Below are 72,089 nucleotides of genomic sequence, written 5' to 3' on the forward strand. Positions count from 1 at the left end.
GTATGCGTATGCATGAATGTTTTCAAACGCAGCGAATCTTAGCACAAGTTGGTTTAGGTTCAATTTTAATTAAGCGCTTGGGGCATCCCACGAACTGAGCGGAAGGGCTCAGGTGATCACAAATCAAATGCAAGGTTTGAAACCAACGTGAGGACTAAAGCCTCGCATCCACGTTCATTTCTTTGAAAGATTGTAACGAGAGATACAACAGACAGGAAATCCCTGGGGGAAATCCAGAAAACGCATAAAGATAAAGAACATGCAGCGACATCCTTAATTGCCCCAGCTTCTAAGCATAATATCGTTTGATGACGTCAGAATTCACGGGTGAAGGTAACTCTTCGTCATCCATGTTGGTAAGCACCAGGGCTCCTCCGGAAAAAGCCCTCTTCACAACAAAAGGCCTTTCATAGTTCGGGGCCCATTTCCCTCGATTGTCCTTGACAGCATGGGACATTTTCTTTAGCACAAGGTCTCCCTCATGGAACTTGCGCAAACGTACTTTCTTGTCAAATGCATTCTTCATTCTTTGCTGGTATAAGCGCCCATGACTCATGGCCGTTAAGCACTTACCCTCAATGAGGTTGAGCTGGTCATAGCGCGTTTGAGCCCACTCTGATTCCTTTAATCCGGATTCTGCCAAGATCCTTAATGACGGGACTTCTACCTCAAACGGTAACACAGCCTCCATCCCATATACCAATGAGAACGGCGTTGCCCCAGTTGACGTTCGCACTGAAGTTCGGTAACCGTGTAATGCGAACGGGAGCATTTCGTGCCAATCCTTGTACGACACGGTCATCTTTTGGATAATCTTTTTGATATTCTTATTGGCCGCTTCCATGGCTCCATTCATCTTTGGCCGGTAGGGTGTGGAATTGTGATGCTGGATTTTAAACTCCTCGCACATTTCCCCCATCATCTTGTTATTCAGGTTGGTGCCGTTGTTCGTGATGATCTTCCTTGGCAAACCATATCGGCAGATGATCTCTTTCTTAATGAACCTGACCACCACATTCCTCGTGACATTGGTATATGAAGCCGCCTCGACCCACTTGGTGAAATAATCTATCGCTACGAGGATGAAGCGATGACCATTCGAGGCCTTGGGCTCAATGGCCCCGATGACATCTATTCCCCACATGGAGAAAGGCCAAGGGGCAGACATGACATTCATAGGATGTGGTGGGGCATTGACATTATCTGCGAATGCTTGACATTTGTGGCATTTCCTCACATGGACACAACAATCAATTTCCATGGTAAGCCAGTAATAACCTGCTCTTAGGATCTTCCTGGCCATAGCATGCCCGTTGGCGTGCGTTCCAAACGAGCCCTCATGGACTTCCTCGATCATGTGATTTGCCTCCCTGGCATCCACACACCGCAGGAGTGTCATGTCGTGATTTCTCTTATACAGTATGCTTCCGCTCATGAAGAAACCGGCTGCCAACCTTCTCAATGTCCTTTTATCGTTGTCGGCAATCTCTGGCGGGTATTCTTTGCTTACGACATATCACTTGATGTCAAAATACCAAGGCTTTCCGTCCCGTTCCTCTTCCACTTGGCAACAATGCGCGGGTTTGCCACGACACCAAAATTCAATGTAGGGTAGATCCCTGCGCGGTGTTAGCTGGAACATACACGCCAACGTAGCAAGTGCATCCGCCATTTGATTTTCCTCGCGGGGAACATGATGGAAGGAGATCTCATCGAAGGTCTTAGCCAATTCCTTGATATAGGCTTTGTAAGGTATCAGCTTGGGATCTCTAATTTCCCATTCCCCTCTCAGCTGATGGATTACCAACGCTGAGTCGCCGTACACCTTGAGCAGTTTGACATTGGAGTCAATCACTGCCTGGACGGCTAGGGCACATGCTTCATATTCGGCCATGTTGTTGGTGCAGTCGAATCCTAGCCTAGCTGTGAAAGGTACACATTGATTGTCCGGAGAGACCAACACTGCCCCAACGCCATGACCTAGAATGTTTGACGCTCCGTCAAACCATACGGTCCATTTGTCCCGATCTTCATCCAATTTTTCCTCAAACAAGGCCATGATGTCCTCATCCGGGAATTCAGGATGCATGGGCTGATAGTCGTTAAGAGGCTGTTGAGCCAAATAATCTGCTAAGGCGCTTCCTTTTATCGCCTTTTGGGTGACGTAGACTATATCAAACTCGGATAGCAGGACTTGCCACCGGGCGATTCGTCCTGTGAGAGCTGGCTTTTCAAAGATGTACTTAACCGGGTCCATCTTGGATATCAACCAGGTAGTATGGCTCAGCATGTACTGCCTTAGGCGATGGGATGCCCATACTAAAGCACAACACGTTCTTTCGAGCAAGGAGTAATTCATCTCACAGGTCGTGAACTTCTTACTTAGGTAGTAAACAGCGCGCTCTTTCTTCCCGGATTCGTCATGTTGCCCCAGCATACACCCCATTGACTCGTCCAAGATTGTCATGTACAAAATGAGAGGCCTTCCAGGTACTGGTGGCATAAGCACGGGAGGATTCATAAGGCACTTTTTGATCCTTCCAAAAGCTTCTTGGCAATCCTCATTCCAGCGATCAGTTTGGTTTTTGCGTAAGAGTTTGAACAACAGCTCACAAATGGCGGTGAGCTGTGATATGAATCTGGCAATATAATTCAAGCGTCCCAGGAAACCTTGGACTTGCCTCTCTGTACGGGGTTCTGGCATCTCAAGGATAGCCTTCACCTTTTCGGGGTCTACCTCTATCCCTTTCTGGCTTACAACGAAACCAAGCAATTTCCCTGATTTGACCCCAAAGGTACACTTAGCGGGGTTCAACCTTAATTGATATTTCTTAAGCCTTTCGAACAACTTCCGCAGGTTGACAAGGTGTTCTTCCTTGGATTTAGATTTAGCAATTATGTCGTCCACGTAGACCTCGATCTCTTGATGCATCATATCATGGAACAAAGCTACCATGGCCCGTTGATAAGTGGCCCCGGCATTCTTGAGTCCAAAGGACATCACCTTGTAACAGAACGTCCCCCACAGGGTGACGAAAGTAGTCTTTTCCATGTCCTCGGGCGCCATCTTTATCTGATTGTAACCAGAGAAACCGTCCATGAAGGAAAATAAAGCGAAATTGGCCGTGTTATCTACGAGGATATCGATGTGTGGTAAAGGAAAATTGTCCTTGGGACTGGCCCGATTCAGGTCCCGATAATCCACACACATTCATACTTTCCCATCTTTCTTAGGAACTGGTACGATGTTGGCAACCCATTCTGGATACCGAGCGACGGCCAGAAATCCAGCATCAAATTGCTTCTTCACTTCTTCTTTTATCTTCAAGGATGTTTCGGGCTTCATCCTTCTCAGTTTCTGTTTTACCGGGGAACACTCGGGATTTAGAGGTAATCGGTGCTGTACAATGTCAGAACTCAAACCGGGCATATCTTGGTATGACCAAGCAAAGATGTCTTGGTAGTCTTTTAGCAGGATTATTAATTCTTCACGGATAGGTGCGGTAATACCTGTACCTATCTTTATTTCCCTTTTTCCACTGCCAATTCCTAAGTCTACCAGCTCTGTTTCTTCTTGATGAGGCCCCATTTCTTGGTCCTCATGGGCGACCATTCTTTCTAATTCTGGGGGAAGTCCCACATCCTCGTTTCCTTCATCTTCCATTTGATTCATTTCTTGCTCGAAGTCGATAGGCGGGTCCCAGGTATTAGTACCTTCGGGGGACTCGTCATCGGATCTGTCGTTTCAGAAAAAGAAGTAAACATGCAAATGAATGAGAATGGGTAGAGACGTAGGAATAGATGAAGAAAGATCCTTGTATTATAAATTCAAAAACAAAAGACACAAAGCCTTAACAAAAGGAAAAACTCTAAAGCCTAGGCCCAACTATAGAGCTTTTAAAACCGTAAAGGTTTACATTATGCTTGTTGCGTAAATGCCGGGGCGTTCCTCCACTCGCCAATTTCCCAGCTGGAAATCAGGAGGGCATGGTCGTACCAAATCTAATGTACTCGGAACATCATCTTCGTATATCGCGACCACTTGACCTTTGTTTCCCAGACCCGCGCTTATAAAGCTTCTACTTATGTGGCAGGGCGGGCTTCCTTCACCTTCTTGTCTCCAACGCGAGCTTTGACCACTGTTCTTCCTTCCCGCGATGCTTCTTTTCATGTCCGCCTGAGTGGGCTTATAGCCTAAACCATACTTCCCACGATTTCCTTGGGTATTTATCAGGCTAGTTATGCCGCCGTTGTCTTTGCCTAAACCCATCCCGGGTTCATAACCGTTCCCCAACATAACTCGGGCCATCATTACTGCTGCATCGGACAGACAAGGTTGCCCAGAGAGGGAGTCCACGGAGGAAATGCTGACCACCTCAAAAGACTGGAAAGCGGTTTCTAACGATTTTTCTGCGGCTTCCACATAAGGCATAGAGGATGGGCAGCTTACCAAGATGTCTTCCTCGCCTGACACGATGACCAAGTGCCCCTCCACTACGAATTTCAACTTTTGGTGGAGCGTAGAGGGCACAACTCCCACTGAGTGGATCCACGGGCGCCCCAACAGACAGCTGTAAGGGGGGTTAATATCCATTATTTGGAAGGTGACTTGACAGGTGTGAGGGCCTATTTGTACTGGGAGATCGATCTCTCCCCTAACCTCTCGGCGAGTGCCGTCGAAGGCACGAACCACCATTGAACTCGGTTTTAAGTGGGAAGCATTGAATGGTAACTTCTCCAAAGTGCTCTTAGGCATCACGTTTAAACTGGAACCATTATCGATGAGCACCTTGGCTACGATATGGTCCATACACTTGACTGATACGTGTAAAGCCTTATTATGCCCTCTCCCCTCGGCGGGGATTTCTTCTTCGGCGAAGGCAAGATAGTTGTTGGCAGTGATATTGTTGACCAGCCCTCTGAAACCTTCTACCGAGATATCTTGGGCCACATGGGCCTCGTTCAGAACTTTTACTAGCAGAGCCCGATGAGGCTCGGAGCTCATAAGTAACTCCAACAGCGAGACCCTGGCCGGGGTTTTGTTGAGCTGTTCGATAACCTTGAATTCGCTCTGCTGAATTATCCGGAGGAACTCGCTGGCTTCCTCTAGCGACACCTCCTTTTTACCATCCTTTTTCTCCGGGGGGCCCTTTGCCGGAATATCTTTATTCGAAACGTGGGGTGCTTCGCCATCTTGTTCCTCCACCACTTTTCCTTTTCCCTTGATGTCCGCGGGTTGGACTGGTAGGTCCGGAGGCGCGAACACACGACCACTACGGGTCACACCACTCAGTCCCGTGATATTTGTTACTTTAGCTGACAGCGAGCTGACGTCAGTGGCTTCTTCTTCCTTCTCCCTCGGAGGTGTATATCTCCACGGGACTGCGTGGCTATTTTGGTACGGGAAAGGAATAGGTTTGGCTACTAAGGGGTGTCCGGGCTTTTGCGAAGCTGCGCTTTTAGTGAAGTATATCACCAAGGGTTTGGGCTTCGCCACACTGCTCCCCTCCGTAGACTGCATGCATATATGCTGCTCTTCTTTTCCTTCAATGCCGACTTCCAGTCGACCTTGATCTATCATCCGCTGTAACAATTCCTCTACTCCCAAACACGTCTCCATGTCATGCAGCTCGCTGGAGTGTAGCAGACAGTAATCCTCCTTACACCCACTATGGGGAATCACACCTCCTTTTTGTAGGGCCTCAAAGATAAACCTCCTAGGGGTTGCCACATCCCTTAAAGGTTTAGACCTGTGCGGCCTATCGCACTCAACTACATTAACCGCTCCCCCTCCATGATTGGCGAGCGGGTTGGTTCTCACATTGGGCCGATCCTCTTGGAAAGTCAGCCATCCAGCATCCATTAAATGTTGGACCTTGTATTTAAGGGCCAAGCATTTTTCAACGGAATGCCCCGGGACACCCCCATGGTACTTGCAGGTCGCGTTAGGGTCATACCACTTTGGGAAAGGGGGTTCGAGGACCCTTCCGGGAGTTACCACGGCCAAATGATTGGCGATGAGGGATGGCAAAAGATCTTCGTACTTCATTGGGAGTGGGGTGAATTCCGGAAATGGCCTCGGAAGGAAGTTCCTTGTCGTGTTGGAATTACTGGCCGGTCGAGTCGTGTTCGGAGTTGGAACTTGGGGAGCTTCCCTCTGGGTGGGTGCCTTAGGCTGCACGGGTGTTGAACTAGAGGCGTTCCCGGCATGAGCCGAGAAGCTTGGGTGATGTTGCGCGTACTGATGGGTACCATGAGGTGTTTGCTGGGGTTTGACCCACGCGGGTGTTGAAGAGACGGCATAGGCATCTCCTTCCTTCCTTTTTGCCCCTGTTGCCCCGATTCTTTTGGCATTCGCATTTGTGGAGGAAACGTAATCAAACTTTCCTCTTTTCAATCCTACCTCGATTCTTTCCCCGGCAAACACTAGATCCGCAAAGCTGGACGGCATGTAACCTACTAGCTTCTCATAGTAGAACACTGGCAGAGTGTCTACCATCATGGTGATCATCTCTCTCTCAACCATGGGAGGAGCTACTTATGCCGCCAAATCCCTCCATCGCTGCGCATATTCTTTAAAGGTTTCACCCTCTTTCTTGAACATATTCTGCAGTTGAGTGCGGTCGGGAGCCATATCAGAATTGTACTGATACTGCCTTAGGAAGGCAGTAATCAGATCCTTCCAAGTACGGATACGGGAAGCTTCCAAATTAGTGTACCACACTACCGCGGCTCCGGCCAAGCTATCTTGAAAGAAGTGTATTAATAGCCTTTCATCTTTAGAGTGGGCGCCCATCTTACGGCAGTACATCTTGAGATGGTTTTTGGGACAAGTCGTCCCTTTATACTTGTCGAAGTCCGGCACTTTGAACTTCGGGGGAATAACAACATCGGGTACTAAGCAAAGATCCGTCATGTCTGCGAACGGATAATCCCCAAATCCTTCCACGGCCCTCAATCTTTCCTCAAGGAGATCGAGCTTCCTCCTTTCTTCAGTTGCTGGAGGCGGCCCTTCCGTGGACAAAACTATTGGTGGTGCTGCGATGTTGGGTTGAGGCAACGTGCCTGGTGCCGGCCCTTCGGGGATCGGGGGATAGAACTCGACATCCCTTCGAGCATAGTCTTGAGGGTCTTTGTGGACTTCGTCGGGCTGTTGAGGAGGCTCTCTTTCAAGGACGGGAGAAGCAATGTGGCCCGCATCTTCTTGCAAGATGGGTGGTGAATAGTTGGGCGGCAATCCATAAGGGTAAGCCGCTCGGTTGTATCCCAGGTGAGGGCTGCCATCGTTCCCCAGTGTGTCCCTTCCCTGTCCTACTATGTTTGAGGGAGGATGGTGCGCAGTTGCCAAGAGAGTCGGGTCTGCTTCGGCAGCCGAACTGACAGCGGCGGCGGTGGCCGCGTTCTTCTCTATGAGCTGCTTCATACTTAACATGGCCTCCATCATGGAGGCCATTTGTTCTTTCAGAGCCGACATGTCGGCTTTCATCTGTTCCTGCGTCTCCTCTTGATCACCCATCGTTCTAGATTTGGATCTGGTGCGATAGGGATACCTTGCGGCGCGTTTAGTTATGGTGTTTTTTCCCTAAAAAACCAAACGTGAGGAGTGGGTAAAGAAAGAAAATGCATGCTAGAGATGAAAATGTAGGAGTGATTTGATTTGCACAAGCTTTTTGGAGTAGAAACATGGGACCAACTCATTTTATTTCAAAAAGGAAGTCGTATCTAGTCAAGGTCTGAGAGACCATACAAGTTTCCTAACGATTTCTAATTATGTGGGCCATTAAGTCTATCATATGCTGACAATAGCCGAGAAGCCCATGAATCTCTTCGGGGGCGGAGTAGGTGTCTGCCATCGCCTTGGCCTTGGCTAACAAGCGGGGAAGTTCTTGACTCCCATTCAAGGTAAGAGCAAACCGATCCATCCACATGGTTGCCTCTTGGTGTAAAGAGTCGATCACCCTTCCTCTAGCCTCTTTTTCCGCGTATACTTGAGCATACTCGTCCGTGATTCTATGCTCGTGGGCCGTGGCTAGACCTAACTCTTCTTGGTACTTGGCGATGATAGCTAGCATGTTGGTCTCCGTCTCGCATAAACGCTGAGACAAGCTTCTTTTGGACCTTGAACAAGCAATTAACTCCTCGTTCAGAACCATGCTATGTGCTCGCGATTGGTCCCTTTCTTCCCTTCGCAACTTGAGTTCACTATTGCTACCCCATAGAGCTCCGCGAAATTTATTCCGGCCATACTCTTCCTTGCGAGCCCTCTTGGTCTCTTGTTCAAGGGCTCTTGCAGTAATCGCATTCTCTTCCCGTAACCCGGCACACTCCTTCCGAACGTGTGTAGCGGCCAACCTGAACTTCTCCTTGGCAAGTTTCGCCTTTCCTAACTCGCTTTTGAGAGCTTGGACTTCTTCGTCCTCTTCCGGTGCTTCAAAACTCTCTTCGCTGACGACTTTTAACTTGGCGAGCCAATCTAAACCTCGTATATGAACTTTTAGCCATTCGTGGTACCCACCAATGATGCCATTACGAATGCCTCTAAGTTCTTGATCTTTCCTTAACGGGGTTTCCCATGCCTTATGGATTCTTTGTATAGACTTGGAATTTTGTGCGCCGAAATCCCTCACAAGGAAAGGAGACATGCTTTCTTCCGTCGGTGCTCCCCTCATGGGGTACCCTAGTTGTCTTATAGCGAGCGCGGGATTGTAGTTAATACAACCCCTCGTTCCTACCAGCGGAATGTTTGGGTATCCTCCACATGAGAAAAGGACTCCTTCTTTTCCTTCCTTCCATCGGGGGAACCAACTGATTGTTCTACCTCCTATCCCGGCCAAAAGCTGGTCCCAATCTATTCTCCTCTTTTCAGTACACGAGCGATGGCTCAGGAGCGGACATGGATGTCTTGTGTCTTGTTGGAACAAGTGCGAAACCAACCAAACACAAAGGGCGGGCAAGCAACAGATGATCCGTGCGCTACTCTTTTCGCACCTTCGGTCAAATGTGTCAAATAGATCTGCCAAGACAGCTACCATCGGACTTTCCTTGCTATGGTGGTAGGCAAGGAAGGCGTCAATTGCTGCTAGGTCCACCAAACCATCCACGTTTGGAAAGAGGACGACCCCAAAAATTAGCAAAGCTAACACATCCATAAATGATACCCAATCTCCTTGATTGGCCATACCCCTCGCCTTGTCTTCTAGGTACTTCCGTGGTAGGCCCGCTATGCCGTTTCGAGTCTGTTTTATGCGGTCCAAACCTCTTGCTGAATCCTTGACCACAGTTGCAATTCTGCTCAAAGAGGGGAGACACCCGGAGGAAAGGTATGGTTTTCTTCCCCCGAGAGGACATCCTAGAATTTCCTCAAATTCTTCAATGGTTGGTACCAATTGGAAGTCTCCGAACGTGAAGCATCTCAAAGGCTGGTCATAGTATTGGGTGAGTGATGCAATGGCTTCTATGGATACCTCTGCTATGGTCAACTCTAAGATCTTTCCGTAAGTCTTGTAGAAGGCTTGCATTTTGAGAGGTTCCATCAACCGCCCTAATTCCTTGATGCTGGTGGTATCTAGGCCTTTAACCTTGACTTGGTAAAACCTCTTTTTAAGCGAAGGCTTTTGACTTGATCCCATGTTTTACTAAAGTGAGACAAAAGCTGGTGCAAATCAAAACTCCGATATCTATGGGTGGAATGGATGAATGCATGAAGGAATGCATATAACACAGATGCAATCTAGGAATGCGGGGGTCCGGGGAATTCGTCCCCTTCTTAGACACAACGTCTAGGGGTAGCAAAGTGCCCCAACGTACGTTTTTTAAGAAGGCAACACGGACCCTCCGTTGGTTTGTTTACACAAGGGATCAAGACAGAACCCATATGCGATGCCTATGCAAAAGACACAATGCGGGAATGTACACAGTATGACAATATTCACTGAACATAAGCAAAAGGGTATATGATACTTATGCATGGCAGTGTGAAAAATGGCATGCAGCGTGTCTGCTCGTGCCCTTATTTAAGGGACCTATAAGGGAGAGAACTAACTAGGCATTTAGTGATAACCCCCAAGGTAGTCATATCTCTTGATGGTTTCTAGAGGTATTATCCTCTTTGAAGAACATATTTTAGCAGTAGGGACTACTAGCAACAATAAGTTTTCAAAGAGAAAAGCTCTAGATGAGTGTTCACTGTAATCAAGCAAGTCGGAGACCTAGCATGATCACAGATTCACCTCCACTCCTTATGTTCCCACGAACCCGGGTATAGGGCCCTTTTTCACTCACAGTGTGTGCAAATAGTGTTGGTGTTTGTGTGCATCAAATGAATAAATATCTATTTCATGCATACATTTCAAAACGTACTAAAAGCAATAAAGAGCTTATACACACAAGAACATAATGAAGGGAAACTAACAAAGGGATAAGTCATGGTAAAACATTGCACAAAATTAAATGGCCTAACTCTCTAAAAACAGTCCCCAGCGGAGTCGCCAACTGTCGCAACCTACCCTTCGGCGGGAGGGCGACACGAGACTCGCGGGATGCGTGTTCCACGAAAGGAATACGCGCGGAGTCGCCACCAACGTTTATTTGAGGAAAACGTCGGAAAAACTGGAAAAGACGCGATCTACGAACTTTTAAGTGAAAGGTTCGGGAGTTGTATTTACGCACGGGGAAGGTATTAGCACCCCATACGTCCGTCCCAAGGGACGGCAGCCTTTAATCGAATGTGCAAACATGACTTTGATATTTTATGTTCCCTTTTTATGTCTCTATATCCTTTATACCCTTTTTATATTTTTTTCTTTTTGTGGTCGACAAGGGTGTTTCCCTTTGCTCCTACGTATTCCTCAATTTAAGATGAGGAAATCAGACCTACGTAGTTCTTTCTTATCAAGTGATTCTTTTTTACTTTAAGAGGTGATCATTTTAAGGCGTTGGACCTTAAAAATGATCCATTTTACTTAGTGAGAAATTGAAATGACAAACTTCAAAAGCCTATTTTTTATGGACGAGCTTGACTAGGCGAGTTGATTTTAGCCTTAGTTTCACTTTAGTTATTAATCAATTTGATTAAGAATGAGAAATCCCAAAGAGAAAATGTCCGATTGATTTTCCGCTTTATTTTGCTAAAAGATGTTTTTTGATTATTATATTATTTTTTTACCTCTTTTTGATTTCCAACGTGGTTACGGCACGACCGAACGGTCGGAATTCATTTTAACCGAAGTTAACGGATAATACAATTCAAACGTTCGGTGGAAATTTATTTTATTTTTAAGTTAAGCGAGAAATGACTTAAGTAAAATGGCTTAAGCACGTCAAGAGGGGGGTATAAAAAAGCAAATGAAACAAGAATAGAAATACACAAAACACAATGTGGACCACCATGGGTGCATAGAATGAATCGAAAAGCTTGGTTCGAGGTACTTACCCGTTGAAGATCGAAGAACGATGAAGAACGAATGAAGAACGTCGAAGAACGGTCGAAACCTTTGCGAAATTCTTCACGGAAAACGTTACGGAAACGTTTCGGAAGCGCCTCGGCTTAGATTTTCTTTACGGAAACAATTTTTCCAAGCAAATTCGAAAGAGAGAGAAGTGCCTAAGGGGCTGAACCCTTTTCTTCTTCACTTCCTCCCATATTTATAGCAAAATAGGGGGAGGTGGTTGCCGCCCAGCTCGCCCAGGCGAGCCAGGTTGCTTCCTCCAGAAGCAACAGCCTTCTGGAGGAATATTCTGGAGGGCCCAAGTGGGCCTGGGTGCTATTTGCACCCCCATTTTTACTAAGTACACCCCCCTCTGCTTTTTTTGGTGATTCTTTTTTTCGTAAAGTTACGGAAACTTACGAATTTCGTAACGATACTTGTTTTCTTTCCGTAATGTTACGGAACCTTGCGGAATACATAATCATCCCCTTTTTGACTTACGGAATGTTACGGAATCTCGCTTAATTATGCAACGATGCTTCCATTTGATTTCCGGTGTGTCACGGAAACTTACGGATTGTGCATCAATATTTTTTTGGTTTTTCGGCATGTCCTGGAATTTCACAAATTGCCTAATGATGGGTGCCAAGCACCTCACAAGGACCAAAGAAAGGTCGCATGTCATCAAGCAAAGGTCCCTGGACGAAATTAGGGTATGACATAGGGTACCCTAGAAATATAGGAATTTTCAGCCCTTGTATTTTAGGGCACCTAGACTAGTTTTTGTGTTATGGGTAGTTTTGTAATTTCACATGCACTAAGTGAATATTTGATGTGTGTGGTTGGAAATAAATTTAATTGAATTGGTAGAAGCCCAATCCAATTAAATTTTAGAGGGGGAGGTGAGCATTTTCTTACTACACCCCATTGCTACATCATATAGTCACACTTTGTGCATGTCCTTCATGCTTTACAAGCCTCATGACACCTAAGCACACTTAGTAGAGAATCTTGGAATTGATCTTGGATTAGTGGGCTAAACCATAACTAAAATTCACTAATCATAATTAGTGAAATTTTGGCTCCAAAGTTTGGCTCCACAAATTCAATTTCAAATTCAAGTGAAATTTGAAATGAAATTCAAATTTGCCTCCTATTTTGTGTGACACTTAGGCTATAAATAGAGGTCATGTGTGTGCATTTTTTCAACTTTGATCATCTAAAAATTAAACTTCAGATATCATAGCTCTTTTAGAGAACAAAATTTTATGCTCTTCTCTTCCTCTCCCTTCATTCATCTCTTTCTTCCTCCAAGCTCTTATCCATGGCCTCCTATGATGGTGAGCTTCTTCTAGACTCATCTTCTCCATGAAGTGGCATCTCCTCTCTCTCTTCCTTCTCCATTCCACTGCCATTTATCTTCCAAGAAGCAAAGGATTCCATTGATGAAGAAGATCCTAGGCCTACAAGCTTCAATGGAGCTTACATCATGTGGTATCAAGAGCATCTTCATCTAGGTGATGTTCTTTTGCTTCCTCTATCTTTTTGTTCGGTGAATTCTCTTTAATTCCTAGTTCTTCATCTTATTCTCCATGTATATCCTCCATTGTCTTGTGGTTTGGTGCTGTTTAGAGTATATTAAAAAAAATGAATTAATTAAATCTTAGATCTACACTTCTTCTTGCATTTCTATGGTTCAAATTTTGTAGATCTACTCTTGAATCATGTTGTTGTGTTGATTTTAGGTTCTATCATTTTCGATTCATAATATTCTTGTGCTGAACCTCAGATCTAAATTTTCTTCCAAAATATTGATTAGAAAAAAAACACATAAATTCAAGTGTAAATCACTTAATCCATGTTGTCTTACAGTCATGTTTAGTCATAGTAATTGTCACATTATGTTCTAAGTTTGTGTTGAATTTTTATTTTGTTGATTGAATTCTAGATACATTTTTTCATGTATTCTTGTCATTCTTAGCCTATCTTTTGAATTTTGAGTCTAATTCATGCATGTTATTTAGTTCATAACATGTTCTAAATCAATTCCTAGAAGTAGTCTTGTTCTTGAACTTTTTTTTGTTTTCTAAGTTTCCTACATGATGCCTATGATGAAGTTGAGTTGTGATGCTGAGTTTTGGCTGGATTTGTGAATCAAAATAAGTCTTAAGCTCTCTTGAATTGTGTTATTCAAGATAATTGAGAATAAGCAAACACAAATTGTAATTATCCAAGCCTTAAGCAACATAAACACTACTCTTGATTTCTAGGTTGAAATCGCTGGTGCTGGCAGCTTGAACATACGAACTTGTATAAATTACTGGGATTTGGTCACTACGTTTTTTGAGCTGAAAGTTTTACTGAAGTTTCTAGACATCTGGAATAAAATTATAAAAAAAGAACCAAGCGATTTGGATTAAAGGAAAAAATAAGAAAAATCGCACAAGTTGGCAGAAAAATCAGTGTCCAGGAAAAAAAAAGGTGAAAGGAAAGTGTGTTTGTTGTTTTGGCTCAAAATTTGCTCTATAATTGGTGCCTATTTTATACCAATCCTAGTTCTGAAATTTCAATTGAAAATTATTGTGAAAACATGTGCCAAAACTAGAGGTTTCTTGAGTCTTTTTTTTTTGTTTAGTTTTTCTACTCTACTCTAGAGCCATTCTAGGTTTCTCTTTGAGTCCTAGCTTGCTTTTTTTGTGCTTTTCATTGCTTTAATTGTTGAATAATCCATGGAAATTTGTCTTGTTAAAACTCTATTGGTTTAGCTTTAATTTCATTTTTTTTTGTCTTTGGTTATTGCTTGTCTCTTTGTTTCCTTGCTTGTGAGTAGCCATATAGGGAATTGGAAAGGAGTATTGGTGTCATATCTTGAAGAATTTGAGTAAAGAAGCAAGGGGCCAACCACCTTAAGAGCTATTGGACTAAGAAGCACTCCAAACTGAATGAAACACTAAAGAGAGAATAGCCACCACAATTGAGGACTTATTTTTTTTTGTAATTTTGTAATTGGCAATTTGTTTTGCTTTCAAATTTTGTAACAAAAAGGCCTTTATTTGGAAGTAAGTTGGGAGCCACCAATAGGTCACCCTACTTCCATTTGTGTGTAATAATTTTAGGCAATTTTACCTTAGGATAGTGAGTGTTTTGTTGGGATCCTTAAATGAGGTCATCCAAACACCCTTAGGATCCGCCTAGTTTGCATTTCTTGCACTTTAATTTCTTGCTTACTTTCATAGCTTATTTCCTTTACCCTCCATTGTCAAACCGCCTAGATAGCTTGCCTTTTACCAATTAGTTTTTACCTTATCTTTCACACATCTTTTAGTGTTTATTTTGGCTAGTGTCAATCATAGTTTCTTTTACCTTTTTTTCAAACCCCCAACAAGAAAGAACCATAACTTAGGAACCAACATGAGTCTTCATTCTTCATCTAGTGCTAATGGTGAGGGTTATACTCCTAAGGATGCCTTGTATAAGATATTAGATTAGTTGAGATCCCTTAAGTTGTGGAAAGATTAACAAGAGAGAAAAGAAAAAGGTAAAAAAAGAGTGGAAGAAATAAGTCAAGATGAAAGAGAGAAAATAAGAGAGGAAGAAAGAAGAAAAATAATGAAAGAAATGAAAAGAGAAAAACATGCCTCCTATAGTAGTTATGACTCTTGCAAGAGTTTAAGTGAAGAACTTAGTGACTATTATAGAGGGCGTCTAGTTCACATACTAAACATCACTCCCAAAGAATAGAAAAGGATAGAAGGCCTCAAGAGGTTAACAACAGCCTCCCATATTTCCATGGAAAAGATAATGTTGAGGCCTACTTAGATTGGAAAATGAAGGTTGAACAACTCTTTGCTTGCCATCATAGTAGCGAAGAGAGAAAATTTCCATTGGCTACCCTTTGCTTTCAAGGCTATGCCCTCTATTGGTGGACTTCCCTTGTTAGGGAACGAAGGATTCATGGGGATCCTCTAGTAGAGTATTGGAATGATCTTAAGAGTGCCCTTAGGAAAAGACACATTCCCTCCTACTATGAGAGGGAGCTTATGGACAAGCTCCAAAGGCTTAGACAAGGGAGTATGAGTGTTGAAGAATATACACAACAAATGGAACTACTCCTTTTAAGAGCTGGACTTAGGGAGGAGGAAAGAACAAGCACAACTAGGTTACTTAGTGGGCTTAATATGGAAGTGAGGGACAAGGTTGAACTCCTTCCATATAGGGACCTAGATGGGCTAGTCCAACTTTGTATATGAGTGGAGCAACAACTTAAAAGAAAGCCTTCTTCAAAATCTTATGGCTCTCACTCTTATCCAAGGAAGGACCAAGCCCATGGAATTTTAGGGGCTGCACCTTCAAAACCCAAGGAAGATAAGGGTAAGACCATAGAGAAATACACCCCTAAGACTAGTTCCCAAGAAAGGACTATCAACATTAAATGCTTCAAATGTCGTGGGAGAGGTCACATTGCCTCTCAATGCCCCACAAAGAAAACCATGATCATGAGGGGTCAAGACATTTATAGTAGTCAAGAGGAGACTACTTCTTGCCCTTCCTCTAATGGAAGTGAAGATGAAGTAAGGGGTGAAGAGTCTAGTGTGGAAGTCTACCCCCATGAAGAAGGTGACCTCTTAATGGTTAGAAGGCTCCTAGGAGGTCAATCTTGTGATCTATCTCAATCCCAAAGAGAGAACATCTTTCATACAAGATGCAAAATTTTAGATAAAACTTGTTCTCTCATTGTGGATAGTGGATCTTGTTGCAATTGTTGTAGCACAAGATTAGTTTCCAAGTTGAACCTCACTATCATTCCCCACCCAAAACCTTATAAACTCCAATGGCTCAATGAGCAAGGGAAAATGATAGTTAACCAACAAGTGAAGGTACCTTCCTCCATTGGGACATGTAAGGATGAAGTTAATTGTGATATAGTTCCCATGGAGGCAGGACATATTCTTTAAGGAAGGCCGTGGCAATTTGATAGGAAGATCATTTATAATGGCCTAACTAATGAGATTACCCTCACCCATCTTGGCACTAAATTTGTGTTGCATCCTCAAACACCTTCACAGGAGGCCAAAGACCAACTAACTATGAAAGATAAGAGGGATGAGGAAGAAAAATTAGAAAAACAAAAGAAAAAGAAGGATAGTAAGGCCTTGTCTTCAAAGACCAGGGGGAAGGAAAAAGAGGAAAAGGATTCCTCCAAGAAGATTGTTAAGAAGGAAAATCATTTTGCAACAAAAAGGATATTAAAAGAGCACTCATTCTTAAACAATCTTTCTACCTTCTCCTATCAAGGGAAACATCCCTTAGCACTGCCATAATTACTACATTTGAGACCTTACCCCCAAAGGTCCAAGAACTCTTACATGAATTTGGTGATATATTTCCCAAAGAGATACCCCCTGGGCTACCTCCGTTAAGGGGAATAGAACACCAAATAGATTTAGTCCCAACAGCAAGCCTTCTTAATAGGCCAGCCTATAGGAGTAACCCTCAGGAGACTAAGGAGATAGAGTCTCAGGTTCAAGAATTGTTGGAGAAGGGCTGGGTCCAAGAGAGCTTAAGCCCATGTGCTGTGCCAGTGTTGTTGGTGCCCAAAAAGGATGGTACGTGGAGAATGTGTACAGATTGCAGGGCCATCAACAACATCACTGTAAAGTATAGGCACCCCATTCCTAGACTTGATGAGTTGCATGGTGCCAATATCTTTTCAAAAATTGATCTTAAAAGTGGTTATCATCAAATCAGGATGAAAAAGGGTGATGTGTGGAAAACCACTTTCAAGACCAAGTTTGGTTTGCATGAATGGCTAGTGATGCCTTTTGGGCTCACTAATGCACCAAGCACCTTTATAAGGCTTATGCATCATGTCTTAAGGGATTTCATAGGTAGATTTGTAGTTGTTTATTTTGATGATATTTTAGTGTACAGTAGGAGCCTAGATGATCACTTAGGACATCTCAGGAAAGTTCTTTCAGTCCTTAGGAAAAACACTCTCTATGCAAATATAGATAAGTGTACCTTTTGTGTAGACACACATTGTTTTGCTCCCTAGGAGCTCAAATTTTAGGATTTGAATATTATGGACTTGTATGCTTTAGATGAACATTTCTCCCCCATTTACGAGAGTTGTGGGAAAAAGACCCATGATGGATTCTATTTGGCTGAGGGGTATTTGTTCAAAGAGGGAAAGCTTTGCATACCCCAAGGATCCATTAGGAAATTACTTGTGAAAGAGAGCCATGAGGGTGGGCTCATGGGCCACTTTGGGATAGACAAGATCCTTGTCTAACTCAAAGAAACGTTTTATTGGCCCCATATGAAGAAAGATGTCCATAAGCATTGCACTAGATGTGTGCCTTGCTTACAAGCCAAGTCTAGGGTGATGCCTCATGGGCTATACACACCCTTACCCATCCCATCTGCACCTTGGGTAGACATTAGTATGGACTTTGTCCTTGGGCTTCCTAGAACCCAAAGAGGTGTAGACTCTATCTTTGTGGTGGTGGATAGGGTTAGCAAGATGGCACACTTTATACCATGCCACAAGGTGGATGATGCTTCCTATATCTCAAAACTCTTTTTCAGGGAAGTTGTGAGACTCCATGGTTTGCCTAGGACCATTGTGTCAGATAGAGATGCTAAGTTCCTTAGCCACTTTTGGAAAACCCTATGGGCTAAGCTAGGAACTAAACTTCTTTTCTCTACCACTTGTCATCCACAAACTGATGGGAAAACGAAGGTAGTGAATAGGTCTTTATCCACGCTTTTAAGGGTTCTTCTGAAAGGCAACCATAAGTCTTGGGATGAGTATCTTCCTCAAGTAGAATTTTCCTACAATAGGGGGGTTCATAGAACCACCAAGCAGTCCCCTTTTGAGGTTGTCTATGGGTTCAATCCCCTAACACCGTTAGACCTCATTCCCCTCCCACTAGACACTTCTTTTATACATAAAGAAGGGGAATCTAGGTCAGAGTTTGTAAAGAAGTTGCATTCGAGGGTTAAGAACCAAATAGAGAACCAAACAAAGGTGTATTCAACTAAAGGCAATAGAGGAAGAAAAGAGCTAGTTCTTAATAAGGGTGACTGGGTTTGGCTCCATCTTCGGAAGGATAGATTCCCTACTAAAAGAAAATCCAAGCTTAGCCCTAGAGGGGATGGACCTTTTCAGGTTTTGGAGAGGATCAATAGCAATGCCTATAGGTTGGACCTCCCAGAAGAGTATGGAGTCAGCACCACTTTTAACATTTCTGATTTAATTCCTTTTGCAGGTGGAGTTGATATTGAGGAGGAGGAACTAACAGATTTGAGGTCAAATCCCTTTCAAGGGGAAGGGGATGATGCAATCCTCCCTAGGAAGGGACTAGTCACTAGAGCCATGAGCAAAAGGCTCCAAGAGGATTAGGCTAGAGCTGCTGAAGAAGGCCCTAGGGTTTTCATGAACCTCAGGGTAGATTTCTGAGCCCATGGGCCAAGTTTGGGTCCAATTCTCTTTGTACATATTAGACTAGGATGTCATTATATTTGATCCTTGTATTTAGGGCTCCATATTGTTGGTAGGGTAAACTAGAAATATAGGATTTTTCAGCCCTTGAATTTTAGGGCACCTAGACTAGTTTTTGTATTAGGGGTAGTTTTGTAATTTCACATGCACTAAGTGAATATTTGATGTGTGTGGTTGGAAATAAATTTAATTGAATTGGTAGAAGCCCAATCCAATTAAATTTTAGAGGAGGAGGGGAGCATTTTCTTACTACACCCCATTGCCATATCAGATAGTCACACTTTGTGCATGTCCTTCATGCTTTACATGCCGCATGACACCTAAGCACACTTAGTAGAGAATCTAGGAATTGATCTTGGATTAGTGGGCTAAACCATAACTAAAATTCACTAATCATAATTAGTGAAATTTTGGCTCCAAATTTTGGCTCCACAAATTCAATTTCAAATTCAAGTGAAATTTGAATCGAAATTCAAATTTCCCTCCTTATTTGTGTGACACTTAGGCTATAAATAGAGGTCATGTGTGTGCATTTTTTTCAACTTTGATCATTTGAATATTAACTTCAGATTTCAGAGCTCTTTTAGAGCACAAAATTTTGTGCTCTTCTATCCCTCTCCCTTAATTCATCTTCTTCTTCCTCTAAACTCTTATCCATGGCCTCCTATGGTGGTGAGCTTCTTCTAGACTCATCTTCTCCTTGAAGTGGCGTCTCCTCTCTCTCTTCCTTCTCCATTTCGCTGCCATTTATCTTCCAAGAAGCAAAGAAATCCATTGATGAAGAAGATCCTAGGCCTACAAGCTCCAATGGAGCTTACATCAGTAACCCTCACAATTAAAGATAGGTGGCCAATGGATGGAGTTTCCTTCGGGAAATAGAGAATTTGAGAAGGCCATGAATCTTAAAGTTGTGAAACTTTTCTCAAGATACCTGCTCTGATACCACTTGTTGGATCAAGTGGCCTCGGAATAATTAAGAAGGGGGGGGGGGGTTGAATTAATTATTAATGTGTCTTGAATAATTAAAATTTATCCTTCTTAATATTACTAGATTCAATTAGGCTTTACTACTAAGTTATGAGAAAGTAAAGAACAGAAACAATAACTTAGACAAAAGTAAAGTGGAAATAAAAAGTGCACAACGGAAAAGTAAAGAGTGTAGGGAAGAAGAAAGCAAACACAAGATTTATATTGGTTCGGCCACAACCCGTGCCTACGTCCAATCCCCAAGCAACCCATGGTTCTTGAGATTTCCAATAACCTTGTAAAATTCTTTACAAGCAAAGAGCCACAAAGGATGTACCCTCCCCTGTTCTCTTTGAACAACCAAGTAGATGTACCCTATACTTGAAGTGAACCACAAAGGATGCACCCTCCCTTGTGTTCACTATTACAACCAAGAAGCTACCCGCTTCTTATACAGAATTCTCAAATGGTTAGTTCTTTGAATTCAGTGTTTGGGTAAAGAATTCTCAGACAGTTAGTTCTTTGAATTCTTTGTTTGGGGAATCAAAAGAATTCTCAGACGGTTAGTTCTTTGAATTCTTTTGGCAAGAGGGAGAAGGAAAGAAGAAGAAGAAAATAGAATAAACACAACTTTTTTCCCAATGAACTTTTCTTGACAAAGCAAGTATTGTACAAAAACTCTTAGAAAGATGTTGAGAATAATTGAATGAAAATCATTTAGTTGAAATTCGTGCCATGGTCACATATTTATAGTCATTTGATGAATCACGTTAAAAAATCTCCAGAAACTAGTCACTTTAAGAATTGTGACTTTTTGTAATTTAATTTTCAAAATAAGTCACTGGTAATCGATTACCATTATAGTGTAATCAATTACACATCAACAGATATGACTCTTCATGTTTAAATTTAAAAATCAAAACATTTAGAAACACTGGCAATCGATTACATATATTGTGTAATCGATTACACAAGTTTGAAAATGTTTTATCATAAGTTGTGATTCTTGAAATTTGAAATCTCAACGTTCAAAAACATTGGTAATCGATTACATTACTGCTTTGTAAATCAGTTTAAAAAGAATGTTGGCTACTGGTAATCTATTAGCAGAGAGTAAAACTCTTTAAAAGATTTTTCTTTAAAAAATTCTTTTGGACAAATTGTGCTATTCAATCATTTCTTTTGAAAAATTATTTTTATACTTATCTTGATGCTTTTCTTGAAGTTCTTGTATATCTTGAGTCTTCTCTTGAATCTTCACTTTAATCTTGAATCTTGATTGAACGACTCTTTGATTCTTGATACTTGCTTAACTCTTGATTCTTGACTTGAGTCTTTGGCATCATCAAAATAAACTTGGAAAGCATTGCTTCCACAAAATCGAGCAAAAATATTCTTCTTTATAAACTTTACCATAGCCTTAACATCATTTCTTGGAGTGGCCACAGCTTTCACCCATTTAGACACGTAATCAACAGCCACCAAAATGTACTCATTACCTACAGATGCAGGGAAAGGACCCATGAAGTCAATACCCCAACAATCAAAAACTTCAACTTCCATAATGTTTTGAAGAGGCATTTCATTCCTTTGGGAAATCCCCCCCCCCCCCCCCATTCTTTGGCATTGATCACACTTTAAGACATGGTGATGGGCATCTTTGAAGAGTGTTGGCCAGAAAAATCCTGACTGTAAGACCTTAGTCGTTGTTTTTGTCTCTACCATAATGCCCTCCACATGGTGAATTATGATAGTGCCACAATATACTCTTGGCCTCCTTACTTGTCACACATCTTCTAAGGAGATTATTTGCACCTATCTTGAACAAGTGTGGATCATTCAACACTTTACCGGCATAGTAAATGGTATGACAAATTCTGCCCTTTCACTGTCCTAGCACAGCACCTACTGCATAATCACTTGCATTACACATTAATTCAAACTCTTGTCCCAAGTCTGGTGCTATAATCATAGGAGCAGAGACTAACTTAGCTTTGAAGGTATTAAAGGCTTCTAAACATTCATCATTAAATACAAGCACATCATCCTTGTTCAACAGATTACTCAATGGTTTGGCGATTTTGGAAAAGTCTTTGATGAATCGCCGATAGAATCCAGCTTGACCCAAAAAACTCCGTATGCCTTTAACATTAACTGGAGGGGGAAGTTTATCAATAAGATCAATCTTTGCTTTATCCACCTCAATTCATCTTCTAGAAATCTTGTGTTCCAGGATGATGCCTTCTTGAACCATGAAGTGGCATTTCTCCCAGTTGAGCACCAAATTAGATTCCTCACACCGTTGTAACACTTTTTCTAGATTTGCTAAGAATTTTTCAAAAGATGCACCGAAGACAGAGAAATCATCCATAAAGACTTTAAGACATTTCTCTACCATGTCAGCAAATTGCCATCATACATCTCTGAAAAGTAGCTGGGGCATTACATAAACTGAAAGGCATGCGGCGATAAACAAATACACCAAAGGGGCATGTGAAAGCTGTCTTTTCTTGGTCCTAAGGATTTGCTGCAATTTGATTGTAACCCGAATATCCATCTAAGAAATAGTAGAAAGATTGCCCTGCAAGTCTCTCAAGCATTTGGCCATGAAGGGAAGCGGGTAATGGTCTTTCCTGGTGGCTTCATTAAGCTTTTTGTAATCAATACACATCCTTCACCCAGTGATTGTTCTTGTAGGAATTAGCTCATCTTTGTCATTCTTTATCACTCTTATACCTCCCTTTTTTGGAACAACTTGAACAATACTAACCCATTAACTATCTGAGATTGGGTAGATAAGCCCTGCTTCAAGTAACTTAAGCACTTCCTTCCTTACTTCTTCTTTCATTATTGGATTCAGCCTTCTTTGAAGTTGTCTCATGGGCTTGAAATCTGCTTCCATATTAATTTTGCACATACAATATGATGGACTGATCCCTTTTAAATTAGAGATGTGCCAACCAATAGCGGCTTTGCGACTTTTCAGAATCTACACCAGTTGATCCTCTTCTTTCTTCTACAAGGAGCTGCTAATTATTATAGGTTTAGTCTCATTCTCCTCCAAAAATACATACTTTAGATGCGCTGGAAGGGTCTTCAATTCTACTTTTGGCTTTTCTTTTGGTCTATTGGTTTCCAATTCTTCAAACATCACATGACCAATAGACTCATCGTCTGGATCATCCAGCTCTTCAATACAAGCTAGCCTTTCTCCTCCATCTTCACTGACTAGGCATTCTGTCACATCGTCAAATTCTTTCTCCACAGGAGTCTATAATACCATGGCTAAGGCTGTTAATTCTATCTCCTGCTCCAACATTTTTTCTTCAAAACAAGCCTCACTATCATCTGGGTGTTTCATTGCTTCAAATAAGTCAAAGGAGATCTTCTAATCCTCTACACTTAGTTCCAATTTACCCTTACCCATGCCTAATACACAACTAGCAATTGACAAACAGGGTTGTCCCAGAATGATTGGAACCTCATGGTCTTCATGCCTTTCTTCTTTGACAATCAGTTGACGAGGAAATGTGTTAACTTGGAGATTATTTTCTTGTTGAGTGTGTACTTGTGAGCACTGCTCCCGTTGTTGCACTTTCTCCTCCTCTTCTTCTTCTAAATCATGCTCATTTACAGGGCTTCCCTCTTGAGCTTCAACCTCTACAAATTCTTCTTCTCTTCTGCTCATAACTTGAGTCACTTCTTCTACCAGCTTACAAACCTAAATTTCTACACTTTTAAATGCACGTTCAATAGATCCAATTGTATCCTTGAATTGCATTAACAAAGTATCCAGATTGGAACTTCTTCCTGCTTCATTTTGATAGTAGAGTTGTAACTCTAGTTCCCCTTGATAATCTTCTAAAGAATAGCTCTTGCCAAAATGAATCTCCTGATTTTGTAGTGAATTATAATTAGCTTTAGAGCTAGCATGATATGCCATGAATTCTGAAAATACACTTTCAAGATCAGGGGTTCTTTCTTCTTCATATTGATTGTAAGGATTTAACTCCTGTCTCCACCCTGAATTATTCGTGGAATAAAGATAATGATTGTCCTTGTAATGCTCTCTTCGAAAAAAATCACAATTCATTTGTGGAATAGAAATAACAATCTCCATGATGTTGAATCCGAAGATTGAACTTCTTCGTCTAAAACGGAAGCTACTGTCCTACCTTGCAATAGTTTCCTTCTCCTTTCGGCTCTGTTCCTTCTTAACGTGGCTTCAATTTCCAAGTCCATAGGAACTAAATTATTTGTAGGAGATCTATGCATACAAAACACTGACAGAAACAACGGTTATCCAATTCAAGAATAAAACAACTATAAACAAAACAAGTATTCACAAGTAATAAAAGAATAACAAATAGACACCTAAAGAACTGAACTAAACTTCCCAAATAGAAAGAAGTTCCCTAGCAACGGCGCCATAAACTTGTTCGACGGCCGACAAGTGCATCGGATTGCGCAAGTAGTATAAAACGGTAAGTGAATACCGAGTATCGAAATCTCGGGGAACTTGTTTTACTTGGTATAGCCATGGTTCAGTAAATAAGTGTCTTGGGATGAAAGTTTGGTGTGTGGTATGGACAAATATGTAAACTAAACTATTCAAAAGCAAATCACGTGAGTAGTGGTGTGTGAAGACAAATAGACAACGTGCTGGTCTTCCTACTGGGTGACTAATGTATTTAAGGATATTCTTTGCCTAACAATGTTCATGTGTTCTATGTTGTCTCCTAGACTACTAAACCCCGATGTCTCGTGCATGTTTAGCCTAATCCTAATAAAGCGTCGTCCTTAGATCCCTCTTATTGGACTAAACTTAACCAGAACCACATTAAGACATAACATAACAAAAACTAAGTTATTGTACCCCGATGTCTTATGAAAATATGATAAGCTAACCCCGTCCTATCAAGTTCTAAGGATCAAACCATTTCCCAATGTGAGTGACCCTAACTAAGCATGCAGTTATGTGATCAAGACAAAGGCACACTAGAATTGAGTATTGATAGCACAGTGAACACATAAAACATCATTAGATAGATATACAAATATTTACATCAAGTACCCCATTGGAAGAACCAATTGAGGGTTTAGCTCTCCATAGCAGGGAAGCTTCCTTTACAACAATGAGAAGAAAAGATGAAAGATAGAAGAAATACAAGTAGTGGGGATGTCTCCTCCACCTCTAGAAACCTCACAATCTCTCAAAATCTCATCCAAAGCTCCACAAGATGGCTTCCTCGTCAAGCTAAGCTCTCTCTCTGTCTCTCCACAGCCAAAAACTCTTAAAAAAACTCAACTCCTCTCCAAAATCGAGATTTCAGCTTTAAATAGGCAATCCTGTTGGTGGGCGCTCGCTTAGCACGCATAAGTGACTTCTGGCTTAGCGCCAGTCTTCTCGCTTAGCCTAAGGGTTAAAAGCAGTGCGCTTAGCGAGTTTACACTGGCTCAGTGCCTCTATAATTCTCATCCTTCTTCCAGATTTTACTGCGCGCTTAGCCGGAGGATAGTGCGCTTAGCGGATGGCTTGCCTAGCGCGTGGCGTGGCTTAGTGAGATCATAAATCCTGCACTTCACCAATTTTGCCCATTTTTCCTGAAATTGAAAAGGAATGATCGTTAAATACGCAAAATTGGGATACTAGTACCTATTACTTAAATTAACAGAAAGTAATTACAATATTACAAAAAACAACTATAAATGGGAGGAGTCATATACAATTTACAACAGTTTTTTACACAAAAGTTAGTCGTATTGACCGACTAACAAGCCTCTCAGTGAGACGTGGGAGAGATTCAAAGCTTTGTTATGGAGGTGCCCAAACCATAACTTTGATGATGATGCATAGCTACATAACTTTTATAGCGGTTTGCAACCTCAAACCAAGATGATCCTTGATGCCTCAGCTGGAGGCACTATGATGTCCAAGAGTCTAGAGGAAGCCATAGTAATCATTGACTCCATAGCAGTCAGTGATTATCAAAGTCATCATGATAGAGCTCCGACTCTAAGAAAAGGTATAATGGAGCTGGACACTCAAAGTGCAATTCTAGCTCAAAACAAACTCTTGACGCAACAAATTGAGGTCTTAACAAAGCAGATAAGCCAACTTCCTCAGCAATATCACCAAAGTAGACCACAAAAAACACATCAAGCTCACCAAGTTCAACAAATTTTGAGATGTGATTTCTGTAGTGGTAACCATCAGAATGTCCATTGTTTAGCACCTGGTGATGGACAACATGAAAAGGAGGCCTATTATCTGCAGAACCAAGCCATACCACAACAAAACTTTCAAGGAAGCTACCAAGGCTATAGGGGTGGTGTCACAACCTGCCCTTCAGCGGGGGCGCGATGTGAGACCCGATGGTGCGTCTTCCAAGGAAGGAAAATGCACGGAGTTGCCACAAATGTTTATTCGAGGAAAATGTCAGAAAAATCAAAATGGAAAAGGTTGAAGGTCTGCGTATTTTGAAAATGAGGGTTCATGAGTCATTTACTCATGGGGAAGGTAATAGCACCCCACGCGCCTGTCACAAAGGACGACAGCCTCTAATCAAATGTGCAAAACATGACTTCACTATTTATTTTATTTTCCCTTTTTTATGTTTCTTTTGTCTCTTCCCTTTTTATGTTTTTTACTTTTTTTTGGGGTCGACAAGGGTGTGTCCCTCGCTCCTATGTATCCTCGGGTGCGATGAGGAAATCAGACCTACATAGTGCTTTAAGAACTCATCGTTGGTTTGTTAAATTGATTTTTTTTTATCTTTTTGAAAGATTGATTTTAGTTGCAATCAAAAGCCATTTAAGGCGTTGGACCTTGAAACGATCTTTTGTTTTTTGAAAAGAGAGAATCGTTAAGGCATTGGACCTTTGAACGATCTCTTGATTTTGAAAGGAGAGAAATGTTAAGGCGTTGGACCTTTGAATGATCTCTTGATTTTGAAAGGAGAGAAACATTAAGGTGTTGGGCCTTTGAATGATCTCTCCATTTTTTTGACATAAAGAAGTTTATGAGTTGGTTTTATTTGGTTTTGGCTTATTAATCTTCAATCCCTTTTTTAAGATAACTTGTGGCATTAATGACCGGTTAAAATTTATTTTACATTGATGAAAAGAGTTTACAACACAAATGATCGGTTGAAACTTATTTAAACAGTGGTAAAGTGAGATTACAACACAAACGATCGGTTGAAATTCATTTAATCAATGATTAAGTGAGATTACAACACAAACGATTGGTTGAATTTTATTTTAACAGTGATTAAACGAGATTGCGGTATCAACGATTGGTCAAAACTTGCTTTAAACAAAGTGTCGCAACGTGCCCTTTGCGGACGAGCGAGGGCGAGGCTCACGGGTGCGCTTTCCAAAGGAGGAAAGGGGCGCGGAGTCGCCACCAACGTTTATTTGTGGAAAACGTCGGGAAAACCGAAGGAAACCGGTCAAAATAAAAATTCTAAGTTCGGGAGTTGTATTTACGTTTGAGGAAGGTATTAGCACCTCTCACATTTGTCTCAAAGGACAACAGCCTATTTTTTAGAATTGTGGAATTGTGTCATGTTACCTTTTATTTCTTTTTATTTTTTGAGGTCGACAAAAGCGGGGCTTTTGCTCCTACGTACCCTCCTTTGGAGAGGAAATCAGACCTATGTAGTTCTTTCTTATGCGTGAAACAAGTGATTCTTTTACTTTGAAAGGTGATCATTTTAAGGCGTTGGACCTTAAAAATGATCCATTTTTACTTGGTAAGAAACAGAAATGATAAACTTTCAAAATCCTATTTTTGTGGACGAGCTTGACTAGGCGAGTTGATTTTAGCCTTAGTTTCACATTAGTTATTTAGTCAATTCAATTAAGAATGAGAAATCCCAAAGAGAAAACGTCCGATTGATCTTTTGCTTTTATTTTACTAAAAGGGCATTTTTTATTATTATATTATTATTTTACCTCTTTTTTTATTTCCAACGTGGTTACGGCACGACCGAACGGTCGGAATTCATTTTAACCAAAATTAACGGATGATACAATTCAAACGATCGGTGGAAATTTATTTTATTTTTAGATTAAGCGAGAAATGACTTAAATAAATGGCTTAAGCACGTCAAAAGGGGGTATAAAAAGTAAATGAAAACGAGAATAAAAATACATGAAACAAAATGTGGACCACCACGGGTACATAGAGTGAATTGAAAAGCTTGGTGTGAGGTACTTACCCGTTGAAGACTGAAGAAAACGAAGAACGAATGATGAATCTTTGAAGAACGGTCGAGAATCTTCGTGTAATTACTCACGGAAACGTTACGGAAGCGCCTCGGCTTGGATTTTCTTCACGGAAATAATTTTCCTCAGCAAATTCGAAAGAGAGAGAAGTGCCTAAGGGGCTGAACCCTTTTCTTCTTCACTTCTTCCCCTATTTATAGCAAAATAGGGGAGAAGCTTGCCGCCAAGCTCGCCCAGGCGAGCAAGGTTGCTTCCTCCAGAAGCAACAGCCTTCTGGAGGAATCTTTTGGAGGGCCCAAGTGGGCCTGATTGCTATTTGCACCCCACTTTTTACTAAATGCACCCCCTTTCTATTTTTTTGTAATTCTTTTTCCGTAACGTTACGAAACTTTATGAATTTCGTAACGATACTTATTTTCCTTCCGCAAGGTTACGAATCCTTACGGATTATGTATTTACTCTTTTTTAGCTTTCGAAGAAGTTACGGAAACTCGGATTGCGCAAAAACACCGCTTTTCGATTTCCGCCACATTACGGAATTTCACGAACCACGCAAGCCTGCTTCCTTTCGATTTCTGAGACGTCTCGGGACTTCATTCATTGCATGTCATCAAGTAATAATCCCCGGGCGAAATTAGGGTATGACAGTTGCCCCTCTTTACTTACCTCTCATCGGACAATGATGATTTGAAAGTGGAGGATTGCCTTGAGGGTCCTCTCTTAGGCAATCATGGAACATAGCTCCAAACTCGAAAGTGGAGGACACATGAACAGCCCTAAGCAATAACATTCATGTGGCTCTGGAACAGGGTGAGAATGGAGGATTGCCTTGAGGGTCCTCTCTTAGGCAATCATGGAACATAGCTCCAAACTCGAAAATGGAGGACACATGAATGACAACGCAATTCATTCATGTGGCTCCGGAAAAGGATGAGAATGGAGGATTGCCTTGAGGGTCCTCTCTTAGGCAATCATGAAACACAGCTCCAAACTCAAAAGTGGAGAACACGTGAACAGCCCTAAGCAATAACATTCATGTGGCTCCGGAAAAGGGTGAGGATGGAGGATTGCCTTGAGGGTCCTCTCTTAGGCAATCATGGAACACAGCTCCAAACTCGAAAATGGAGGACACATGAATGACAACGCAATTCATTCATGTGGCTCAGGAAAAGGATGAGAATGGAGGATTGCCTTGAGGGTCCTCTCTTAGGCAATCATGAAACACAACTCCAAACTCGAAAGTGGAGGACACATGAATGACAACGCAATTCATTCATGTGGCTCTGGAAAAGGATGAGAATGGAGGATTGCCTTGAGGGTCCTCTCTTAGGCAATCATGAAACACAGCTCCAAACTCAAAAGTGGAGAACACATGAACAGCCCTAAGCAATAACATTCGTGTGGCTCCGGAAATGATTAGCAGGACCGAATGGTCCACCAGGTTTTTCCACCTAAAAGGATAACATGCTTTTTGCAAAGAAAAATAAATCATTCACGAGAGCACCACATCTTAGAGAAACAATATACTTGTGCCAAGGGTAATCTTCCTTGTAACCGAGAATGAAGAGTAGGACGTCAACTTCTAGCTTTCAAATGAACACGCAGGGGAAACATGGGGCTAAGCTGAAAATAAATCACTCATGGTGTATAAAACTCACAAGGCAAGTGTCTTAACCTATTCCCAAACCAATAACTGCACCATGACTCTATTTTGCACGCGACTTCCTATCGAATCATAGATCAAACGTACGATCACGGACCAATAGGATATTCTCGAGGTCAGCGTTTTTGGAGAGGAAGCTGGGTGTTTCGGTCTTTTCCTCTTTATTCATGTGGGGTGGGATATTGCCAGTCAAGAATGATTCTGAGTGGCAATCTGGCTTTGGAGACTTTCTATCCTCTTTCTTTCGTTGATCGAGAGTTGCTTCTTTTCCCTCTTCGCTTCCTTTCGATCTTTGATCGGGAATCCTTCCTTTTCTTTCTTTTGTTCTTTTCTTTATTTTCATTTTTCTTTTTTTCTTTCTTTCCATTTCTTCCTTCTCTTTCTCTTCACTTTTCCTTCCCCATCCCTTTCTTTGGGAAATCAGGTTTTAGCATTCCATTCGCTCTCCCTTGAGGAGATTTCACTGTCCTTTGCTTCGGGGGAAAGAATGAGGATTCCTTTTTTACAGGCCAAGGTTCAAAAAGGTCCGAGGTTGTGTTTCAATGGGGTCTTTTATCGTGGGAACCCAATCTTGATATCTGGGGCGAAACAAATCTGGGTGACAAGGTGTCGGTCTCGGGCCGAACTTCCACATTATTCCATAAGGCACGCGTGACAATGATGATTTGAAAATAACGTGCAAAATTAGTCATGGCTACAGCCAGGTGGGCACTCAAGCATCCCGTTTATGGCATTGTGATACTACGGTTGGGAATTTATACATACACACCCAACGTTTCCAAATTATGTTCTTTCATCAGTTCAATGCATTCATCCATCCTTATCTCGGTTCATTCCGGAAAATAAACTCTTAGCATCGGTCCCTTGTTTCCAGAAGATGCGTTTGCTCTTTACGAATGATTCATACTTCTTAACTAAATCATGTTGATCTCTGCGGTCCTTCTTTCTCTTTACTTTTTTGTTTTATTTTTAAATATGTTCACTAAAACTATACACTTGTGGTTCTTTATGAGGAAAATCTTTCTTTGTACATCTATATTTTATACATGACAAACTTTTTCTGCACACGCATTAGAACTCTTCTTTTTACGTCACACGGTCTATATACAAACCCTATTTACATTCAAAGATTTTTTCCATTTTTCCCAACACACACTTATGGTTCACACAAAAGTTTCTTCATACACACTCGTTGCTCACACGCACAAGAATTCCTTTCCACGCATCATTTACACACAGGAATCCTTCTATACACATTTTCCTTTTACATACATGTATAGACAAAAACCTTTTTCTTTTCTTTATGAACATGACTTTTATTCACAACGCTTCTTCCTTTTTGTTAGGATTTTTGGTTCATTTTATTTTGACGTTCCTAAATGAAAAACTCTACGCGGTTCCGGCATTTCAACAAACATTATTGACAACAACGAAACAAATACCGACGTAACAGCTCAAGTGATATGTATGTACAAAACAAAAGTCAAAACATGAAACAAACGTTAGTCCCTTAGTCAAACACAAAATTAGATGATATGTGACAGAAAAAACAAACGGAAACAAAAAGAAATATGGATCAAGAGATCTCCCAATCATGTGGCACCGCTCCCTCCTAAGAAATCAAGTAAATCGGTCATCTCTTCATCCTCGCGGGCCTCATCTGCCTCGTCGGGGGCCTCTGCTGGTGCCCCTGCTGGTGCCTCTCCTGCCTGGGCCTCAGGCCAATCTCCAGGCCATGCGACCTCTGCCCTGAACTGGTCCAGAGTAGGGCACGGAAAAGAAGTAAAGCCCTGGCTCTGTAGGCTGAGACTCATCTGATAAAGACAATCAGGAGTCTGTACATGTGCCCGGTGGTTGGCCGCCTGCTGGCGAACCAAATGCCGCAAATACTGCTCTGTATCAAACAATCCGGTTGGACCAGCCTGATGAGGTGGCGGCGCGTCCGCGGCCTGTTGTGCATCACCCGGGACCTGTCTCTGCGTGCAGTACTTCTCAATAAAAGCTTGGGTGATGGGCGGCCGAATCACCTTGCTAGGTGTGATGGGGACGTCGAACGACTGGCAGAGTCCTGTGATCAAGGCGGGAAATCCCAGGGCCCTGTTGGACTTATCTGGGTCCAGAGGGTGCCTGGTAGGCGCCATACCTGCAAAAATATAGATGGCATCAGCGATTAACTGAGCCACATGGATGCTCATCTGCGTCAGGATGGCGTACACCAGCTGACACTTCGGCAGGGGGAGGTCGGAATTATGATCGGTGGGCAGGATGTTGCTGAGCAGCAAAGTCATCCATATCTGAGTCAGGGTGGTCATGTTGGTGCGCATGATCCGCACCCGTCTCCCGGCAGCAGTCCGGGCAAAATCTTGCCCCGGTATACATAGCAACTGGGCGATGGCCTCCTCATCGAACCCATCGGACCGGTTCCTCCTCTGGCCATACTCGCACTCCTGGCCCTCTTCCAACACTAAAGGATATCCCAGGAGCTGGCCGATAGCATCTGCATCAAACGGGATCCACTGACCCCTTACCCAAGACCTCATATCTCGCACGCCTTCCTCCGTAGGCCAAGCATTGGCATAAAATTCGAGGACTATGTCTGGATCAAACTTGGCCATGGGGGTAACTAGTGATGCCCACCGCCGGCGACCTATCTCCTCCTGGAAATCAGTATACTCGTCGTCCTTGAGCTGGACGCGTTGCTCCCGGAGAAATGACCATCCCTTGATGGCCTCGAAGCGCTGCTGGTGTTCAGCGCTCCTAAAGCGATGACTGTCATACTCGGGAGCAGAACTGGTTCCTTCAGCCGCTTTATCCTTGCTAGATCTCTTTGAGGCGAGCTTCCTCGGGGCCATTTCCTGTGAGAACAAACATTGAGAAGTTAGTTTTACGAGATAACGCTTATCTTAATGCAAAAAGGGTCGTGCTAATCCCTCTGATGGAGAACGGACTCCTGTAATCCATTTACGCACATGTGTATGTATAGAAAATATCCTATTACTATATCAACATACAAGGATATTCAAAACATTCTAGTTACCACACATATACATTTTTTTGGAAAGAATACTTGCATGCATGCTCAAGGTATTGTGCCAAAATTACATATGTTCATATCCTAACTATTTTGCTACCACAAACCACCCACACACATTTGAAGTATTTTATTAACATACAAATTTTTTTTGTTTCATTCATATTTATTTATACATATATGCACATTGGAGAGCCAATCTCATGTCACACACACACTTGCATTTGAAAAGGAACTTTCATGCCATTTATCTACACTGGAGGGGCAATTCCACATCATATATTCATTTGGGAAGCATTCTTGTGCCATTTTGGCATGGGTACATTTTTTTTGGAAAGCCTCTTATGATACCTATCCACAAATATACATTTTTTGAAATGCATTATTTACTATTCATTCACTTTGCAAGGTATTTTTATGCCATATATTCACACACTTTGCAACACATTTTTATGCCATATATATTTACACATATATCTACACACCCTTGAAAAACATCTCCCATGTTACTTAGGTGCAAAGTGCCAATCATGGGGCAGCCCAAATTCTTACAAACAAGTCCCTATTTTCATGCTTTTCTAATCCTAAAACCAAATTTTGGATTCCTATCCATAAGCATGTTTCCTAACATTGAAGCTACAAGTTTAGGCTCCTAAGCTTGGGATTGCATTTGGGCATCTATTTTGACTTTCCTATGCTGTCTCTACATACATAAAACAGCCGCACTATCCCCATTCTGCAAAATCATATTTATATATCATTGGGGCATTTCATCGAGCACTTGGTGGGCGCACGTTTAGACATAAATTGCAAGAGAATGGGAGCAATGTGGCATGCCCCATTGCTTCAGAACACAACCTAGGCCTAAGGCCTTTTCATTCAAATCCTCAATTCAAGAAAACAAGCACCAAAGCAAACCAAAACTGCCTTACAAATATCAGCATGTTCTCACAATTTAAGGCACCAAAGGATGAAGAAAGCACATCAATGGAAAGCAAAAACACCAAGGATGGAATACTTACTTGTTGGAGTGAATTGAAATACCAAAAAACAAAAGCAAAATGCGATCAAAAGGCTTAGGGGAGCAAGAAACCGCAAGCCTTCGTGTTCTCTATCTTTGAATGAGGGGGGGGGGGGAGTTTTTGGATGCCCAAAACGTTCCCCTCCCTCGTTTGTTTATAATTTGGGTGCAGGGGTTGCTCGCCCAGGCGAGCTAACCTGCCTCTTTTTTTTTTTTGAGGGGAACATTAACCATGTCCCCTCCTCCCTTACGGGCTAGCGTTTGCCTAACTTGAACCCACTTAAGTTAGAATTAGGCGTTGATTACTTATTTAAAACAAACAAAGAGTAAAAGAAACTGCGAACATAAAGGATACTGGGCTGCCTTGCAGCGACGTTCTCAGCTTGTTTAGCGCCGGGAAGGGGCAACGATCGGTCGGTCGTGACCTTAGCCCTACTTGCATCCGTCCCTATGTACCTGCAAGTAAGAGCCAAAATGATATGCGACCAGTCGTGAGCGGTCATCGTCTTACCTTGGTTGATTTCTGCCATTGTCTTGTCTTGACTTCTGACCGTGGCCTGAGACGATTCTACTCCTTGCTAGCACAAGATATGCATGTGCATGTGCATGTATGAATGTTTCTAATGTGATGATTTTATTTTAGTGAAGGCTGGTTAGATTCAATTTTAAATAAGCATTTGGGGCACCCCCATACACTGGGCAAAGAGGACTCAAGTTATAACAAATCTAAAGCACAAAGTTTGAACACACCAAAGGGAGGACTAAAACCCTGCCCATCTTTTCTTTTCAAAGAAAGGAGACAAATACAGTGAATGGGAATCCCTAGAGGAGACCAAGAGGAACGAAAAAAAAACTTAGAAATAAAAACGTGCAACGGTCCTCTCGATTGCCCCAGACTTCAAGCATAATATCGTTTAACTACATCGGAGTTCACGGGCGAAGGCAATTCCTCATCATCCATGTGGGTGAGTATCAGAGCACCCCCAGAAAAAGCTCTTTTCACCACGAAAGGTCCTTCATAATTCGGGGCCCACTTGCCTCGATTATCTTTAACAGCGTGGGACATCTTCTTCAGCACGAGGTCCCCCTCGTTGAACTTGCACGGGCATACCTTCTTGTCGAACGCGTTCTTTATCCTTCGTTGATACAAACGCCCATGGCTCATGGCGGCCAAACGCTTACCTTCAATAAGGTTAAGTTGGTCGTAGCATGCTTGAGCCCATTCTGACTCTTCTAGGCCCGACTCCGCCATTATCCTCTGAGAAGGAACTTCTACCTCAAATGGAAGTACTGCCTCCATCCCATAAACCAAAGAATACGGCGTTGCCCCAGTAGAAGTTTGTACCGAGGTTCTGTATCCGTGTAGGGCGAAAGGCAACATCTCATGCCAATCCTTGTATGACACCGTCATCTTTTGAACAATCTTCTTAATATTCTTATTCGCAGCCTCTACAGTCCCATTCATCTTTGGCCGATAAGGGGTAGAGTTATGATGCTGGATCTTGAAGTCTTCGCACATCTCCTGCATCATCTTATTGTTCAGATTGGTGCCATTGTCAGTAATGATCTTCCTGGGGAGTCCGTATCGACAAATCAACTCCTTCTTTATGAATCTAACTACCACATTCCTTGTGACATTAGTATAAGAAGCCGCTTCGACCCATTTGGTGAAGTAATCTATCGCCACAAGAATGAAGCAGTGACCATTCGACGCTTTGGGTTCGATGGCCCCAATGACATCTATTCCCCACATGGAAAAGGGCCAAGGGGCGGACATAACATTCAGAGGATGTGGCGGAACATTGACGTTGTCTGCGTATGCCTGACATTTATGACACTTCCTTATATGAGCGCAGCAATCACTTTCCATGGTGAGCCAATAATAACCGGCCCTAAGGATTTTTCTGGCCATAGCATGCCCATTGGCATGTGTCCCAAAGGAACCCTCGTGGATCTCCTCAATCATGAGGCTCGCCTCCTTGGCATCTACGCATCGTAGGAGGGTCATGTCGTGGTTTCGTTTGTACAGGATGGTACCACTTACAAAGAAACCAGTAGCCAATCTCCTCAACGTCCTTTTGTCATTGTCAGAAATCCCTGGTGGATATTCTTTGTTCTCGACATACTGCATGATGTCGAAATACCACGGTTTCCCATCCCGCTCTTCCTCTATTGCATAACAATATGCCGACCTGCCTTGAGATTTGAATTCGATGTATGGCAGATCCTCGTGTGGGGCAAGTTGAAACATGGATGCCAGGGTGGCTAGTGCATCAGCCATTTGATTCTCTTCCCGAGGTATGTGGTGGAAGGAAATGTCATCAAAGTACTTGGCTAACCTCAAGATATGAAAGCTGAGTCTCCATACACCTTGAGTAGTTTTACATCAAAATCAATGGCCGCCTGAACCCCGAGGGCGCACGCTTCGTACTCGTCCATATTGTTGGTACAATCAAAACCTAGCCTAGCCGTGAAAGGAATACACTGATCATCCGGGGATACAAGGACTGCCCCTACTCCGTGGCCCAAAGCATTTGATGCCCCATCGAAGCAAACAATCCATTTGTCTAGGTCCTCATGCGTCTGCTTCTCTTCAAACAGGGCCATGATATCTTCATCTAGGAACTCGGGGTGCATCGGCCGATAATCCTGGAGGGGTTGCTGGGCCAAATAATCCGCTAAGGCACTTCCCTTTATGGCCTTTTGGGTGACGTAAACGATTTCGAATTCAGACAATAGTACGTGCCACCTGGCGATTCGTCCCGTGAGGGCTGGTTTTTCAAAGATGTATTTTACGGGATCCATTTTGGAAATAAGCCACGTGGTATGGCTGAGCATGTACTGCCTGAGCCGATGTGATGCCCATACCAGAGCACAACATGTCCTTTCCAACATTGAGTAATTCATCTCACTTGCGGTAAACTTCTTGCTCAGATAGTAAATGGCTTGCTCCTTTTTCCCAGAATCATCATGCTGACCCAACACGCACCCCATAGACTCGTCCAACACGGTCATGTACAGGAAAAGAGGTCTTCCTGTTACAGGTGGCATGAGCACTGGGGGATTCACGAGACTCTGTTTGATCTTCTCGAAGGCCTTTTGGCAGTCACTGTTCCATAGGACCGCTTGGTTCTTACGTAACAGCTTAAAAATGGGTTCACAGGTAGGGGTGAGTTGCGAGATAAATCTCGCGATATAATTCAACCTGCCTAAAAATCCCCGAACCTGCTTCTCCGTGCGTGGTTCCGGCATTTCAAGGATGGCCTTTACTTTCTCGGGATCTATCTCTATCCCTTTCTGACTTACGATAAATCCTAGCAGCTTCCCCGACTTCACCCCAAAGGTGCACTTGGTTGGGTTCAGTTTTAATTGGTATTTCCGCAACCTTCCAAACAGCTTACGCAGATTGACAAGGTGTTCGTCCTCAGTCTGAGACTTCGCAATCATTTCATCTACGTAGACCTCTATTTCCTTATGCATCATGTCATGGAACAACGCCACCATGGCACGTTGATAGGTTGCCCCAGCGTTTTTCAACCCGAAGGCCATCACTTTATAGCAGAATGTCCCCCATAGGGTGACGAAAGTGGTCTTTTCTACATCTTAGGGTGCCATCTTTATTTGATTATACCCCGAGAAACCATCCATAAATGAGAAAAGGGCGAATTTGGTTGTATTATCTACCAATATATCAATGTGTGGCAGGGGAAAATTGTCCTTTGGACTGGCCCGGTTCAAGTCCCGGTAGTCTACACACATTCAAACCTTGCCGTCCTTTTTCGGGACTGGGACAATATTGGCCACCCACTCCGGGTACCGTGCCACAGCTAAGAAACCTGCATCAAACTGCTTCCTTACTTCTTTAATTTTTAAGGACATCTTGGGTCTCATTCTTCGTAACTTTTGCTTAACCGGAGAAGACCCAGGATTCAAAGGCAACTTATGCTGCACAATGTCGGAATCTAGACCGGGCATGTCTTGATACGACCACGCAAAGACATCTTGATACTCTTCAAGAAGGGTTATCAAGCCTTGGCGGATAGGCGCGGTCATACCGGTTCCTACCTTTACCTCTTTCTTTTCCTCCGGGGTCCCCAAGTTTACTAATTCGGTTTCTTCTTGGTGAGGCTTCATCTCACGTTCTTCCTGAGCGACCAACCTCTCCAACTCTGGTGATAGGACGTCCTCTTCCTCTTCCTCGTTTATCGTTTGGCTTATATCTCGATCGAAATCGATTGTCAAACCCTCGTTGTTAGGATCCTCAAAGAATCGACCCTCATATCTATACCAAACTAGACAAAAGAAACAAAAAACATGCAAAATGATATGAGAAAGGGTGGTACTGCAAGAACAGATGAAACAAGATCTCTTTGTTTATTTAATAAGGTAGGTTTCACAAAACAAAAGAGAAAGGAAATCTATAGGCTCTAATTACATTGAATCAGCGATATAGACTTCTGACTGGCTTATCACACGCTAGTTCCCCACTTGGGAATCGGGGTGGCATGGTTGCACAAAACTTGGACACCATTCCAGCGCTGGTGAAACACTGGCTAATACGGCCGGGCCATACCCTATCCGCCCGAAATCTTGACGGCACGTTCCTCCTCCCCGGCATCCCGGGTTCGTACCCTAATCCATACTTGTATGGATTTCCCTTGATATCGACCACGTCGGCATTCCCGAGGCAGTCCTTGCCTAGACCCATTCCGGGCTCAAATCTGTTCCTGAGCATAACACGCGCCACCATTATGGCCGCTTTGGAGAGAGAAGGTAACGACGGACTCGGTTCCACAGAGGCGCAGCTCACCACCTCAAAGGATTGGAAAGCCGTTTCCAATGACTCTTCCGCCGCTTCTACGTATGGTGCGGAGGAGGGGCAGCTCACTAACATATCCTCTTCACCCGACACTATCACTAAAAGTCCACCCACTGCGAACTTCAATTTCTGGTAAAGCGTTGAAGGGACCACTCCCAGGGCGTGAATCCACGGTCTTCCCAAGAGGAAGCTATAGGCAGGATTTATATCCATTACTTGAAACACCACATTGCAAGTGTGGGGGCCTATCTGAATGGGAATGTCGATTTCCCCCATTACTTCCCGCCGAGTACCATCAAAGGCCCGCACCACCATCGAGCTCGGTTTTAAACGTGACGCACTAAAAGGAAGCTTTTCCAAAGTGGTCTTCGGCATTACATTTAAACTCGATCCGTTGTTGATAAGTACCTTCGCGACAACATGGTCCATACATCTCACCGACACATGTAGAGCCTTGTTGTGTCCTCTCCCCTCAACGGGAATCTCTTCTTCCGCAAACGCGATGTAGTTGTTGGTGGTTATATGATTAACGATGTCTTCGAAACCCTCCACTGAGATATCATGTGCCACATGGGCATCGTTAAGAACCTTCATCAACAGCGCACGATGAGGCTCGGAGTTTATGAGTAGTTCAAGCAATGAGATCCATGCTGGAGTTTTATTCAGTTGCTCGACTACCTTAAACTCGCTTTGTTGGATGAGGCGGAGGAACTCCTGGGCCTCTTCCAAAGTCACCGTTTTTCCTTGAAGTTCCTTTTTCTTTTCGGCCCCTCTCACCAATGGAGGGTCTGCTTCCTTCGAGGGGGTGGCTATGTCTATGGGCTCTTGGACCATGGGCGCCTTCCCTTTAGAGGGCAATTCCGCCGGGTGAGGGGAAGCGAACACCCGACCACTGCGGGTTACGCCACTGAGGCCGGTGATGTTGGTTACCTTAGCTGATAGGGAGTCAACTTCGGTTGCAACTCTTTCGCTAGACGCGGGAAGGGTATACTTCCACGGAACGGCCTTATCGCTTTGATATGCAAATGGCGTTGGCTTGGGTGCCGCCCGCGGGTATATGGGTGTGGAGCCGGTCCCTTTCCTAGTAAAACATATCATTAGGGCCTTGGGGGTTAGAGGAACCTTCTTCTCTTCCGACTGCATGCAAATTTGTGGTTCTTCCTTCCCTCCTATGAACACTTCAAGCTGCCCGCAATCCATGAGCCGCTGAAGCAATTCTTCCACCACGGGACAGGTTTCCATGTCATGCGACTCCCCGAGGTGAAACAAACATTCATCCCTTTCATCTCCACCTCGGGACACCATGCACGCCGCTTGCAGTGATTGATAAATGAAGCATCTAGAAGTAGCCACGTCTCCCAACCTCTTTGTCCCTGATGGCCCGTCCTCTTCGACGGCGTTCACGCTAGCACCTCCATGACTAGCTAGCAGGTTGGTTTTAACATTTGGGCCTTCTTCCTGAAACGCTAGCCAGCCGGCACTAATCAGATGCTGCACTTTATACTTCAACGGGATGCAGGAGTCAATATTGTGTCCGGGAACTCCGCTATGGTACACACACTTGGCACCCGGATAATACCACTTGGGGTAGGGTGGCTGGAGAACCTTCCCAGGTATGGCCACCACCAAGTGATTCTCCAATAATGAAGGCCATAACTCGGAATATGCCATAGGAATAGGAGGGAAGTTGTCTTTCGAGTGTTGTGCATATTTATAGGTCGCGCCGGGGGCTGTATTATTAACTGGCCGGGGTGCGGCTGGAGCTGTGCGTTGGGCCGGCGCTCTTTCTGCTGCGGGTGGTCCTTTTACTTGAGTCGGGAGGGAATTCCTGGCTCGGATTAAAAAATTTGGGGGATTGGGCTGGTATGAGCTTTGGATATTTTGGGGTGCTTTCATCCATGATGGGGCGGTGGTGACCGCGTGGGCGTCTTTTTCCTTTTTCCTCGTGCCCACTACTAGGGCTCTTCTGTTGTTGTTGGGGGCCATATTGGCAGCATATTCAAACTTGCCTTTTCGTAGCCCGGATTCAATCCTTTCTCCGGCGAAGACGAGATCCGCAAAGTTAGCTGGCATGTAGTCTCTCAGCTTTTCATAGTAGAACGTGGATAACGTATCTACCATAATTGTGATCATCTCCCTTTCCGTCATGGGCGGTACGACTTGGGCTATGAGATCTCTCCATCTCTGGGCATATTCCTTAATGGACTCATGCTCTCGTTTAGTCATACCCTGAAGCTGGTTCCGATCGGGAGCCATGTCCATATTGTACTGGTACTTCCTAATGAAGGCAGCTGCCAAGTCCTTCCATGATCGGATCTGGGAAGCTTCCAGATTGGTATACCATGCTACAGCTGCCCCGGCCAAGCTGTCTTGAAAGAAATGGACCAACAACTTTTCATCCGCAGAATACGCCCCCATCTTCCGGCAATACATCCGGAGATGCCCCTTTGGACATGTCGTCCCTTTGTACTTATCAAAGTCTGGTACTTTGAACATGGGAGGAATGACGATGTTGGGCACAAGACATAAATCTGCCAAATGCGAGAATGGGTAATTGCCGAGGCCTTCGACTGCTCTTAACCTCTCTTCAAGCGCTTCAATCTTTCCCTTATCTTCCGCGAAGGGAACAGATTCTTTTACGGGTGTGGGTGAGGCCGGGATATGGCGGACTATGTTCGGCTGGGGTGGTTCATGCGGGGATGGATCTTTGAGGTGGAGAAGGGGGCCAAGATGGGTATCTCCTTCCCCATCGTCTTGCCCGGGATAGTCTTCATAAGGTGGGAGTTGCCTCTCAAAAGTAGGGGCTTGGCTTAAATCTTCCGGGGTGGCACGGGGGTTGAAGTCCGAAGGCAGGCCATAAGGGTAAGCTTGCGGACTATACCTTCGACCGAACACGGCCGTGTTTCTGTCTAGGCCCAGATTCAAGGCGGGCTGCAGCACCGGCTCCGTTTCCCTAACTGTACTGGAGGCGGTTGCGGTGGCTTTATCCTCTATGGTTTTCTGGAGTTTTAACATGACCTCCGAGATGGAAGCCATTTGATCCTTTAAGGCCGATAGATCGGCCTTCATCTGTTCCTGCACGCCCTCTTCATTATCCATTTTTCTGGATCGAGTGTTATAGGGGTGCCTTGGTGTTTTCTTAGTTATGATGAAATTGCTAAAGAAATAAACAACGGTGAGTATGCCACCAAAACATGAGTATGCAAATGGATGATCGGAGCACTTGGATCCACCCCAAGATTTTTAGATAACATAATGAGTTTAGAACTTCTCATTTTATAAAAAGAACAAGGCTTTCATCTAGCCAAGATTATACAAAGGTGTTACAAAAGAACCTAACGATTCCTAATTATATGGGCCATCAAATCTATCATGTGCTGACAGTAATTGATTAGCCCATGAATCTCCTCGGGGGCAGTACATACTTCGGCCATGGCTTTTGCTTTGGCTAACAGACGCGGGAGGTCTTGACTTCCATTCAAGGTCAAGGCGAACCTATCTATCCACATAGTCGCTTCTTGATGCAGCGCATCAATCACCCTCCCTCTTGCTTCTTTTTCGGCATACACTTGAGCGAAATCCTCGACTAACTTTTGTTCATGGGCCATGGACTGGTTCAATTCTTGCTTGTATTGCCCTATGATAGCTAGCATGCTTTGCTCCGTGGCTTCCAAGTGTTGAGCCAAACTCCTTTTGGACCTCGCGCAAGCAACTAACTCTTCTTTTAAGATCATGCCATGCACCCGCGACCGATCTCTCTCCTCTCTTCGGAGCTTGAGCTCATTGTTGCTACCCCACAATGCTCCTCGGAATTTCTCTCGGCCATATTCCTCCTTGCGGGCCCTCTTGGTTTCTTGTTCAGGGCTCTTGTAGTGGCCGCGTTTTCCTCTTTTAACTCGGTGCACTCCTTCCGGATGTGTGTAGCAGCTGATTTGAACTTCTCCTTGGCAAGTCTCGCTTTCCCTAGCTCTAACTTTAGAGCTTGGACTTCTTCATCTTCCTCCGGAGCTTTGAAGTTCTCCTCATCGATAACTTTCAATTTGGAGAGCCAATCTAAGACCCGCGTGTGAATTCTTAGCCATCCATGATAACCTCCGATGACACCGTTTCGGATGCCTCTAAGCTCCTTGTCTTTCCTCAACGGACTCCTCCACGCCTTGTGGATTCTTTGTATAACCTTGAGACCTTGCGCTCCTAGATCTCTCACAAGGAAAGGCAAGAGACTTTCTTCGGTTGGCGCTCCCCTCATGGGATACCCTAGCTGTCTTATGGCGAGTGCGGGATTATAATTAATACAACCCCTAGTCCCTATCAGTGGAACATTAGGATAGTCCCCACACGAGAAAAGAACTCCTTCCTTGCCTTCCTTCCAACGAGGAAACCAATTGATCGTGCTGCCCCCTATCCCAGCCAAATGTTGGTCCCAAACGACTCTTCCTTTTTTGGCGCATGAGCGATAGCTTTGAAGCGGACACGGGTGTCTCGTGTCTTGTCGGAATAGGTGTGAAATCAACGATACACAAAGAGCGGGTAAACAACAGACAATCTGTGCATTGTTTTTCTCACACCTCCGGTCAAAGGTGTCGAACAAATCTGCCAAGATAGCCACCACTGGACTTTCCTTGCTATGGTGATATGCAAGGAAAGCATCAATGGCGGCTAAGTCTACCAAGCCGTCAACGTTCGAAAAGAGTGTAGATGAAATTGGCTTTGATGTTTTGATGATGATCATGATGATGTGTTGCAATTGATGCAAATGGGCTTTTCAAGATTAAAATTCAAGACAATACTTCAAGATTACAAGTCACAACATCAAGATGATCACTAGAATATTAGGAAGGGAATTCCTAATTGAATTAGCAAAGGTTTGGCCAAGTGATTTATATTAAAAAGTGTTTCTCAAAGGTTTTACTCTCTGGTAATCAATTACCAGAGGATGTAATCGATTACCAGTGGCCAAATACGTTTTATAACAGCTACAAAAATTTGAATTTGAAATTTTAGACTGTGTAATCGATTACACAATTTTGGTAATCGATTACCAGCAGTTAGTAAACGTTTTAATTCAAATTTTAAAAGCTGTAATCAATTACACAATTACTGTAATCGATTACCAGACAGGATTTTCAGAAAAATAATTTCAAGAGTCACAACTTTTCAAAGGCTTTACTCATGACCACCAATGGTCTATATATATGTGACTTAAACACGAAATTGCTCAGAGATTTTCAGAACAACAAAGTTTTTATCCTCTCAAAGAGCAAATTCATTTTATCCTCTTAAGAATTCCTTGGCCAATTCAATTGCAATTCATTAAGGAATTATTTGAGTGCTCAATCTGTAAAATCCATCTCTTTCTAGAGAGATTTGTTCTTCTTCTTCTTCTCATTCTCTAAGGGATTAAGAGATTGTGAGTCTCTTGTTGTAAAGGATCTCTAAACACAAAGGAAGGATTGTCCTTGTGTGTTTAGAACTTGTAAAAGGAATTTACAAGATAGTGGAACTCTCAAGCGGGTTGCTTGGGGACTGGACGTAGGCACAAGGGTGTGGCCGAATCAGTATAAAACTGAGTTTGCATTTTCTCTTCCCTTAATCTCCTTTATTTATTATTGCTTTATATTCATATTCAAATTGTTTCATTTGAATTAATATTTAAGAAGATTGTCATTAAGGGAATTCATAACTTGAGTAAAAAGTGAAATAGATTTTTAATTAGGGGAAACAGTTTGGAATATCTTAATTCAACCCCCCCCCCTTCTTAAGATATCTGAGACAAGTGGTATCAGAGCTTCATTCTTGTACAAAGTTTAGAAGCTTCAAGAAAAAGATGGCCTCAGCAAATTCCTTATTTCCAGAAGGGAATTCTATCAATAGACCTCCAATCTTTAATGGAGAGGGTTACCACTACTGGAAAACCCGAATGCAAATTTTTATCGAGGCAATAGATCTAAATATCTGGGAAGCCATAGAAATAGGGCCTTATATACCCACCACAGTAGAAAGAGTTTCAATAGATGGTAGTTCATCAAGTGAAAGCATAACCATAGAAAAACCTAGAGATAGATGGTCTGAAGAGGATAGAAAACGAGTACAATACAACCTAAAAGCCAAAAACATAATAACATCTGCCCTAGGAATGGATGAATATTTCAGGGTTTCAAATTGTAAGAGTGCTAAGGAAATGTGGGACACTCTTCGATTAACACATGAAGGAACTACAGATGTTAAAAGATCTAGGATAAATGCACTAACTCATGAGTATGAATTATTTAGAATGAATGCAAATGAAAATATTCAGAGTATGCAAAAGAGATTTACACATATAGTAAATCATCTAGCAGCCTTAGGCAAAGAATTTCAAAATGAAGATCTTATAAACAAGGTGCTAAGATGTTTAAGCAGAGAATGGCAACCCAAAGTAACGGCTATTTCTGAATCAAGAGATTTGTCTAACATGTCTCTTGCCACTTTATTTGGTAAGTTGCAGGAACACGAGATGGAACTATTGAGATTGCACCAAAATGAAGAAAATGACAAGAAAAAGAAAGGAATTGCTCTTAAAGCATCATCCTCAATTCAAGAAGAAAGTGATCAGGATAATGATCCAGATGATGATGATGATCTAAGTCTCTTTGTAAAAAGATTCAACAAGTTTCTTAAAGTAAGAGGAAATCAGAGGCGACCAAATTTTAAATCAAATAGAAGGACATAAAATTCATCCTCTACTCTAAAATGCTTTGAATGCAATCAACCTGGACATCTGAGGGTTGATTGTCCCATCTTCAAGAAAAAGATGGAAAAATCTGAAAAGAAAAATCATAGTGAGAAGAAACTAAAGAAAGCATACATCACATGGGATGAAAATGATTTGGAATCCTCTGAAGATTCTGAAAATGAAGAGATAAATCTTTGCCTTATGGCCAAAAGTTACGAAAGTGATGAAGAGGTAACATCTTCAAACAACTTATCTATTTCTTTTGATGAATTGCAAGATGCATTTGCTGATTTGCATAAAGAATCAATTAAACTTGCAAAATTAGTTTCATCATCAAAGAAAACAATTTCAAATTTAGAAAATGAAATTTCAAAATTAAACAAAGAATTAGATCTTCTTAGAAATGAAGTCTCAATCTCTAAAACAAATGAAAAAGTTAATATCTCCACTATTAATGACAAGAAAATAACAGATTCTTGTAGTTGTTGTGATAAATATGTAAAAGAAATTAAAGAGTTAAAAAATTCACTTGCAAAATTTTCATATAGTAGAAATAATTTAGATGTTATATTAAGTAAACAAAGATGTGTGTCTAATAAAAATGGACTAGGATATAAATCTGAAAAACTACAAAAGGTTCATAAAAACTTTTCCACTTCCACACAAAAATGTAATTCTAATTCTATCACTTGTTTTTACTGTGGAAGAAGAGGACATGGCATATCAACTTGCTACTTCAAGAAAAATTACAGTAACATTAAAATGATATGGGTCCCAAAAGGATCCTCAGTTTATACTAACATGCAAGGACCCAATAAAATTTGGGTACCTAAGTCAAAAACTTGATTATGCAGGTATCTTTGAGAAAGAAGTGGTACATAGATAGCGGATGCTCAAAACATATGACTGGAGATGCATCAAATTTTACACATATATCTCCAAAGAAAAGCGGGCATGTAACATATGGTGACAACAACAAAGGTAGAATTCTTGGAGTGGGTAAAATAGGTACAAATTCTTCAAACTCCATTGAAAATGTTCTACTTGTTGAAGGCCTTAAGCACAGCCTGCTTAGCGTTAGTCAACTATGTGACAAAGGCTATCTAGTATCATTTGATTCTCATAAATGTCTTATAGAACATAAGCATGACATTAATATAAAGCATGTAGGACATAGAGTCAATAATGTTTACATGATAGACTTAAGCATAAAACAAGAAAACAATCATTGCTTTCTTAGTAAAGATGATGATCCATGGTTATGGCATAAAAGAATTGCTCACATAAACATGGATCACTTAAATAAATTAATTTCAAAAGATTTAGTAGTTGGTTTGCCTAAATTGAAATTTGAAAAAGATAAACTATGCGATGCATGTCAAAAGGGCAAACAAACAAGAGTCTCATTCAAATCTAAAAATGTTGTTTCAACCACTCGACCATTACAGTTATTGCATATGGATCTATTTGGTCCATCTAGAACCATGAGTTTTGGAGGAAATTACTATGCTTTAGTTATAGTTGATGATTTCTCTAGATATACTTGGACATTATTTATTACACATAAAAGTGATTCATTCCAAGCATTTAGGAAACTTGCTAAAGTCATACAAAACAAGAAAAATCTCAAGATTGCATCCATTAGAAGTGATCATGGGGGTGAATTTGAAAATAAAGATTTTGAATTATTTTGTGATGAACATGGTATTGAACATAATTTTTCTGCACCAAGAACCCCTCAACAAAATGGAGTTGTTGAGAGGAAAAATAGGTCATTGGAAGAAATTGCAAGAACTTTATTAAATGATACTTCTCTTCCAAAGTATTTTTGGGCTGAAGCTGTCAATACTGCATGTTACATCATGAATAGAGCCTTGATAAGACCTATTTTAAAGAAAACCCCATATGAGTTATTTAATGGTAGAAAACCTAATATTTCTCATCTACATGTTTTTGGTTGCAAATGCTTTGTACTTAATAATGGTAAAGATAATCTAGGAAAATTCGATGCAAAATCTGATGAAGGCATTTTTCTTGGATATTCATTACAAAGCAAAGCATATAGAATATATAATAAGAGAACTATGAATATAGAGGAATCCATTCATGTTACCTTTGATGAATCTAATGCTATATTGTCAAGAAAGAATATGCTAGATGATATTGCAGATTCTTTAGAACATATGAACATTCATGAACAAGATTCCAAAGGAAATGACAAAGGAAACAATGAAGATCCTCCAGAAGAAGTCAAATCCAATGATGCACTCCCAAGAGAATGGAAAACTTCAAGAGATCATCCCCTCGACAACATTATTGGTGATATCTCAAAAGGGGTAACAACTAGACACTCTCTTAAAGATTTATGCAATAATATGGCTTTTGTATCCATGATTGAACCTAAGAATATAAAAGAAGCCATAATAGATGATAATTGGATCATTGCCATGCAAGAAGAATTAAACCAATTTGAAAGAAATAATGTGTGGAAATTAGTAGAAAAACCTGAAAATTATCCTATCATAGGAACAAAATGGGTTTTTAGAAATAAATTAGATGAACATGGTATAATTATTAGAAATAAAGCCAGGTTAGTAGCAAAAGGGTATAATCAAGAAGAAGGAATAGACTATGAAGAAACATATGCTACTGTTGCAAGATTAGAAGCCATTAGAATGCTATTGGCATATGCATCCATAATGAATTTTAAACTTTATCAAATGGATGTTAAGAGTGCCTTTCTAAATGGCTTAATTCAAGAAAAGGTATATGTTGAACAACCCCCTGGTTTTGAAATTCCTGATAAACCAAACCATGTTTATAAATTACAAAAGGCTCTTTATGGTTTGAAACAAGCCCCTAGGGCATGGTATGAACGATTAAGCAATTTTCTTCTAGAAAAAGAATTCTCCAGAGGTAAAGTGGATACCACATTGTTCATAAAGAGAAAGCATAATGATATTTTGTTGGTTCAAATATATGTTGATGATATAATTTTTGGATCCACTAATGATTCATTGTGCAAGGAGTTTTCCCTTGATATGCAAAGTGAATTTGAAATGTCAATGATGGGAGAACTAAAGTACTTTCTGGGATTACAAATCAAGCAAACTCAAGAAGGTATATTCATCAATCAATCCAAATACTGCAAGGAATTGATCAAAAGATTTGGGATGGATAGTGCAAAACACATGTCTACACCGATGAGCACTAATTGTTACTTAGATAAAGATGAATCTGGTCAGTCTATAGACATAAAACAATATCGAGGTATGATCGGATCTCTTCTTTATTTATCTGTTAGTAGACCTGATATTATGTTTAGTGTATGCATGTGTGCTAGGTTTCAATCCAACCCCAAACAATCACATTTAAGTGCAGTAAAGAGAATCATGAGATATCTATTAGGAACAATCAATTTAGGATTATGGTATCCTAAGAATTCAACATGTAACTTAATAGGATATTCTGATTCTGATTTTGCCAGATCTAAAACTGATAGAAAAAGTACAAGTGGAACTTGTCAATTTATTGGATCGGCTCTTGTCTCATGGCATAGTAAGAAACAAAACAGTGTTGCTTTATCTACTGCTGAAGCGGAGTATATCTCTGCCGGTAGTTGTTGTGCACAGATTTTATGGATGAAGCAACAATTATCTGACTATGGCATCATTCTTGATCGCATACCTATTAAGTGTGATAATACTAGTGCCATAAATCTATCCAAAAACCCAGTTCAACATTCAAGAACTAAACATATAGAGATTAGACACCACTTTCTTAGAGATCATGTCCTAAAGGGAGATTGTGTATTAGAATTTGTTGATACTAAGAATCAACTTGCTGATATTTTCACTAAACCTCTCCTCAAGGAAGTGTTCTTCTCTATTAGAAGAGAATTAGGTCTCTTAGATGTAAGAGATTTAGAAAAATAGGGATTGATTGGTTGATTGATTGGTTGATTTACTTTTACCTTTTGATTGTAGATTATTTTGTTTGATCTTGTTTGAATTCTTGTTTTTATGATAGAATTTATGATTTCTTGTGTATATAATAATTGAATGATTGAATTTAGTGTATTAGTAGTGAAAATTAGTCATATAGGATGTATTTGAGCATAAACATAGATATTCTCTTGAGAAACTAGCCTAGGATAGGCTCTGGTAATCGATTACCATCCAGTGTAATCGATTACACATGAACAGGCAGCCTGTAATCGATTACAACATCTTGTAATCGATTACCAGAAGGCTTATTGGGCCTGTAATCGATTACCAATACCTGTAATCGATTACAATGCGTCATCTTCTATAAATACTCACGAAATCAGAGCTGCTGCGCAGCCAAAGCATCCTCCACGTTTTCCTCCATACCTAGAACTTCAAACCTTCGATTCTCACTCAATTCTTCACCAAATCACGTCCCGTAAAGCCCAATCTTCCTCTTTTTCACTCCTCTTTCACTTCCACCGATCAAAATTCAGAAAAACTTCATCAAATGGCAGAGCCATCAAAGAAGAGAAAGGGATCATCCTCCACCGCTACCGCTGCTGCCCATCGTCGTCACGGCCCATCCGGAGCACCCACAGCACCTATTCCTCCTTCTTTGTCATCTCCAAGATCATCAACACTGTTTTCATCCGATGATCAACGTCTACGGTACCTTTCTCAGTTTTCTTCTAGAATAATCTTAGATCCTAAGTACCTAGACGTAGAGTTCTTTAATGATGAAACGTTTGATTGCTATCAAGTGTTTCAAAACTCTGGTCTTGTTGATTTCATGTCATTAAAATTGCCGTATTATCCTGAACTTGTTAAGGTCTTCTACTGCAATTTAAAAATTCAGGATGGTATTATTAGGTCTGAGGTGCATGGTACTTCTATGGTCATTGATCAGTCACTTTTCTTTTCTTTGACTCATTTACCCAGTCAAGGTGCACCTTTTGAGGGCACCATTGTTGATGACTGGAAATTTGATTATTCAAGTCATGATGCTCGTCGCATGGTCTGCAATGATCAAGCTGAAATGACCGGTAGATTGCTGGCCGGGTCATTAACTTTTGATAATCGCATCATGCATTATATCATTGTTAGAATTTTGCTTCCTCGGTCTTCAAATTTAGCACAAGCCTCTGAGGAGGATTTGATTCTTATGTGGGCTTTTCTTACCGGTCGTCAGATCGACTGGGCCCATTTGGTTCGGTACCGAATGCATAAGGCATTACGGGCCAATGCACCTCTTCCTTATCCACATTTGATTACTCTGTTTTTGCGTCATTTTCAAATTCCGCTTGATGATGAACCCTTTGTTCAAGTCAAGCGTTCCTTTGCAATTGGTGCTGGTGCAGTGACCTCCTTTGGGTATCGTAAAGATCGGAATGGACAATGGCTGAAGAAGGATGCACTCCCTCCTCAAGATGAACGTACTCCTTCACCTCCTCCTCAACGTGAAGATTCCGCACTCATGAATGAAGTCCTCTCCGAATTACGGGGTCTTCGTTCTTATGTTGGTGACCGCTTCGACTCGTTAGATTCACGCTTTGCCGGTATGGACATTCGCCTTACACAGCTTGAAGAGGATGTCGGATACATTCGTCAGAGTTTTGATCTTCCTCCACCACCTCCATCTTCTTAGATTTTAGTTTCTGACTATATGTCTTTTTATAAGCCGTGTATTTTGGCTTTTAGTTTCTTAGAATTTAAATTATTATGCTAAGTACTTTGCTTATTTATCTTGTGGTTTTTTAAATTTCAGTCTTGGATGTTTTGTGGTTATTGACATTTTTAGTTATTTGGATTCTGGTTTGATTATTTCTTCTTTGTGAGTTTGGCTTCTTGTATTTTATACTCTGATATTTATATCTTACAACTCCATTGTTATATCTATGTTGATTTCCGAGTTCTTTGGCTTTTTGATGTTGCCAAAGGGGGAGAAAAGATTGCTTAACAAACTTAGAAATCAAGTGATCATGTATTCCGAAATATAGGGGGAGTAAACGCATGCACATTTTATCTATATACAATTGTTTGTTGCTTGCTTGAATCTTGATTTCAGGTATTGTATTGTCATTATCAAAAAGGGGGAGATTGTAGATGCAATTGGCTTTGATGTTTTGATGATGATCATGATGATGTGTTGCAATTGATGCAAATGGGCTTTTCAAGATTAAAATTCAAGACAATACTTCAAGATTACAAGTCACAACATCAAGATGATCACTAGAATATTAGGAAGGGAATTCCTAATTGAATTAGCAAAGGTTTGGCCAAGTGATTTATATTAAAAAGTGTTTCTCAAAGGTTTTACTCTCTGGTAATCGATTACCAGAGGATGTAATCGATTACCAGTGGCCAAATACGTTTTATAACAGCTACAAAAATTTGAATTCGAAATTTTAGACTGTGTAATCGATTACACAATTTTGGTAATCGATTACCAGCAGTTAGTAAACGTTTTAATTCAAATTTTAAAAGCTGTAATCGATTACACAATTACTGTAATCGATTACCAGACAGGATTTTCAGAAAAATAATTTCAAGAGTCACAACTTTTCAAAGGCTTTACTCATGACCACCAATGGTCTATATATATGTGACTTAAACACGAAATTGCTCAGAGATTTTCAGAACAACAAAGTGTTTATCCTCTCAAAGAGCAAATTCATTTTATCCTCTTAAGAATTCCTTGGCCAATTCAATTGCAATTCATTAAGGAATTATTTGAGTGCTCAATCTGTAAAATCCATCTCTTTCTAGAGAGATTTGTTCTTCTTCTTCTTCTCATTCTCTAAGGGATTAAGAGACTGTGAGTCTCTTGTTGTAAAGGATCTCTAAACACAAAGGAAGGATTGTCCTTGTGTGTTTAGAACTTGTAAAAGGAATTTACAAGATAGTGGAACTCTCAAGCGGGTTGCTTGGGGACTGGACGTAGGCACAAGGGTGTGGCCGAACCAGTATAAAACTGAGTTTGCATTTTCGCTTCCCTTAATCTCCTTTATTTATTATTGCTTTATATTCATATTCAAATTGTTTCATTTGAATTAATATTTAAGAAGTTTGTCATTAAGGGAATTCATAACTTGAGTAAAAAGTGAAATAGATTTTTAATTAGGGGAAACAGTTTGGAATATCTTAATTCAACCCCCCCCCCCCTTCTTAAGATATCTGAGGCAACTTGTCTAACAAAGAGGACAACCCCAAAAATCAGCAAAGCTAAAACATCCGCAAACGGGCCCCACTTCTCTTGGCTCGCCATATCCCTTGCCTTGTCTTCCAAGTATTTCCGAGGCAGGCCCACTACGCCGTTCCGAATTTGCTTCATGCGATCCAACTCTTTTGCTGAATCTCCAATCACAGCTGCAACCTTGCTCAAGGAAGGAAGAAAGCCGGAGAAAAGATACGGTTTTCTCCCCCCGAGAGGGCATCCTAATATCTCTTCAAACTCCTCAATAGTTGGTACCATTTGGAAGTCCCCAAACGTGAAACACCTCAACGGCTGGTCATAGTATTGGGCGAGGGATACGACGGCTTCCGTAAATACCTCCGCTGCGGCCAAATCTAGGATCTTCCCGTACACTTTGCGGAAGCCTTGCCTTTGGAGGGGTCCCATCAATCGTCCCAATTCCTTGAGGCTGGTGACATCTAGACTTTTAACCTTGACTTGATAAAACCTTTTGCCGTTTTGATTTGTCCCCATCATTTACCTAAAAAAGGGGTGGATCAAGACTCCGACATGAATGATGCAATGCGGATGCATGAACAAGAAAAAGGGGTAATTCATACACACGAGACCACAGAGACCCCATTTTAATGCTACGTTTTGGGACATGATGGCGCCTCAACGTAGCATTAAAAAGGGTTACGTATTACTCTAAAGAAAACAAACATCACTAGCAAAACTATAAACTAGTGCTATTTACAAAAAAATGCATGAGAACGAATGGCACGGAGCGTGTTTGCTCTTTGCCCCTATTTGGGAACCTAGGACAATATCTAGGGGTCTCTAATAACTACTCCCCAACAATTCATAACTCACACGGCTGTTTTCTAGAGGTATCATCAATGTTGTGGTGGTATGGAATACCAGCGACAACACATTATAAAGAGAGAAAGCTCTAGACGAGGTTTCACTCTCCACTCCTTAAATTCCCATGAACCCGGGTATAGGGCCCCTTTTTTTTACTCAAACCCGTGGGTGCTTAGAATGCAGTGTAAAGAATGCGAAACAGACAACAGTTATTTACATTTTACACAGTTCAATAAAATCACACACAAAGTTTCACAATTCCACAATTCCTAAAATAGGCCTAACTCACAAAAATCTCCCCAGTGGAGTCGCCAACTGTCGCAACGTGCCCTTCGCGGGCGAGCGAGGGCGAGGCTCACGGGTGCGCTTTCCAAAGGAGGAAAGGGGCGCGAAGTCGCCACCAACGTTTATTTGTGGAAAACGTCGGGAAAACCGAAGGAAACCAGTCAAAATAAAAATTCTAAGTTCGGGAGTTGAATTTACGTTTGAGGAAGGTATTAGCACCTCTCACGTTTGTCTCAAAGGACAACAGCCTATTTTTTAGAATTGTGGAATTGTGTCATGTTACCTTTTATTTCTTTTTATTTTTTGAGGTCAACAAAAGCGGGGCTTTTGCTCCTACGTACCCTCCTCTGGAGAGGAAATCAGACCTACGTAGTTCTTTCTTATGCGTGAAACAAGTGATTCTTTTACTTTGAAAGGTGATCATTTTAAGGCGTTGGACCTTAAAAATTACTTGGTAAGAAACAGAAATGATAAACTTTCAAAATCCTATTTTTGTGGACGAGCTTGACTAGGCGAGTTGATTTTAGCCTTAGTTTCACTTTAGTTATTTAGTCAATTCAATTAAGAATGAGAAATCCCAAAGAGAAAATGTCCGATTGATCTTTCGCTTTTATTTTACTAAAAGGGCATTTTTGATTATTATATTATTATTTTACCTCTTTTTTTTTTATTTCCAACGTGGTTACGGCACGACCAAACGGTCGGAATTCATTTTAACCAAAATTAACGGATGATACAATTCAAACGATCGGTGGAAATTTATTTTATTTTTAGATTAAGCGAGAAATGACTTAAATAAATGGCTTAAGCACGTCAAAAGGGGGTATAAAAAGTAAATGAAAACGAGAATAAAAATACATGAAACAAAATGTGGACCACCACTAGTACATAGAGTGAATTGAAAAGCTTGGTGTGAGGTACTTACCCGTTGAAGACTGAAGAAAATGAAGAACGAACGATGAATCTTTGAAGAACGGTCGAGAATCTTCGCGTAATTACTCACGGAAACGTTACGGAAGCACCTCAGCTTGGATTTTCTTCACGGAAATAATTTTCCTCAGCAAATTCGAAAGAGAGAGAAGTGCCAAAGGGGCTGAACCTTTTTCTTCTTCACTTCTTCCCCTATTTATAGCAAAATAGGGGAGAAGCTTGCCGCCCAGCTCGCCCAGGCGAGCAAGGTTGCTTCCTCCAGAAGCAACAGCCTTCTGGAGGAATCTTCTGGAGGGCCCAAGTGGGCCTGATTGCTATTTGCACCCCACTTTTTACTAAATGCACCCCCCTTTCTATTTTTTTGTAATTCTTTTTCCGTAACGTTATGAAACTTTACGAATTTCGTAACGATACTTATTTTCCTTCCGCAAGGTTACGAATCCTTACGGATTATGTATTTACTCTTTTTTAGCTTTCGAAGAAGTTACGGAAACTCACGGATTGCACAAAAACACCTCTTTTTGATTTCCGCCACATTACGGAATTTCACGAACCACGCAAGCCTGCGTCCTTTCGATTTCTGAGACGTCTCGGGACTTCATTCATTGCATGTCATCAAGTAATAATCCCCGGATGAAATTAGGGTATGACACAAAGAAAAAGATCATGGATGGTCAAAGAAGGAGATGAAGATGCACAAACAATAAAGGGGACCCCTAAGGGTCAATAAATCAAGTTCAAATCCTTAAAGCAAGCACTAACCGGATGAAGAACGAAGAACGATCGATGAACGAATGACAAACGGTGTAGGAATCGATCACGGATGCAATTCGGAAGCGTTTTGGCCTTGTTTTCTCTTTTTTCTTCTTCTTTCTGGACCTCTGGGAACTCAGGGACCCTTTGCTTCAGCCTTCCCATGCCTATTTTAGCCAAAAAAGGCATTTGGGTTGAAGGTAGCTTGCTAAGGCGAGAGCTGGGTACTTCATTATGAAGTTATCTAGGTGGCTCAGGGGCTTAAAAATGCCCCAAAAGTGACCATTTTGCCCTTCTTTTAAGTATTTTGCACATTTCCTTTCGAAATGTCACAAAACCCTATGGATTGCGCGACAATTAGTGTTAAGCAGCTCAATTTGGTTAGCAAGAATCAAAATGTTAGCAAATGAAGGTCCCCAAACGAAATTAAGGTATGACAGGTGGCTCAGGTTCAAATCAGCCTTATGGGTGGAGACCATATAATAATGCATATTCTGGTCCAAATAACACTTCTTTTGCACGTCCTTCTAATAACTCATATCCACAACAACAACAAGCTCAGCTAGATAGATTGTTCAATATGGAAGATACTTCAAACCAGTTTATGCAGGTATCCATCTCAAACCAAAAGAACACTGATGCTTCTATTAAAAATTTAGAAGTTCAAGTTGGACAACTGGCAAAACAACTATTTGAACATGGAAGTGTATCTTTCTCAGCACAGGTCAACCCAAAGGAGCATTGTAATTTAATAGCAACAAGGTGGGGGGCTGTGATTGGTTTGAATGATAATAATGAGGAAAAAATAAAGAAGGAGTTGAAAAAGAAAATGAGAAAAATGATGAAGTGGTGACTAGTGAAAAAGTGGAAGAAAAAGTGGTAAGTGAAGAAGAGAAGAAATCAAATGAACAAACCACTAATAAAGATAAAGCTATAGTAAACCATCCACCAATTGAGCATCTTCCTTATCTGCATGCTCCGTCAAAGAAAGATAAAGAAAGGCAGTGCAAGCATTTTATAGATATTTTTAAACAACTGCAAATTAACATCCCTTTTTTGAGGCGTTAGAGCAGATACCAACATATGCTAAATTCATGAAGGATTTTCTTATGAAGAAGAAAAGAATTATGGATGGTGAAATAGTGAAGCCTCAACCACAGCAATAATGTCCAACTTAAAAGACGTTAAATAAGCACTTCTGGGAGGCAACCCAGTGTTTTTAAACTTTGTCTTAATTTGTGTTACTTTAATCTTATGTCTTATATATCTGAAACTTACTTTTGAGTCTTTATTCACGAATTATGTTTCTGAATTTCTAATCTATTTTGTTAGAGCTATCATTGCATTGCCTAGGGACAGGCCTATTTTTTAGGAGAAGGATGAAGACATGGCAGATCCTGTAGATTATTTCATTGGAGGAGACTGAGCTCCTCAACCATGATCATCAAGGAGACTGAACTCCTCAGCCATGATCTTCAAAAATTCGTAAACTTGTCTTTATGTTTATTTATCACTTTGAATTAAAATTTAGTACTTTAGTACCTTATTTACGTGAGTTTATTTTGACTAATTTGCGTGTACTTTGATATTTTGTTAGTATAGTTATAGATTATAACTCATTTTGGGACTTAAATAGAAAATTTTTCTTGAACATAACATGCTTTGGAAGAATCAAACAACCAGTATTTTTGAGACATATTTCTTTTATCAAAGCACAACAAAAGAATTTGTTTGAAAACATTGAGAATGAAAACAATGAAGGACTTTCCCAAAACCCAAATGAATTCAGATGTTTTTGCATGGACTTGATAAAAGAAAAACTTTCGAAACACTGATTTGATTTGAATATGGAAACATGCCTTAAGCTTTAGTGATTGTGTGCAACCACAGATTTTACATTGAGTGTCCTCATTAATATGTTCAACAGTTGATTTTGCATGAATTTCTAATTGTCATAACATATGATTCATGGATATGATCTAGGCATTCTTTCTTTCATTACATTTTAAGCCACTGGCCAAACAGCTATCCCATTTTTGCCATTTGCAAGCCCTTTGAGCCAAACACTTGATATTTTTGGAACACTAACCTAGGATAAAAGTTTCCTACCTTACCTTAGGTTAGGAGAGCAAGGGTGTTTTCTTATGAGGATTTCTATCATTTGGTGGCTAATGTGATGTGAATACTTTGTTTTTATGGGTGTTAAAGAAAATTAAATATTTATCAGAAAATAAAATAACAAAAATAGAAAAGAACAAAAAGAGAAAAGAAAAAGAAAAGGAAAAACAAGTTCTTTATGGATAAATAAATGTTTGAATCATGTACAAAGTTATTGTAAATATCTGAATAGAAAGAAGTGATAACGTGGTTGAAATGAAAAAAAAGGATATGAACTGATCGTTCGTTTAAGTCACTAGCTAGATTTTTATGTCTGCTCTCCTATTCTCAAGGTATGTTTGAATGTCCAGAAAAACCAAACCCAACCTTAAAAAGACTTATTGATCCATCATGATTCTGCACATTATCTTTGATTTGATGGGAAATGACTTGCAAAATTGATTTATGACATATCAGTGATTGGAATTAAGATGAAACATTTTCCTGTGTGAGAATTAACACCTTTGAGGAGGTTTTCCTCTGTTTGAATGCATTTAGTGTTTCCTCTGATTTTCTTTAGAAACAAAATGCGAAATGATCATAATCTCATTTTTGGTACTGTGAATTCCATCTTTGTGCTTTCATTTCTCATTGTTGCATTTTGAAAAATGTTGTTCTGATCAGTTTGGGGATTGATTCTTTACAAAGCATGTTCATATTTTTTTGCAGCATACTTATATTATTTTTTATTTGTAATTTTTGTTTACTTTGATTGAGGACAAGCAAGATTCTAGGTTGGGGGGAGTTGATAAGTGTCAAATTTTAGTTATTTTTGGGATCAAATTGTTAGCACTTATCCTTTAATTGTAATAGTTTTCTTATAAACTACCCTTAAAACTAGTTGTAACTATATATTGTACATTTACTAATATTGTTGTTTAAATATGAATGATTCATCCATGATTTTGTAGGTTTTGATGGTTGTTTGTTAGATCCAGAAACAAACCTAAAAGGAAGGGCAAAATGGTCTTTTCATGAAGATTTCTAACCCTAAATTCACCCAGGCTAGCATCTAACTCGCCTGAGCTAAGAGAAAACTTCAGCCCTAAGTAAGCCACTCGCCTGGGCGAGCTGATACATTCAGCCCTAAGCAAGCAGCTCGCCTGGGCGAGTTTCCCCTACACTAAATGGCTTTTTCTATAAATAGCCATGCAGCCGAAGAGGAAAAAAAAAGATCTAGCAACCTGAAAGCTGAGAGAAAAACGTAGAAGAAGAAGGAAAAGAGGAAAAGTGGAGCCGAGCCCTACAGAGTTGTGACCGTGGATCACTTTCTTCGTCATTTCTCTTGTTAGTCTTGTGCTCTGCACAATGATCAGTTAGTTTTTGTTAAGGATTAGATGTAATCTTTGTACACTTATGTATCCATTTTGATATTATATATGTACTAATCTTTTCAACTAATTATTGGTAATTTCATTCTACTCTTAATGCTAGATTCTATTTGATCACTAGTGTCATGAAATTGGATTTTTAAGTGAGACTGGAAAGTAATCTTAGAATTTGAACCGAATACTTTTACTCTCTATGTTACGTTGCTAGAAATAGAGCATAATGTTTTGATTGTAAAAAGCATGAGAATATAATTGTAATGCTGGGATATTTACTGTATAAGCGAGGGATCGATATTTAGTAAATGTTCTTAGGTTCCAAGCGCAAGGAATAGACTTGGGATAATTATGTGTGCATTAGTAATGTTAAAAAATGATTTATACATCTTAATCTTATTAGGATACTAAGGGTATGAACGATGGAATCCAATCCTATGTTTTCTTGAATTAATTTAAATCATTTATGCAATTTTTGTATTTCCAACGTACTGAATTCCGTTATTTCTGTATTTTCGTATTTCTGTTATTTCCGTAAATCCGTTATTTTCACTATTCTTTTACTTTCAATTATCTTTAGTTAGTTAAACCAAAACCAAATGACATTAGATTGAATTTGTACATAACTATTAAACTGATAACCTTTATCCGAATAAATTAAGTAACTCAAGTCCTTGTGTAGATGAACTCTTTTATAAATGTGAAACCTACAACAACAATTGGTATGCTTGCCAAAAGTCTCAACAAAATGTTAACAATGGCTTTGATCCTGTTATCACCTTGCATTGCATCATTAATGTGCTTGTGTACCACTTCAGAAATAAGTGCAATGTGCCCTTGTGATCTAAGTGATGATCTTGTCTAAACATGATTTGTTGGATCTCCTATGATTTGACTTTTTGGATGATTTCTTCTCATGATGCATCCAGTGGGTTCCCTTACCTCTTCTTGGGATTCTTATTGGGTGGACACATCTCTTTTTGGTTTTTAATTGAATGAACTTGTTTATGCTGAGCCATCATTCAGTCTAAGATCTGCAAAAGACTCATCTAGCTTTGATAAATATTTATCAAGCTTATTTTCATCAAACTTAATGTGAATAGCTTCTTCAACTACTAAGGTTCTTAAGTTGTAGACTCTAAATGCCTCAGATGTTTTAGAGTACCCAACAAATGTTCCACTATCACTTATTGAGTCAAACTTTCCCAAGTTATCCTTTATGCTGAGAATGAAACATTTACATTCAAAAGGATGGAAGTATGATATGTTAGGTCTTTGTCCCTTCCACAGTTCATAAGGATTCTTATTAAGAATAGGTCTTATGTAAATTTTGTTTTGAAGATAGCATGTAGTATTCAATTCTAGCCCAAAAAGTACTAGGGTTGAATTATCATTGAACATGGTCTTGGCCATCTCTTGTAGAGATTTGTTCTTTCTTTAAACTATCTCATTTTGTTGAGGTATTTTAGGTGTTGAAAAATTGTGAAGAATAGCATTTTCTTCATAAAATAGTTAAAACTTATCATTTTCAAATTGTCCCTATGATCACTTTTGATTGAAACAATGCATACTTCCTTTTCATTTTGAACACATTTCCAGAAGATATCAAAAGATCCATCCTTGTGGTTTAGGAATATGATCCATGTCCATTGTTACAGTTTTAGTTCACATTAGATTCAACTTATAGGCCAAGTGTAACCCAATCATGATGTAGTAACCGAACTATCATCCAGGTCGTCTCCCAAAGAAATAAAGGAGGGATTTCATGTAATTATTTAAGTGAGAACTAGGTTTTTGTATTTTTGTTTTGTGATTGTCATGAAATAAATAACAAAATAAATTGCATTAAAAATTAAATGACAATAAAATAATTAAGTAAAGATAGAAATACTAGACTTGGATGGTGAAGTGGGTCTTGATGAAAGAATGTCTAGGTTTGAACTTGGAATTTGCTTGATCAACTGTAACTTCACAATTTTCTACTCACCTCTCTTGCTCATCCCCAATTCACTGATGTATTTTACCCAGCTCCTGCATGGTCGCAAACTCTAAACTACTTGCTTGATACCTAATCCCTTGGACTTGGACATACCGACACAAGCAATCAACATTATTGATCAATAATTAGTGAGGCTTAACCCAGATTATTCCATCCCTAGAGATAATCCCAATAATTAGTGAGGCTTAACCCAGATTATTCTCACCACAGCGCAAGTCAATTCCTGAATTCATCTATCATCTATAAGATGGCCAATCAAATAAAATCATTAAGTATGGAAACAAATAAAGAACTCAAGATGAAGTATTGAATTGATAGAATTAAAATAAAACAAGGTTCATTCTTTCCTCTCCTAGATGGAAGGAACTGCACGCATAAAAATAATACAATGAAACCTAGTGCGTCTAATGGAATAATGGAGGCATCTAGTAGGAGGAAGTCTAAAATATAATTCTAGGAACTACTTGGGACTTCTACACTGATACAATGAATGCCTAGCCTCCTATTTATAGAATTGTAGCTAGGTTTAATTGTCGCAATTGGGATCACAACGGGACGACGTAAAATTATTATTTAAAATGGATTTGCCACTAACATTTTAAATTGAGGGAAAACATTAGAAAACCCTTAAAAAATCTTCGGATCCATAGATGAGTTTGGGAGTCTATTACACGTAGAGAAGGTATTAGCACTCTACAATGTCCATAGAAAATGTTACCTCTAATTAATTGCGCAACATCATTAATTTTATAAATATTTACTTTAGCCCAAAAACATATTCTTGAACCTTATTATAAAAAAATCTCTTTTCTTTATACTCTATTAAAACTTAGAACAAGGGTTTAAGCTAGCAAATGGCTAGTTATCAAATCCACACCATTCTCAACGCTAAAGATAGAATTGTTATTCAATTAACGTCATAAATTGTTGATTATTTTCATAAAATATTTTTTAAAAAAATTTACTCTAGCCCAAGAGTTTATGATAGCAAATGACTATTCTATAAACTCTTGTGATTTGAAAACATTAAAGGTATAATTGTTATCAATTAATATTATCAAACCATTGTATGCCATAAAAAGAGATTATTTAGAATCGCATCCATCATAAGTGAGTAGATTAAAACACTCAAAGTTATAATCCCTAATTTTTATTTTACCATGAATTACATTTGTTGCTCTTGATTAAAAGAGATAGAATTATACACGTGATTTATGCAACATATATAATTCATCGCAAAATAAAATATGTCAAGAACTATATTTAGAATTAAGAATTTTCAGCATCATCTACGGAATGGGTGGAACATAAGATTAGCACATACATGCATTCAATCTAATTTATTCCTTTTGACAATCTATTTTTCTTTTATGTATAAAGTAAAAACAAGTTAATCCGCATTCAAATCCTAGAAGCTATGACGCACACGTGGTCACGAAAAAAAATGATAGCAAGAATAATAAAAATGATGCAATCCTACCCCCAAGGGCATTGGATAGAAGACTCCAAGAAGATTGGGCTAGAGCTGCTGAAGAAGGCCAATTACAAAACGGTCCTCAAATTTGGTGGTTGTTCTCTCTTTGGTGATTCACTCAATTTGGAGTTCTTCTTAGTCCAATAACTCTTAAGGTGGTTGACCCCTTGCTTCTTAACTCAAATTCTTCAAGGGATGCCACCAATCCTCCTTTCCAATTCCCTATATGGCAACTCACAAACAAGGAAACAAAGAGACAAGCAATAAACAAAGACCAAAAAATGAAATGAAAGCTAAAACAATAGATTTTTAACAAGACACGATTTCAAGGATTATTCAATCATTAAAGCAATGAAAAGCACACCAAAGCAAGCTAGGACTCGAAGAGAAACCTAGAATGGCTCCAGAGTATAGTAAAAAAAACAAACAATAAGACTCAAGAAACCTCTAGTTTTGGCACTTGTTTTCACACTAATTTTCAATTGAAATTTCAGAACTAAGATTGGTATAAAATTGGCACCAATTATAGAACAAATTTCGAGCCAAAACAACAAGCACACTTCCTTTTCACTTTTTTTCCTAGATACTGATTTTCCTACCAACTTGTGTGATTTTTTGTTTTTTTTCCTTTTATCCAAATCACTTGGTTATTTATTTTTATTTTTTTTGGTCCAGATGTCTAGAAATTTTAGTAAAAAGTTTAGCTCAAAATTCGAAGTGACCAATTCACAGTAATTTTTACAAGTTCATATGTTCAAGCTGCCAGCACTAGCGATTTCAACCTTGAAATCAAGAGTAGTATTTATGTTGCTTAACGATAATTACAATTTGTGTTTGCTTATGCTCAAATGTCTTGAATAACACAATTCAAGGAAGCTTAATACTTATTTTGATTCACCAATCCAGCGACAACTCAGCACCACAACTCTATTTCTTCATAGGCATCATGTAGGAAACTTAGAAAACAAAACAAAGTTCAACAACATGATTACTTGTAGGAATTGATTTAGAACATGTTATGAACTAAATAACATGCATGAATTAGACTCAAAATTCAAAAGATGGGCTAAGAATGACAAGAATACATGAACAAATATATCTAGAACTCAATCAACAAAATCAAAATTCAACACAAACTTAGAACATAATGTGACAATTATTATGACTAAACATGACTCTAAGACAACATGGAATAATTGATTTACACATAGATTTTTGTGTTTTTCTTCTAATCAATATTTTGGAAGAAAATTTAGATCTAAAGGTTCAGCACAAGAAGATTATGAATGAAACATGATAGAACCAAAAATCAACCCAAAAACATGATTCAAGAGTAGATCTATAAAATTTGAACCATAGAAATGCAAGAACAAGTGTAGATCTTAGATTTAATCGGTTTATTCTTTTGAATCTACTCTAAACATCACCAAACCACAAGACAATGGAGGATATACATGGAGAATAAGATTAAGAACAAGGAATTAAAGTGAATTGACTGAACAAAAAGATAGAGGAAGCAAAAGAACATCACCTAGATGAAAATGCTCTTGATATCACATGATGTAGCTCCATGTGGAGCTTGTAGGCCTTGGATCTTCTTCATCAATGGAGTCCTTTGATTCTTGAAGATCATGGCAGTGGAATGGATATGGAAGAAAGATAATTGGAGATGCCACTTCAAGAAGAAGATGAGTCAAGCACAAGCTCACCACCGTAGGAAGCCATGGATAAGAGCTTGAAAGAGGAAAAGATGAGGGAAGGGAGAAGGAGCACAAAATTTTGTGCCTCAAATGAGGTCTGAAATTTGAAGTGTAATTCTCAAATTATCAAAGTTCAAAAAATGCACACACATGGCCTCTATTTATAGCCTAAGTGTCACACAAAATTGGAGGGAAATTTGAATTTCTATTCAAATTTCACATAAATTTGAAATTGAATTTTGTGGAGCCAAAATTTTACTAATTATGATCAGCGAATTTCAGTTATGGTTCAGCCCACTAATCCAAGATCAAGTCCAAGATTCTCCACTAAGTGTGCTTAGGTGTCATGAGGCATGTAAAGCTTGAAGGACATGCACAAAGTGTGACTATATGATGTGGCAATGGGGTGTAGCAAGAAAATGCTCACCTCCCCCTCTAAAATTTATTTGGATTGGGCTTCTCCCAATTCAATTAAATTTATTTCCCAACACACACATCAAATATTCACTTAATGCATGTGAAATTACAAAACTACCCCTAATACAAAAACTTGTCTAGGTGCCCTAAAATACAAGGGCTGAAAAATCCTACATTTCTAGGGTACCCTACGTACATTATGGAGCCCTAAATACAAGGCCAAAAAATAATGAAACCTTAATCTAATATGTACAAAGATAAGTGGGCTCATACTTAGCCCATGGGCCTGAAATCTACCCTAAGGTCTGTGAGAACCCTAGGGCCTTCTCTTGCATCTCTGGCCCAATGTTCTTGGAGTCTTCTATCCAATGCCCTTGGGGAGTAGGATTGCATCACCTTTTTCCTTTTCCCTTTTGTTTTGTCCATATTTGTATATAACCTTTGCTATGTTGTTGTGTTTGGTTTGAGTCTGCCTATCTATTACATTCGTAGCTAGAAATATTTTTGTTCTATGCACAGATGGTACCTACACCTTAGCACGCACGCTGAGATATTAGGCCCTATACCCAGGTCTATGTGAGACATAAGGAGTGGAGGTCCATCTGTGGTCATGTTGGGTCTCCGACTCGCTTGATAATAGTGAAGCCTTATCTAGAGTTTTCCTCTTTTGGTGATGCATTGTCGCTGATAGTCCCTAACGCCACAATGTATTATCTAAGAGGATGATGCCTCTAGAGACCGGTTAGATTACATGAAAGTACCCTTGGCAGTTGTCACTAGAAGTGGACTTTTGGATCCTTTCCATTAGGTTCCTGATTTAGGGGCACATAGCAAACTCACTATGGCTTATTGCTTGATCACATCATGCATCTCTTCATGGCATCGTAATGGACATATCATTCCTGCATTTATCACTTATCATATTCATGCATTGCATTTGCATAAGTCCTTGCATTGTCATACATCTTCATTTAGCATGTTTTTCTTCTGCCAACTGCATACATGCTATTGTCATCATTCGCATGTTATATTCGCTCATGCATGATCCTTGCATTTTCCTCTACAAAAAAACAAAAACAAAAGGAACAAAAAGAAAGTCACAATGGAGCAAGAAAGTTTACACCATATTCTTAGTTACATATGTTGGGTACAATGATGATAGCTATAAACCAACCATGTTGGGATTATACACTCATTTCTCTTGAAAAAAATGATTGAAAATCATGTGAACCTGGTACCTAATGCATTGTTATCTTGGAAAGGATGGTTCTTTGGGCCTCTTATGTTGATCTCATAATTACATTTGTCATGCATAGCATAAGTATGCCCTAATCAGTCATCTCTATGATATGTTGTCGAAGTATTGACAATCAAAAATTCTATTCCTTGGATTATGGGGTCAAACCAAGCACATGCTTTTAAGAAAAGGTTTTCATCAAGTCAAGGTCAAGTATAGAGGTAACCAGCTTGCAAAAATTGGGGCAAAAGATGGATCGAGTTTGCATAGTGTCGCACCCTACCCTTCGGTGAGAGGGCGAGCGAGACTCAAGGGTGCGTCTTCCAACAAAGGAAAATGCGCGGGAGTCGCCACCAATGTTTATTAGAGGAAAACATTAGAAAAACCAAAAGAGGGTCTACAAATTTTAAGAACAAAGGTTCGGGAGTTGTTTACGTGCAGGGAAGGTATTAGCACCTCACACGTCCGTCACAAGGGACGACAGCCTTTAATCAAATATGCAAAATCATGACTTCAATATTTATTTTATTTTCCCTTTTTTATGTTTTTTATCTTTTTGGGGTCGACAAGAGTGGGGCTCTTGCTCCTATGTATCCTTAAGTGCGATGAGGAACTCAGACCTACGTAGTTCTTTTAAGCAAGAAAGTAACGCATAGGGGTTGATTTTAAACTTCTGAAAGCTTCATTTTAACCGACGAAAGTGAAAGCTTGTTTATGTGTTGATTTTAACTTTGGCTTCACTTATTTACTTTCAAACTCATTAAAAGATAACTTGCAAAGTAAATGACCGGTTGAAACTTTATTTTACATTGATAAATCAAGGTTATGACATAAACGATCAGTTGAAATTTTATTTTACATTGATAAGGTGAGATTACAGCACACACGATCGGTTGAAATTTTATTTTACAATGATTAAGTGAGATTATGATACAAACGACTGGTTGAAATCGCTTTACACAAAGAAATGAGTTCACTGATGGTAGAAGAATGAAGATGAAGATGTAAAAAGCAAGAGAGGACCCCTAAGGATGCATAGAGTGAATTCAAAACTTCAAAATAAAAACTAATCGATAGATGAACGAAGAATAGACGAAGAACAGTGAAGAATGAAAGTAGAAATCGATCACGGAAGCGATTCGAAAGTGCCTCGGCCTCATTTTTCTTCTTCTTTATCCTTCTTCTCACTAATTTCACTAAAATGCTCTTAATGTAAGAAGATGAACCCTTTACCTCAGCCCCCTCATGCCTATTTATTTGAAATAAGGGTTGCAGGTTGCACAACAGCTCACCCAGGCAAGCTGGTTGCTTCCTCCAGAAGTAATCTTGCTTGCACAGGCGAGTTGGTTACTTCAGCCCTAAGCTTTCTGGTGGCCCAGGCAAGCTAGAGGCTAGCCTGGGTGAGCCAAAGGCCTGAAAAATTCACCAAATGACCATTTTGCCATCCCTTTTGGGTATTTTCCGCATTCTTTTCCGAAACATCCCCTGGATGAAATAAGGGTATGATAGTTGCCCCTCTTTACTTGTCTTTTATTGGAAATAAAAGGGAAGTAAAGATAAAGACACTAATTTCGTTCGAATGATCTCACCATCCAATCGGCCACTAGCGGAAGCCCAAGCAGTGAAAACCTGTCAAAAGAAGGAGTATAAGAGGCATCGGGTATATCAACAAAAGACCTTGAAGTCTTGCAAAGTAAGGGAGACATTGAAGTCTCGATAGAAGACTCTGATGGTCTTTGAAAATGTAAAGGGCGAAAGACATTGATAGTCTCCGCAAGACAACAAACTTTGATAGTCTTGGAAAAGTAAAGAAGATTGTGATAGTCTTGAAACAAAAGACTCTGATAGTCTTGGAAATGTAAAGAAGATTGTAATTGTCTTGACATAAAAGACTCTGATAGTCTTGGAAATGTAAAGAGGCAGATGACCATGATTGTCTCTGCATGACAACAAACTTTGATAGTCTTGAAAATGTAAAGAAGACTGTGATAGTCTTGACAAAAGACATTAAAGTCTTTGAAATGTAAAGGGGTAGATGACCACAATCGTCTCTGCGAGCCAACAGACTTGGTAGTCTCGGAGGCAAAAGACTCTGATAGTCTTTGAAAGGTAAAAGGGTAGATGACCTTGATTGTCCCTGCACAACAAAAGACTCTGATAGTCTTTGAAAAGTAAAGGAGAAAATAACCATGATTGTCTTTGCACGACAAAAGACTTTGATAGTCTTTGAAAAGTAAACGAAAAATAGATGACCTTGATTGTCTCTGTATGACAACAGACTTTGATAGTCTTGAAAATGTAAAGAAAAGTAGATGACTTTGATTGTCTCTGCATGACAACAGACTTTGATAGTCTTGAAAATCTTTCACTAAAATGTGAACACGCTTAGTAAAGAAACAACCTCCAAACTGATCAGAACAACACATATCTTTGAAGAAAAACAATGTGACTACTGGGGAATGAAAAAATGCAGATAGAATTTCTCATAACCAAAATGAGATTTAAGATATTAGCATTTCGTTTCTAAAAGAGCATTAGAAGAAACACTGGGCCTGACTGAATAGGGGGAAACTGCTCAAGGTGTATAAAATCTCACACAAGCAAGTGTTTCATCCTAATTCCAGACCATAGATATATCATAGATTTACTTTGCAAGTCATTTCCCATCTGTCGCAACCTACCCTTGGGCGGGAGGACAACGCGTGACTCGCGGGATGCGTGTTCCACGAAAGGAATACGCGCGGAGTCGCCACCAACTTTTATTTGAGGAAAACGTCAGAAAAACCGGAAAAGACGCGATCTACGAACTTTTAAGTGAAAGGTTCGGGAGTTGTATTTACGCACGGGGAAGGTATTAGCACCCCACACGTTCGTCCCAAGGGACGGCAGCCTTTAATCGAATGTTGTATTCATGGAAAACGTTACGGAAACGTTTCAGAAGCGCCTCGGCTTAGATTTTCTTCACGGAAACAATTTTTTCAAGCAAATTCGAAAGAGAGAGAAGTGCCTAAGGGGCTGAACCCCTTTCTTCTTCACTTCCTCCCCTATTTATAGCAAAATAGGGGAGATGCTTGCCGCCCAGCTCGCCTAGGCGAGCTCAGCTCGCCCAGGCGAGCCAGGTTGCTTCCTCCAGAAGCAACAGCCTTCTGGAGGAATCTTCTGGAGGGCCCAAGTGGGCCTGGGTACTATTTGCACCCCCATTTTTACTAAGTACACCCCCCTCTTCTTTTTTTTGGTGATTCTTTTTTCGTAAAGTTACGGAAACTTACGAATTTCGTAACGATACTTGTTTTCTTTCCGTAATGTTACGGAACCTTGCGGATTACATAATCATCCCTTTTTTGACTTACGGAATGTTACGGAACCTCACTTAATTATGCAACGATGCCTCCATTTGATTTCCGGTGTGTCACGGAAACTTACGGATTGTGCATCAATATTTTTTTGGTTTTCCGGCAAGTCCTGGAATTTCACAAATTGCCTAATGATGGGTGCCAAGCACCTCACAAGGACCAAAGAAAAGTCGCATGTCATCAAGCAAAGGTCCCCGGACGAAATTAGGGTATGACAGTTGCCCCTCTTTACTTGTCTTTTATTGGAGATAAAAGGAAAGTAAAGATAAGACACTAATTTCGTTCCTCTCGATTTGATGAGAGTCGCGGGTGACCATAAAATCTCCACATGCAAATGACTTGTTGTTCCCGAGGGAACAAAAGGTGCAGAAGACGACATCAGTCTCTGCATGCTATCAAGCGTTCTGTCTTACAGATAGCAAAAGAATGTTTATACGGATAACCACTCGGGTATTTCCGCCCGGCAGCGTGACTCAAAAGTCAGTATGATAGATCTTGTGAGTGCGGAAGATGATGTAAACCTCCGCGTGTCATCGGGCCCGCCGCCTCTGGATGACAAAGGGTGCAGAATGACCAAATTTTGTCTCTACGCGCCATCGGACACGACTGTGTCTGAATGGCAAAGGGGTGCGGAATGACCAAATTTTGTCTCCGCATGTCATCGGGCCCGCCGCCTCTGGATGACAAAGGGTGCAGAATGACCAAATTTTGTCTCTGCGCGCCATCGGACACGACTGTGTCTGAATGGCAAAGGGCTGCGGAATGACCAAATTTTGTCTCCGCATGTCATCGGGCCCGCCGCCTCTGGATGACAAAGGGTGCAGAATGACCAAATTTTGTCTCTGCGCGCCATCGGACACGACTGTGTCTGAATGGCAAAGGCTGCGGAATGACCAAATTTTGTCTCCGCATGTCATCGGGCCCGCCGCCTCTGGATGACAAAGGGTGCAGAATGACCAAATTTTGTCTCTGCGTACCATCAGACATGACTGTGTCTGAATGGCAAAGGGGTGCGGAATGACCAAATTTTGTCTCCGCATGTCATCGGCCCGCCGCCTCTGGATGACAAAGGGTGCAGAATGACCAAATTTTGTCTCTGCGTACCATCGGGCACGACTGTGTCTGAATGGCAAAGGGGTGCGGAATGACCAAATTTTGTCTCCGCATGTCATATGACCTCATGGTCAGTATGACAGATCTTGTGGGGCGGCCGACAAAAGCAAGGCTCTTGCTCCTACGTATCCTCCAATGAGGAACTCAGACCTACGTAGTTCTAGATAACTTGTGAGACTTAAAAAAGTCTTGGTGTTTTCTCCACTAAAATGCAAACATGCTTTAGTAAAGAGGCAAATATTCCAACTGATTAGAGCAGCATATGCTTTTTTGAGTGAAAAACAATGCGTCTACCGGGGAAGGAGAGTCTGCTGATGAAACCCCCCATAACCATAAATGAGATTTTGGACGTTAGCATTTCGTTTCTAAATGACCATTTAGAGGAAACACTGGGTTCGACAAAAATAGAAGAAATCCACTCAAAGTGTATCAATCTCGCACAGGTAAGTGTTTTATCCTAGTTCCGAACCATAGATATGTCACGACTTGACTTTGCGAATTATTTCCTATCAAATCAAAGATTACACGTGTGATCATGGATCAATAGGACTTCCCTTGGAAATGGGTTCTTTTGGTGGGTTTTCCGGCTTTTGAGTCTTTTGGCTTTTTCCTTTTCTGTTCTTGTTTGACGCGAGGCGAACAAGTCACCGACGCACAGGATTTTGGTTGGTAATCAAAGGGAGAAGACCACTTTTAGGTCATGGTTTCCTTTCCTTCCTTTTGTTCATTTGGTGACAATTCTGTATTGTTCAGATATTGTCTGGTCAAAAGACCTTTATGCACATTTCTTCTGCTTCTTTGATCAAGAACTTTCTTTCCTTCCTTTTTCTTATTCTTTTTTTACTTTCTCCCATTCTTTGATTGGGAATTTCCTTTCCTCTCTTTTTTCCTTTGATTGGAAATTTTCCTTCTCTCCTTTTTTTGCTTTCTCTTTGATTGGAAATTTTCCTTCTCTTTTTTTCCTTTGATTGGAAATTTTCCTTCTTTTCTTTTTTTTGCTTCCGAGGGTAAGGATTGACATTCTCACCCTGGGTTAAGGTTTATGGTGAGTTAGGATTTTGGCTCAAGGCTTGTAGAATGACTAGACATGATACATGTCAGGGTTTGGTTTGGTTCAAGGATAAAAAGGGATGCCCCACATTATTTCCATGACACAAATGCAAAAATGATGATTTGGAAACTTTATGCAAAACTGGTCATGCATGCACCTATGTGGACGCTCAAGTGTCAAATTTTTATGGTCATGTGATGCTAGGGCTCAGGATTCATTTCCTCTATTTTAAATCAACCCAATGTTTCCAAAATATGTTCTTTTATCAATTTGTGCATTCATCCGAGTCCATTTCGGGCATCCAGGGAAATTTCGCAGCATTCACCCTTCAGGTGTAGCCACATTTTCCAAAAATTGGTTATGATCAATGAATTTTTTTCAAAGAAAAGTTGGAAATCATCTCTTTTCAAAAGCATGTCGGTTTTTCAGCTAGACAACTTATTTTTCTCTTTTTCCCATTTTTTCTTACTTGCTTTCTTTTTCCTTATTTGCTCTCTTTTTCTTTACTTGCTCTCTTTTCCCTTTCATTTTTTTCTTTTCTATTTTTATTTTTATCATGATTTTTGTTTGTTTTACATATATTTTTTTGGACGATGTTCCTAAACGAAAAACTCTATACGGTTCCAGAATTTCAAACATCATTGATAGTAAATATATATAAACACTAACGCAACAATCCAAACAAAAATGTATGCGCTGTACAAATGACAATCGAAACAACAAAAACAAACATTAGTCTCTCAAGTCAAAACATAACATATAAATGATAAAAGAAATACGAAAGAAAAACATGAATCTGGGGATCTCCCAGTCATGCATCTCCACTCCCTCCCAAGAAGTCAAGCAAATCGAACATCTCCTCGTCCTCGTGGGCCTCTTCTCCACCGCCGGGA

The sequence above is a fragment of the Glycine soja genome, chromosome 12 (assembly GCF_004193775.1).
Source record: "Glycine soja cultivar W05 chromosome 12, ASM419377v2, whole genome shotgun sequence".
Classification (NCBI taxonomy): domain Eukaryota; kingdom Viridiplantae; phylum Streptophyta; class Magnoliopsida; order Fabales; family Fabaceae; genus Glycine; species Glycine soja.